This window comes from Helianthus annuus, chromosome 9 (genome assembly GCF_002127325.2).
Source record: "Helianthus annuus cultivar XRQ/B chromosome 9, HanXRQr2.0-SUNRISE, whole genome shotgun sequence".
Taxonomy (NCBI): domain Eukaryota; kingdom Viridiplantae; phylum Streptophyta; class Magnoliopsida; order Asterales; family Asteraceae; genus Helianthus; species Helianthus annuus.
This window is the reverse complement of record NC_035441.2, coordinates 54299217-54371305: the sequence shown is the minus strand read 5'-3', so window position 1 is coordinate 54371305 and position 72089 is coordinate 54299217. Positions and strand designations below refer to the sequence as shown.

Sequence of the window (72089 nt, the reverse complement as noted above, 5' to 3'; positions counted from 1 at the left end):
CAATTCCCCTTATTTTAATTAAAACAATCATTTTAATAACCATCACCGTTTTGTGTTTTCAGCTAATATATATAAATGTATTTATTTGTAAACTCTCTCTCTCTATATATATACATATAGTCCGAATAAGTCCCATGTATCACTCGTGTAAGTCATCCACTTTTCAAATGTCACAAACAAAGTCCCAACATTGAGGCTTTTCTATTCGGTTCGTTTTGTCCATTACTCGAGTTAAAACATATATATTTTAAGATAACATTATACACGCAAATATTTACAAGTACAATTATTCGGTACGCGTTGTTACCATTATGAAAGATACATTACAAAACCGACAGGTATAAGCCTTGAACTACACGAACCAAGTCTGACTCATTAATTGTTGACTCGAGCTTTGACTAACAGTTAACCAACTTTAACTGGGGCCCGAACCTCCTAAAATATCCCTTCCCTCCATATGAACTCGTCAAGACGCTAACATTCTGAAATAAAGGGCATAATTCCTGACTTTAGTTTTCACCCAATTTGTTGATAAATTTACCCGAATCACCAGTTTCATGAAATTATTATTATTTCTTTCGAGAAGCCTTACGTACGTTGGCATTATTACTGTTATTTGGTAGTGGTGATTGCACCATTTCTGATCTCCGTTAGCAACATCACAGAAAAATGAATATCTCTTACACTCACTTTAATTACTTTCACGTTAGTTACTTTGTGCACATTCTCCGTAGTGCATCCAATACACGTGATTCTAAGATTTGAGTAATTTGGCCTTTAACAAATTACCTTAACACAATTATAGTTCGGTTTATTTCTTCGACCCTTCGTTTATGACGTACGAAATTCGTGTCCATTCGAGCAACCTCAAAATATACATTAGATACACTTGCTTCATGAAGTGTTGACTACTTAATATCTAGATCACTCCATGACAACTAAATACTGCCTTTTTTAAGTCACTCAAACTCAAACATGTAAACCTCACCTAAGATATATTTTGTTCGATGCCCCCAGCAATACATGTTAACTACATTAGTTAATGTCACACTATGACACACTGGTGTTCCAACTCTTGTGAGCATGTCCCATGCTTAACACAACTTGCTACAACATTCTTTATTATTAAGCTCCCATTAAGTCAATTTATGTTTCTACTTAAGACCAAGCACAAATTGACATGCATTAGTGTTTTGCCTTTGCTAGCCTAACTTAATCTTCATTTGAAATACTTATGCACGAATTTAATCCGATGTATCAGATTATCTTCGAGCCATAGTAACTTCGTCTACTAAATTCTCGACATTAATATCACTTCAACGACGATAGCTATATCTAATTACCAAGTAATTTACTGTAAGAGCCCAAGTAAACCATGCGAAGATATTGTCCGCTTTGCCCTCGATGGGTTGCCCATCCAGGAACTAACGGTTTTGTTTTCACCTGACGAGTTGCCCGACCAGACAAAACGTGTCTTGGTAGAGAAGGTTTCCGCCCCCTTATAAGGAAGGGTTTGTTCTCCTCCTCAACCGATGTGGGACTTACGTCTCCACCCCCTTAGGAAGTCCAACATCCTCGCGGGCACACCAGCCCAATCCCTGGCTCTAATACCATTTGTAACAGCCCAAGTAAACCGTGCCAAGATATTGCCCGCCTTGCCCCCGATGGGTTGCCCATCTAGGAACTCATGGTTTTGTTTTCTCCCGAAGAGTTACATGCCCAGGCAGAATGCGTCTTGATAGAGAAGATTTCCACCCCCTTATAAGGAAGGCATCGTTCTCCTCCTCAACCGATGTGGGACTAATGTGCGCCAAATGCAACATATAAATTGTATCAGATACGGTATAAAAACAACCTTTTCCAATACTAATGTTGGAAAAAGTGCGTTTCTTTGTTTACTTTTGATTTTCAGTATTAAAAGAGTTTAAACGAACAAAAGGAACAAATTAATGACAAAAACCAGCATAAATATGAAGGAAGAAAGTTGATACACTATACGACCCTCCAAGCTTCACCCCAAGAATTGAGGTAACAAACTAGAAGCCTAACACGGGGCTGTGCCTACCAGAAATGGGGTCGTGGCCCATTCACGATTCCTTGAAGATAAAGACAAACAGAAAATGACAAGGGACATGGGGCCGTGTCTCCTAAATGTAAGTCCCACATCGGTTGAGGGGGAGAACGAAGCCTTCCTTATATGGGGGTGAACCTTCTCTACCAAGACGTGTTTTGCCTGGGCGATCAACTCGTCTGGTGAAAACAAAACCATGAGTTCCTGGATGGGCAACCAATCGGGGGCAAAGCGGATAATATCTTGGCACGGTTTACTTGGGCTCTTACAGATGGTAACAGAGCCAGGGGCCGGGCCGGTATGCCAACTAGGACGTTTGGCTTCCTAAGGGGGATGGAGATGTAAGTTCCACATCAGTTGAGGAGGAGAACGAAGCCTTCCTTATAAAGGGGTGGAAACCTTCACTACCAAGACACGTTTTTCCTGGGCGAGCAACTCGTTGGTTGATAACAAAACGTGAGTTCCTGGATGGGTAACCCATCGGGGGCAAAGTGGACAATATCTTGGCATGGTTTACTTGGGTTATTAAAGTTACAAACTTCATCTTACTCATGAAAAGGAAACTGAAGCACCAAAATTCAATACCATGGTACCATCTTGAAATTGCGTCATTTCTTTACTTTCGTGTATACTTACATTGTAGGAGACTCCCTATAACTCTTGATAGTCGCACTTATGTGCACCTATTCTTCCTGAAATCGAATTGTTTCTTTGAAAATTGACTATTCTATACTTATATAGAAACCCTTGTAACTTGTTCGGATGAACACTTGAATCTCATTTGTCAATTTGCCTAACACTCCGCCATGGTTTGTGATAGACCTGGTACAAAGGCAAACAACACATAAACAGTCAGCTTTGGTTGTAAACGCTTAGGCTAACTACCTATAGATATAACAATAACTGCTAATCACTATAAACTACTGTTAATAATCAAATCAGTAAAGTATTTGCAATTGTGACAAAATCTGTGAATTCTCTCATCATCTTTGTGTTGACACTTGTTCATGCATGTCTGATGGAGAGGGTGAAACCCGGGCTTTAATGTGTGATATCTTAAGTATTTTGTGCGTTTTAAGTAATTATATGCGTTGAATGTGATAACTATGAGAAATTATGGTTTTTGCAGGTTAATTGCTTAAATCGGCAAAGTTAGAGTGCTCGATGAGGAAGCAGAACACCCAAGAATGTTAATCAGGATGCATTAGGTTGATACGTACTTATTTCGGCTCATAAAATAACTTGAAAGTGCAAGAAATATGAAAGAATAAAGTCCAGGGGGTGTTTGGTCATTTTGTGGAAGTTGAAGAGAAGCTATAGATGGAGCTGGTGAAACGCGACATAGACTACGACTCATAGACCGTAGCTTACGATTTGGAATGGGAGTCAAGAAAGGAATAGCCTCCGAGTTCCGTAACCTACGGCTTGACGCCGTAGGCTACGATGGGATTTTTAGTGGCGCTGATTTGACTTTGTGAAAGGTATTTAAGAGAGTCTTAAAAACCCTAATCGGCATCTATCATTGAGGAATGATTTTGTGAGATTAAGAACACATCTTTGAAAGTTTTTCACCCATCTTCCATCATAATTCTCAGCACATCAACCATACCGAAGATGAATTCACCCGTATTTCAATCTTACGGCGTTTGTTCCATCACGATGAGCGGCTAAACCACCCATGATCATCTCTGGGACTAGGGTTTAGGTTAGGAACCAGGTTGAATTATTTTTACAAACTTTTGGATTGAGATTTGATTAATCAGTCGGTTAGTTTATCTCATTGTTTACTTGTTTTCGATCAAATGATTGTTGGATTATCGTAGACATACTTGTTCGTCTATAATTTTGTTGTGTCATCAACAATTGGGATTAAATTCTAAGATGTCATTGATTTTTAACCTTTAACCATTGAACTTAATTGTGTTTATGAAATCTAGGATTGGTAATTAACTAGGTTATTATTCAGTTGCATCAATATTTCGGTTTCGATTGTGGATCATTGCAATCAAATATTTAATCTGTTAGTTATCTATCTAAACAAGTAGGTTAACAAATCATGTCTATGTGATTTCCAACTGGTAGTAATTAAGTTACCTGATTTTCTACACAACCTAAAAACCCGGAGATTGGTCCTTTTTCTCAAAATTGTTTATAACTACAAATTAAATTCATTTTCATAATCTTTCTCTCAATCAGCAAAAAGCAATTTGTTTAGAATTAGATAAGCATTAAAAGCAATGAACTTTAACACTTTCCACTAGTTCCCCGTGGATTTGACATCCTACTTACTCTTTACTAGAAAAGGTGATTAGGATACTTTTAATCATATTTTTGACCAACCTTACGACATTGATCAAAATGGCGCCGTTGCCGGGGAATCGATGCGCTTAGTGTTAAAGTTAAAAACATATAAAAAATAGAAAGACCCCAAAAAACAATATAAAAATATTTCCTTTCTTTTGTTTCTTCTTGTTTGCCTATGTGTAGGTGACATTAGTGTTGCATGCAGTCAAGATTTTCAGAGAAATCCTCACTGCTCTTGTTTGACCAGGAATTGAAAAGACTGCTCGACAAAATCTCGTTCTCTTATGTTCAGCAGTAAAAGCTAAAGCTCAGTCATCAACCGATAAAATCAAGATAACCCACCAATTCCATAAAACCAAGCACAAAATGCCCCAATCCCTCCAATTCCAGATCCACCAATTCCTCAAAATCAAAATCAAAACCAAAAGCAGCCACCACCAAACCCATTTCCGCAATTTAACCCAGCCCCACAAAACCAACCTGGGAACCAACAATTCCAGCATGGGGAAATTGTCCATCTCAACCAACCACAACATCAACACGGGTACAATGAGGGTCCCCAATACAGAGAAGGAAATGTCCACACTTGGGAATCCGTTGGGAAGAAGAGGACTACCAAATCCAATATGATGGGAGATATGTCGATTATAGGTATGATGAAGGGTACAACATGGATCAAGGATATCCACTGCAACAATAGGGAAATCGCAGAAATCACATCCAGAGCCCAAACCCTAACAACCAAGTTTAACATGGAATCCCATAGTTCAATGCGGGGAATCAAAAGGGTAACAATCGTTTTAGAGGTGATCAGTTGCAGTTTATTGATGGTGTCCCACAGGTGATTCAAAGGGCTCCAGTTAAAGGAGTTGAAGGTCATTGTCGACCTATCGTAGTGCCCAATTCTTCGGCCATAGTTACACCTATTGGGGAGAATGGTAGAGCTTTTGAGGTAAGGGCTCAATATTTGGGCCATCTTCCGAAATTTTATGGCAAAAGAACCGAAGAACCGTATTTATACATTGCAAGTTTTGACTCAATTTGTAAAACTATTAGGGGGTCAGGTTTTACAAAGGATGAGGTGAAGCTGATGTTGTTCCAATTCACTTTGAAAGACAAAGGACGCCAGTGGTTCGCAACGTTACCTCAGGTAGTATCTATACTTGGCAGGAGATGCAACAAGTTTTCTTGGAAGAATACTACGTAATGAACCGAACAAGTGAAGCTTGGGAATTAATCAGAGCATTCCAACAACATTTAGGGGAAACATTCCATGAGGCTTTCACACGGTTTAAGGATTTGCTCAGAAAATGCCCACATCATGGCATCTAGACATAGGAGTTGATTAAAGCATTCTATGATGGGTTGCTTCCTGGTGATGTTAGAGATCTCATAGCTATAAGCAATGGTACGTTTCTCACAAATACAGAAGCTGCGGATTGGGCATACTTGGAGAGACAGAGTGCCACTTCTAAGAGGCAAGCATAGTTAGCAGGAGGGCAAGATCAGTTTCAGCAAAACTAGTTGACTATGAAGCTGAAGAACGGGTCGAGAAGTTGAAGCACCAAAACTTACTTCTCGAGCGTCAGGTAGCTCAGATGAATCTAGGCAAAGGGGTGAATCCAAAACCGCTCATACATTTTCAGTGTGCACTGATTGTGGAGAGTTAGGGCATTAGGTTGGAGAGTGTGTTGTACAAATGGGTCAGAATGAAGAAGTGAACCAATATACGGTGAACGAAAACAATATGATATCAAATCGAATACATATCATCCAGGTTTGCGAAATCACCCAAATTTTAGTAATGGAAATACTGCTAATCAGTTGAACCCTAATTTTTAAGTACCTAATCAAGGAGGTCAGCAGTATCTGCACCGACAAGCAAATTACTGCTAATCAGTTGAACCCTAATTTTCAAGTACCTAATCAAGGAGGTCAGTAGTATCAGCACCGACAAGCAAATTACTCACAAGGAAGTTACCAGAATCGGGGCCAATATAGTCAAGGGCCTCAAGTTACTTCTCGAGCGTCAGGTAGCTCAGATGAATCTAGGCAAATGGGTGAATCCAAAACCGCTCATACATTTTCAGTGTGCACTGATTGTGGAGAGGTAGGTTATTAGGTTGGAGAGTGTGCTGTACAAATGGGTCAGAATGAAGAAGTGAACCAATATACAGTGAACGAAAACAATATGATATCAAATCGAATACATATCATCCAGGTTTGCGAAATCACCCAAATTTTAGTAATGGAAATACTGCTAATGAGTTGAACCCTTTTTCAAGTACCTAATCAAGGAGGTCAGCAGTATCAGCATCGACAAGCAAATTACTCACAAGGAAGTTACTAGAATTGTCACACCCCGACCACGTAGAACATACAAAACGTGGCGAAAACGTCGGGGAGTGTTGTAACAGAATCAACTGTTTCAAATCCATGGCAATTGAAGTTTCGTTTTATTAATCAAACATGAATGTTTACATTGATTAAACAAGAACCAAAGAGTACATAACATAAATTAACTAGTTCTTGTCTCGTTTTAAGTCACTAAGGCACAGGTCCGCCTAAGTATGTCTTGATAAGTCCTACGCATCATCTCCTGAAAACACATGTGAAAATAGGTACGTCAGCATAAAAATGCCTGTGAGATACATTGGTTTTGTGAAAACGGAATTCATGACTTATGTTTGAGAAAATGTTTAGTCATGAACCTTGTAATTTGCTTTGTCTTGTAAATCATTTGAAAAACGATAAGATCAGATGATATGTATAAATAAGAGGACACTGTATGGTCAAACGGATAACCATGAAAAATGTGTTTGTATAAGATAGGTCGTTTGTAGATCAATGTCTCGTGAAAAGTGTGTTATTTGTATAAAATGTTATATGTCTCAAATTGAAATGATTCAAATAACGCTATGATATGTAATACCATACAAACACTTATATATAGGAAGTACCAGCGGCGTATCCACCATGCTTGTATCATATTACAGATGCCTCGTTACTTAGATCACTTACTCAAACCAAACCATCAAGATGAAGTGTTTAACAATTGTAGAAATGTTCATGTATAGTCAAATATCTATTGTCAAATGTAAATCATGTCAACAGATACAACTGGTTCACACGGTTCAATGGTAACCAACGGTTCATAAAATCAAAGGGTTTAGACGGTTCACATAGTCAAATGGTTACAACGGTTCAAAATGTAGTATAATGTGTTCATATGCTGGATGAGCATATGCAACAAAAATGCAATGTAGAATAATGTACTACGTATGCACACAATGGGCGTACGTAGCATGAAATGTATTGTAAAGTGATGTACTAAGTATGCACACAATGGGCATAAATAGCATGAAATGTAATGTGAAACAATGTACTAAGTACGCACACAATGGGCATACATAGCATGAAATGTAATGTGAAGCATTGTACTAAGTACGCACACAATGGGCATACATAGCATGAAATGTAATGAAATCATGTACTATAATGTACTAACGAACATAGCAAGTATATGATGTGAAAACAGGAAAGCATGAAAGTAACAAGTAGGCACATGTGTTTCACCCCAAAACAGTTTGGAAAACAGTAAAAGAGGGGTTCAATGTACTCACCTAAGATTGCTTTGAAGTCCTTGTATAACAACCAAATAATGCTAGAGATCACGGATATTAAACGACACCTAATAGGTAGCTATATTAATATACCGGACCAAAATGGAAAGAATCGGATAGTATGCGGGTTTGTAAACCAAACGAGTATGGAGACTCGTGCAATATGGTTTAACAAAGCCTACATACTAAAATGAAACCTAACCTAAGTGCTTGTGACCCATTACGACCCATTTAGGTAGCTTATGCTACCTTAACGCGTCGCTCGCGTATAACGCGTTTGGAACGCCTAACATCGTGACCACAAGGTATAACCTCGGAAGGTTACAGCTATGGTCACCTAATGTGTTTGGTCGGATCCTAATGATCGACCAAATGGGCTGGGTTTGAAAGTATAAGCGATGGTTTAGATCGCTTACCTTACGACCCTATATAAGCAGTAATCTAAAAATGACGAGCTAAGCATGTTAGAACATGCTTAACTAAGTTTAGAAAACAGGTTTGGCATCAAAACAAACGGCTTTGATGCTCACGAGTAGTTTGGTTACAAAATATGCAAGAATGCGCATTTTGGCCGAAACTACGACTCGTCACTGAGCCTAGATAACGTGGTAATCAGTAGGTATAGTCACTACGGACTATAACCATCGTGATCACGCTCACGTTATGAAGTTCTATTGAACTTCGTGTTGACCATAGGCTGGTCAACACAGAAAGTCAAACAAAACGTTGACTTTCGGACTCGAAAAGCGAATAAAAGGACGAAAGAACACTTACGAAGGGTCCCCGTAAGCTAATCTCGATCCAGGAGCTCAGGTATGAAGCAAAGGCCTCAACTTAGAGCTTTAGATCAGATTTTGTGGGTTTTTAGCAAAAAGGGGGGGGGTATTTATAGGAAAAGCAAGACCGTTAGGATCGTTTCTTGAATATCATGTCACGATCCAAGCCGTACACTTGTCGCAAAGTTGTGGTGGCTCATAATGACCCTTAGCTCCTGAGATTGTGAAAGGGCATTGCCCTTTGGAGTGTTTGAAAGGCCAACTTCAGCCAAAAAAACAAGTTTCTGCATCTGCAGGGCCCACACGGCCCGCGTCAGCATTAGACAAAACTCAGGCGGACCGCCTGGGCATGTCTGATCTGCACAAACTTTCAGAAATGGCAGTTTTGGTCCCTGTTGCATATTTAAGCCATTTCCGACACTTCTAAGGCCCGTAAAGCCAACTTTAAGGCCCTAAAATGATGCCTAAACATTGTGGACATGAAACATGCTCAAAAATATGCCGGATGTTGGTTCGTTTGGCCGTACGAACGCGATGTTCGCTTAATTACGACGGAATGCGCATAAGTGCGAAAAACGATCCAAATAACGCGACGAATGGATTTTTCTTATGCCAAACACTAAGGCATAATATTATGATGCTTACATAAATTTTTGGATGTCCGGATGTATTCAGAACGTAAGTTATGCGCAAAAGTGCAAACTTATGCACTTTTTGACACTTTTAGTCCCTGAATGATCCAAAAGTTTGTTTTAGCATACCAAACCCCTCAAAGCCTATTTCTAAGCTATGTAAAGGATATTTATGGTATGTTTAACTTATGGACATGTTCCGGAATGTTCGTTACAGTTCAAATTGGCATACTTTCGCAGTTTGTGAAGTTTAGTCCCTATAAGCGAATTAACTTGTTTTTGCCATACCAAAGCCTTCAAAACTTATTTCTAAGTTATGTAAAGGTTATTTAAGGTATGTTAAGTATATGATGGTCTTCCGGAGTATTTGTCGCATTAAACTGAGTACGTTTACGCACTAGTTTGCGTATAATTCTCCAGAAAGCGTTGTAGAGTTTGAAATTGAATAAGAACTGATATGTGCAAAAGATACACATATTTATTCAAGATCCCAAGTATGAAATACAATATTTCATCGGCTTGGTATTTATTTGATGGTCGCGGTGACACAGGTGTCACAGTCTCCCCTACTTTGGGAAAATTTCATCCCGAAATTTATTCGTAGGAGTCTATTTGTGACTTTGTGTCAAATAACCACCAAAGATATGCAAGGCAATATCCTGTCATTTCCTTAACAGAGACTCTTCAGAAATGGAAATGAAGGAAGAATCAAGGATATTCATTTTCCCTTCGATGGAAAATTTTCAGAAACGAAAATGCACAGAATGAGTCATTTTCCTTAATGGGTATCCTTTAGAAACGAAAATGCACGGAGTGAGTCATTTTCCTTAATGGGTATTCTTTAGAAACGAAAATGAACGGAATGAGTCATTTTCCTTAATGGGTATCCTTTAGAAATGAAAATGAACGGAATGAGTCATTTTCCTTAATGGGTATCATTTAGAAACGAAAATGCACGGAATGAGTCATTTTCCTTAATGGGTATCCTTTAGAAACGAAAATGCACGTAATGAGTCATTTTCCTTAATGGGTATCCTTTAGAAATGAAAATGAACGGAATGAGTCATTTTCCTTAATGTGTATTCTTTAGAAACGAAAATGAACGGAATGAGTCATTTTCCTTAATGGGTATCCTTTAGAAACAAAAATGCACGGAATGAGTCATTTTCCTTAATGGGTATTCTTTAGAAACGAAAATGAACGGAATGAGTCATTTTCCATAATTTCTTCAGTAACGAAAATGAACGGAATAAGTCATTTTCCACAATTTCTTCAGTAACGAAAATGAACAGGGTTAACTCTAGATACACGACAAAACTTGCTGTGGTTTCTGTGCACTAAATTCCATAATTATGTATGCATCCATAATTACGTAATTCCTTGCACAGTCCCACAGTTTGTTTTGTAATGTTTTGGGGAAGAATATCAAACTTGTGATGAGGGTGACTAGACAACCATAGGGTCCTTTTAATTAGATCGTCAGATGATCTTTTTAACTAGGCCACCAAGGAGTCCTTTCAGCTATATCATCACATGATATTCCTAACTAGATTTTTGGATCAATCTGTTTAACTAGACCACTCAAGGGGTCCAGTTATGGAATAGTGCAATATAATCCAAGGGTCTTTACTATCACGTAAAAGCCCATTAACGATTTAATGTAGTACCTTTGGATATCCTACTATGAATCCCTTATACGAATGATATGGAAGATTCTACGAGGATTTGGATAACAAAAACTTGGATTACACCAAAAACATGAAAGGGAACACATAAGCACATAATCACATAGTTGTTCAACTTGGTTATTAATTTGTTATCAACATGTTATCGATTGAAAATGGATATGGAAACCAGTAGATGGACTTCAATGTCCCCTGGGATCTATCTAAAAAGATAGGAAGATCTTCCAAAAATTCGATTTTTGTTTCCAAAGAAACGTAATATTCGAATTAAGGAACACATAAATTTTTGGATTTATGGAAATACCCTTAGGTACCCTATTAAGGATTTATAATGGTACTTTGGGTATTCGTCCAGTGTTGTAACTTGCGCCTTGTACTTCGTTTTCCTTAGAAGAAACGAGTACTTAGGAACCTCATGGAAACGCAAAATATCATAAAATGGAAACAAAATTTGGGTGGTAGTTTGCTTTTCAAGGAATACGATTCCTTAATTGTCAGTATTGTAAGGGATATGTTCTTTATACATACAACCTCATAAATACATTGCAATGTAAATAAAAGATTTATTTATAAACAATGATAACAACTGTTTCATGGACCTTGACAACAAAAGAAAATAATACACAAGACATGATTATTTCTAAAAGGTGTTGTCTTCTAGTCGGTCAGATGCTCATCACTGTGCTGGATTAGCATTAGCAAGCATTGGGAAATTTCTTCGGAAATGACCCATCTCGCCACAATTGTAGCAAGAATCTGGTGGAAAGCGAGCTTGAGCAGGATTGTTGTCAGCTTGATTTGGTGCAACTGCAGCTCGGCAAACCTTTGCTGTGTGACCTTTAAGTCCACAAATTTGGCATTCGCGGCACTTCACCCTAGCATGATGATGAAGGTTACATTGGTTGCACAAGGGTGAAGTTCCATTGTATGGCTTCCTAGCAGGGGGTTGAGCTGGTTGGTTGGGGACGGCTTGATCATTGTGAGTAACCATGGCGAAGTTCTGAGAAGCCTTTCGCTTCTTTGACTTCTTAGGGGATCCAGTCTGTTCATCCATGGTCTTTGATTCCTTGATTGGTTTCTGTTCCTCGACCGGTTTCTTGTCACCCTTTCGGAAAAGCTTACGTTTCCTGATCTGAGATTCAGTCAAGGTTGCAAATAGCTCAATGGTCTTCCTAACCGTAGTGGGGTTACTACCAGTAACAATGTCCTGAACTGAGTCAGGGAGGCCATCAATCTATTTTTCGATCGCCTTATCCAAAGGAGTAACCATGGAAGGACACAGCAGGCTCAGCTCCTCATATCGATCAGTGTATGCTCGATGTTCGCCGCTGTCTTGCTTAAGATCGTCGAATTCCCTTTCTAAAGCCCTGATCTCGTGACGAGGACAAAATTCCTTCATCATCAGTGCTCGAAGTTCTTCCCACGTTTGAGCCAGTGCCACTTCGGCACCCCTATCTCTCATCACACCGTTCCACCATGTCAAAGCTCGTTTCTCAAAGGTACTAGATGCAAAATCTACCTTTCGCTCGTTTGGACATTGAACATGTCTGAAGGTGCTCTCTAAACTCTCGAACCATTGCAGAAGTGCAGTCGCTCCTTGAGACCCAGAAAACTTTGATGGCTTAGCCGAGTTGAACGTCTTGAAGCTGCAGGGGCATTATTGTTGTTGAGAGCTTGGTTACATTGGGCAACGATGTTCGGGATTGCAGCAGTTATTTGCTGTGTAATGACAGCTGCCAGATCTTCAATAGATACCGGATTTTGGCGTCGTGGAGGCATTCTAAAAAGGGGAAACAAGAGAGAAAACAAATGAAATGGCATGGGGTAAGAATAGGACGTTGCAATTACCAACCAAAAATCATGGGTGATGGTCATTTGTTTGAACCACGAAGCAAACAAACGACACACAAAGGCTGAATCAAAGCAAATAGATCCTCATAATGCATCGCGAAGACATGCTCAACTATAAGTGGACACTCACCCCAAGAGCTCCCAGGTAAGAGTGACTGGTCCGATTATGTGGATTTGTACGAACACTCTAGCCTTAGACAGAAAACCCAGGGTACAGGCATTCACTCTTCCAGTTTGCACGTGTTCACACTATTTAGGACCTAAAACTTTGAGATGAGTTTTGATAATTCAAAGGGGTTCAAAACCTTATAACAGAGGGTTCAAAACCTAGTAATCAATCATCCTAGAACAGATGATTAGTTTTCAAAGCGGTTTTGAAATTTATGTTCTTGTAGTGGTCGTCGCCTAAGGATAGGTGACGGTATTGTTTTATGACTAAACGCAAGTAAACTCAAGTTAGGGTCCTAGGAAGGTTATAGACTAGGTCAAAGCATTACTAATAACCTAATTCCCTATAACCATTGGCTCTGATACCAACTTTTCTATCACACCCTGACCACGTAGAACATACAAAACGTGGCGGAAACGTCGGGGAGTGTTGTAACAGAATCAATTATTTCAAATCCATGGCAATTGAAGTTTCGTTTTATTAATCAAACATGAATGTTTACATTGATTAAACAAGAACCAAAGAGTACATAACATAAATTAACTAGTTCTTGTCTCGTTTTAAGTCACTAAGGCACAGGTCCGCCTAAGTATGTCTTGATAAGTCCTACGCATCATCTCCTGAAAACACATGTGAAAATAGGTACGTCAGCATAAAAATGCCTGTGAGATACATTGGTTTTGTGAAAACGGAATTCATGACTTATGTTTGAGAAAATGTTTAGTCATGAACCTTGTAATTTGCTTTGTCTTGTAAATCATTTGAAAAACGATAAGATCAGATGATATGTATAAATAAGAGGACACTGTATGGTCAAACGGATAACCATGAAAAATGTGTTTGTATAAGATAGGTCGTTTGTAGATCAATGTCTCGTGAAAAGTGTGTTATTTGTATAAAATGTTATATGTCTCAAATTGAAATGATTCAAATAACGCTATGATATGTAATACCATACAAACACTTATATATAAGAAGTACCAGCGGCGTATCCACCATGCTTGTATCATATTACACATGCCTCGTTACTTAGATCACTTACTCAAACCAAACCAAACCATCAAGATGAAGTGTTTAACAATTGTAGAAATGTTCATGTATAGTCAAATGTCTATTGTCAAATGTAAATCATGTCAACAGATACAACTGGTTCACATGGTTCAATGGTAACGAACGTTTAATAAAATCAAAGGGTTTAGACGGTTCACATAGTCAAATGGTTACAACGGTTCAAAATGTAGTATAATGTGTTCATATGCTGGATGAGCATATGCAACAGAAATGCAATGTAGAATAATGTACTACGTATGCACATAATGGGCGTACGTAGCATGAAATTTATTGTAAAGTGATGTACTAAGTATGCACACAATGGGCATAAATAGCATGAAGTGTAATGTGAAACAATGTACTAAGTACGCACACAATGGGCATACATAGCATGAAATGTAATGTGAAACAATGTACTAAGTACGCACACAATGGGCATACATAGCATGAAATGTAATGTGAAGCATTGTACTAAGTACGCACACAATGGGCATACATAGCATGAAATGTAATGAAATCATGTACTATAATGTACTAACGAACATAGCAAGTATATGATGTGAAAACAGGAAAGCATGAAAGTAACAAGTAGGCACATGTGTTTCACCCCAAAACAGTTTGGAAAACAGTAAAAGAGGGGTTCAATGTACTCACCTAAGATTGCTTTGAAGTCCTTGTATAACAACCAAATAATGCTAGAGATCACGGATATTAAACGGCACCTAATAGGTAGCTATATTAATATACCGGACCAAAATCGGAAGGATTGGATAGTATGCGGGTTCGTAAACCAAACGAGTATGGAGACTCGTGCAATATGGTTTAACAAAGCCTACATACTAAAATGAAACCTAACCTAAGTGCTTGTGACCCATTACGACCCGTTTAGGTAGCTTATGCTACCTTAACGCGTCGTTCGCGTATAACGCATTTGGAACGCCTAACATCGTGACCACAAGGTATAACCTCGGAAGGTTACAGCTATGGTCACCTAATGTGTTTGGTCGGATCCTAATGATCGACTAAATGGGCCGGGTTCGAAAGTATAAGCGATGGTTTAGATCGCTTACCTTACGACCCTATATAAGCAGTAATCTAAAAATGACGAGCTAAGCATGTTAGAACATGCTTAACTAAGTTTAGAAAACAGGTTTGGCATCAAAACAAACGACTTTGATGCTCACGAGTAGTTTGGTTACAAAATACGCAAGAATGCGCATTTTGGCTGAAACTACGACTCGTCACTAAGACTAGATAACGTGGTAATCAGTAGGTATAGTCACTACGGACTATAACCATTGTGATCACGCTCACGTTATGAAGTTCTATTGAACTTCGTGTTGACCATAGGCTGGTCAACGCAGAAAGTCAAACAAAACGTTGACTTTCGGACTCGAAAAGCGAATAAAAGGATGAAAGAACACTTACGAAGGGTCCCCGAAAGCTAATCTCGATCCAGGAGCTCAGGTATGAAGCAAAGGCCTCAACTTAGAGCTTTAGATCAGATTTTGTGGGTTTTTAGCAAAAGGGGGGGGGTATTTATAGGAAAAGCAAGACCGTTAGGATCGTTTCTTGAATATCGTGTCACGATCCAAGCCGTACACTTGTCGCAAAGTTGTGGTGGCTCATAATGACCTTTAGCTCCTGAGATTGTGAAAGGGCATTGCCCTTTGGAGTGTTTGAAAGGCCAACTTCAGCCAAAAAAACAAGTTTCTGCACCTGCAGGGGCCACGCGGCCCGCGTCAGCATTAGACAAAACTCAGGCGGGCCGCCTGGGCATGTCTGATCTGCACAAACTTTCAGAAATGGCAGTTTTGGTCCCTGTTGCATATTTATGCCATTTCCGACACTTCTAAGGCCCGTAAAGCCAACTTTAAGGCCCTAAAATGATGCCTAAACATTGTGGACATGAAACATGCTCAAAAATATGCCGGATGTTGGTTCGTTTGGCCGTACGAACGCGATGTTCGCTTAATTACGACGGAATGCGCATAAGTGCGAAAAACGATCCAAATGACGCGACGAATGGATTTTTCTTATGCCAAACACTAAGGCATAATATTATGATGCTTACATAAATTTTTGGATGTCCGGATGTATTCAGAACGTAAGTTATGCGCGAAAGTGCAAACTTATGCACTTTTTGACACTTTTAGTCCCTGAATGATCCAATAGTTTGTTTTAGCATACCAAACCCCTCAAAGCCTATTTCTAAGCTATGTAAAGGATATTTATGGTATGTTTAACTTATGGACATGTTCCGGAATGTTCGTTACAGTTCAAATTGGCATACTTTCGCAGTTTGTCATGTTTAGTCCCTGTAAGCGAATTAACTTGTTTTTGCCATACCAAAGCCTTCAAAACTTATTTCTAAGTTATGTAAAGGTTATTTAAGGTATGTTAAGTATATGATGGTCTTCCGGAGTATTTGTCGCATTAAACTGAGTACGTTTACGCACTAGTTTGCGTATAATTCTCCAGAAAGCATTGTAGAGTTTGAAATTGAATAAGAACTGATATGTGCAAAAGATACACATATTTATTCAAGATCCCAAGTATAAAATACAATATTTCATCGGCTTGGTATTTGTTTGATGGTCGTGGTGACACAGGTGTCACAAGAATCGGGGCCAATATAGTCAAGGGCCTCAAGTTACCAATCATCAACAAAATCAAGGTAATTATCAAGGATGTTGGAGGAATCGAGGTAATCAGCAAGGTAATTCTGCAAGTGGTGGTGGTGACACAAATGATGCAAGGTTGGATGCGTTTACGTCATTCATGAAGGACATTCAGAAAGAGAATGAAGTTCAAGACAAGATATCTGAGGCAATGTAGAAGCAGTTGGGCCGTTACCAAATGATATGGCTCAGTTGAGAAGGGAACCAGGAAAACTGCCGAGTACCACCACGGTTAACCCGCAACATCAAAGTAGTAGTTCTGCTACTAAGAATGCACGTGTTAACCAGGTAAGTGTACTTTGTTCTGGTAAAGTATATGACAATAATGTTGGCACTCCACCACAATTTGTTTAGGGTGTGATGGAGGATGGGGATGAAAATGAGGATAGTGAGCTTGAGCATGAACCTATAAGCACTAAGAAATCTAAAAAATGACTTTTCAAGAAACAAATGATAAGGTAATAGAAAATGCATCAACCAAAGCCATGAAAAAGGGTGTGGATGCTAAGACCATCCCATTTCCTAAGGCTTTGGTAGGACCGGGAACCAAAACTACCAAATGTGGCCCACAACAAGAAGAGATGTGGGAAGCTTTTAAACAGGTAAAAATTAATACCCCATTGTTAGACGCAATAAAACAGGTCCCGACTTACAAGAGGTATTTGAAGGACATGTGTACCCAAAAGAGGCATAACAAATTTCCATAGAAATTTGATTAAACTGAAAATGTTAGTGTCGTTTTGTCGGGTGCCCTCCCTCTGAAACTCTGAGATCCAGGTGCTCCTTTAATCCCCATTCAAGTGGGCTACTTTAAAATGAGTCGAGCATTGCTGAATTTGGGAGCGGGTGTGAGTATTCTTCTAGGGAGTTTATATGATCAATATGATTTTGGACCCTTACAGAAAGCCGACACCACAGTGGTGTTGGTCGACTTGACTTTAAAACTACCCCGAGGAATTGTGTGTGATGTCATTGTCAAAGTTGAGGATTTTTATTACCCGGCAGACTTTTTGGTTTTGGACTATGTCTCAATTGAAAAAACCAAACAACCTAATGTTATATTTGGTAGACCATTTCTAGCAACCGCTAATGCTTTAATTGATTGTAGAAATGGAACGGTTGACATGACATTTGGTAATCGAAAAGTCCGTTTAAATGTGTTTTCCCTTCGTTTAAATGTGTTTTCCTGTACATCTGATTCTCTTGTTAGTGCTGAGTGCTTTATGGCGGACATCATTGACGAGTGTTATCCTCATGAGAATGGGGAAACGCAACAGAGATTTGTGTTTTATGTGACAGGGAACATGCTGAGCTGTCAGAAGATTTGGGCAGAGTTCAGAAGGAATTGGAGGTGATGGCTCTTAAAGACGGAAGACCCACTTGGACTCACCAAGTTGAAAGTTTACCTGAGCATATTGATACATATTTAAAGCCATCATCGGAATCACCTCCACAAGTAGTGTAGGATCGAATTGCAACCCGAATGAGTCGTTCATAAGAGATTTTATCAGTTTCAGAGGCGGAAACTAAGAAACTGACGTCGAAACAGCTTGAATATCACTTTAAACCTCTTGTGTATTGTTATAACAGTGTTTACAATCAAGAGAAATACCGGCAGCACTTCGGTATCAAATCTGAAAACTTACAAATGAAATGACATGACTCCTATTTATACTATCCTAGTTTCGCTTGTAGACACACAAGCAATTCAAGCGAAACTAACAGATAATTCAAGCGAAACCTTCAATTTTGTCTTCAAGCGAAACCTTCAATTCTGATTTGTAAATTGCTTTGACTTTTGTGATGTGATTCAATGATGATGTCACTTTGATGATGTCAGTATAAGATGACATCCTGCTTGATCAGATCTGCAACGAACTCGAGACTCGACATAAGACGAAGACGACATATGAATGCACTAACAGACTCCCCCTCAGATGTTGACGAGTCTTAAGTGTCGAGTCTTCACAATCTTCAGTCTTGATCTGTCTCTGGGATTTACTCTCAGTCTTTTCTCGCAGGACTTCAGACTCCCCCTTGCGATATGCTGGCATTTCTTCAGATCATCAGCATCATCAGCTTTAGGATCGTTGTCTGGCTTGTTACAAATTCAAGCAACACAACCTGGATCACCTGCAACTGTATCACCTACAAATTCTCTACCCAAAACATAAGTTTTACAATTTAGAATAAAAGTGTATGCACTAAAACAAAACTCTCCCTCAAACCAAACTGAAACTTTATCAGTAACAGTATTGATGAACCACTTGAAGATTTGATTAAGAATAATCAGTTTTAAAAACAAACTCCCCCTCAAATGATACTCATCATGTTTAGCACTCAGAATTTTGAAAATCTGCTTTTCAATACCAGTTGTCGAAAATCTTTTTAAGTTTTCAAAAGTTTATGCTAAAACACACTGAAAATCTTTTTGGATTTTGAAATAAAGAAACATGTAATGCAGTAAAGAAATATTTACAAACAATATTTTTATGAGTTCGTGTAAGAAGATCATATCAGTTTTTGAGACAAGTCACCAACACCGTTAAGCTTCATTTCATTTTAAGTTCTAAACATTTCACCTAGATTGTCAGTATATTTGTCCACTTAAATTTTCACACAAAGTTCAATTGTTCCGAGATACGATGTTAATGTCTTAATTACTTAAACTTATCCGTGTGTCCACTTCTTGTATATACTCCCGTATCCAGATCCCATTATTCAGTCTTACAGGTGAGTATACCACTGATGATATCTGTTCAGGGGTTAAATGCGAGGGCCGTGAGAGCTCAGGTCGATACTTCCATGTTAGTGCATTATCTGTCTATCGCCTCCGTCAATCTAGTCCGTAGCTGAAAACCGAAGAAAACGAGAGTTACATTGTTATTTTAGTGATAGTTAGTAAAAAAGGCAAGGTGGCATAATTGTAATTAATGAGATTCCTCATTAAATGCCTTGGCCTATAAATAGAACTCTAGGGCTTCTAGTTTAGAACTTTTGGAACTTTTGTCATTTTCACAACTTGGAGGTTTCTAGAGCTAGAGAGAGAAAGCTAGAGAGAGAAAGTTAGTTATTCGTGATTCTGGTGCTGTACATTTTCAGATTCGTTAATAGAATCACGTTTATATTACGTCTCGTGTGTTCGGTCACGTTCGTGTACGGATTCCGCACGTCACACGTTCGATTACGCAATCGTTTCGGAGTCAAACCGGTCCTATCAAGTGGTATCAGAGCAGGAGCTCGATTGCACTGATCTTTCACACGTTTTCGCACAGGATTTCATCAGAATCAGATCCGATTTCATCTTCTTCTTCATCTTTTTCATATTTCTTACAGTTTTTACTGATTGTCATCGAATTGAACAGGTTTTCATGGTCCGTTTCAGCTGATTTTTGGATATGTTGTGCGCCTATACCTGATCTAAAACCCTACCAAGTTTCAGATCGAAATTCCAAACCGTTTAAGAGAAATCGAGATTTTTTCGTTCGAAATCGCGTCAAAGTTGCAGGTCTGTTGGTATGAACATGTCTGGTTCGCTTATTTGAACAGATTTGAACCGCTTTTTGGTCAAAGTTTCAGGACCGCTCCATATTAGTTGTTTGGTTCGCTTTTTCGAACACATGGTGGTTCGCTCATAGGTATTCGTTGAGGTTCGCTCCAAAATAACGATTTTGGTTCGCTTATTGATCAATCAGTTGGTTCGCTCATTGTGTAACAGTTGGTTCGCTCATAATATTTTTGATCCGCTTATTTGACATTATTGTGGTCCGCTCATAAAATCAATTGAGGTTCGCTTTTAAGTCATCGTCATCATCATTGATTCTGATCATTACAGGTTGTCGGAAGGTTATTGTCATTGTCGGCATGTTCATTGCTGCCCATAATAGTTAACTGTGATGCAAGTGGAAGGTTCGGCCCTATAGGATTAAAGTTGGTCATTTAATTGTTTGCATGTGATAAACCGATTCACTTTAATTGTCATCCAATCACTGTCCACAAATTGCCGCCCACTAGCAATTGAATAACAAAGGTTGCCGGTCATTGTAATAAAGGTGTCGCCCATTATTATCGACCCATCAAAACTAGAGGCCCAATTGCAAATAAGCATATACTGAATATTAAAAAGTGTTGGCTATTATCTGTTATGAATAAGAATTGAATATGTCAGTACTGCACATTAAATAGATTGGCCCAATCACAAGCCATTGCACCGCCCACTAAAGAAAGGCCCTATAATCATTTCATCGACCCACTAATTTGTAAGGCCCTATCAGATTTTTTTCATTACAAATGGCCCAATCAACATTTTAATAGTAATAAATTTTGTATGCCCATGCAATGTTGACAGTACACTAGTCATTTGAGGTCCAATTACAATATTGTATTAATATAACTTGTCGGCAGTTGTTAGCATGTGTATAAAATAGAAGGCAACAATTAGAACCATGTGTATGTGCCGCCCACATTATGGAAAGGTCCTAGAAATTGCATGTGATCTCATAGTATCAATAATTTAGTCAAATCACCCAAGTTCTTAAAGCATTGTGTTTGTTCAAGTTCAAAGCTTGTCAGTTCAAAAGAAGAGGCCAGTTCAGTTGAATTTTGTCAAGTCATTTGGATTTAAGTTCCACTTGCACAGTTTGATCATTCAAAGGTTTAGTTCGTTCAAATTCAAACTCGTTTCAGGTCGTGTGGTTTTGCCGGTTCATAGCTTGTCGTACGATTTGAAAATTTGAATCCCAGTTCGCATCAAGTTCCGTTCGCACGGTGTATCAATCTTCAGTCTGTCAACCGTCAATCTCGCACAGAATATTCACCAGTTCGAGTATTTTGTTTCGATTGTTTGATAGTGTTTGAACTGATATTTGTTTGTTTTGTGTTTGTGATTCAGGTAATTGAAGAGCATCATGGCTGAGGAATTCTACAATACGTTTTTCAACGCATTCACGTCCGAATCGACCGAGATTGCAAATGTTACCCCGAAAACCATTACGAAAGCCATCAACGAGAATATCAAGCATGATAACTTCTATGGAACGCATTCAAAGCCACCAACTCTTGATAGCATTGAAGATTATATCTGGTGGAAAGAACGTTTCATCAATTGGGCAAAAGCGTATGCGCATGAAAGCTGGTTTTGTCTGGAATTTGGATACGAAAGGCCAAAGAATGACAAAAACGAAGAATTACCATTCAAGAATTTTACAAAAGATGACAAAGCAGAATTTGCTGCCGAACAAAGAATGATTGCATTGATCCAGTCAGCAATCAGAAATGATATATTCGCATTGCTCACTCATGATGGATCGTCAAAGTCGGTTTGGGAAGCTTTACGAGTTAAAGCTGAGGGAGGAAAACAGATTCGGAAAAATAAAATTGCTTTACCAAAAAAGGAATTTGATCTGTTTGATAATATAAAAGGAGAGACCGTGAGACAAATGATTGAGAGATTCTGTCACCTTAAAATTGAACTTGAACGTTTTAAAATTGACAAAACAAGAGAGGAACTTATTGATAAAGTCATTGAAGCGTTACCACGAGCAGATCAGTGGCAAACGTTTGTTTTTATCTTAAAAAATGATGCTTCATATGATGAAATTTCTCTTGATTCTTTGTTTGAAAAGATTGAAAGTCATGATCTGGAATTACAAAAGCAGAGCAAGATGACTGGTTCTTCACATCAATAGAATGTGGGCTTGTATTACAAAGGCAGTGTACCTTCTGATAAAGGCGTTGGTTCACCAAAAACAGCATTTAGTGGTGAAAAGATGAAAGAACCGCCAATAACGTCAACAAGTCATCATTCTGGATATCATTCATCTTCAAAGACAAATTCTGAGGAAACAGAAGAAATTTTGTGTAACATTGCTCTTAAACTGAAGAATTCTCCAGCAATGAGCATCAATGCAGCGAAACAGCAAATGAGTTTCCTTGCATCGGTTCTGGAGTCATATGAAGGTCTTGTAGCTGGCAAAATTGGAAACTCTGAGTTGACCAAAGAAGACTACGACCAGATTGATCCGGAAGAGATGGAACTCATTGACATCCGTTGGTGTTTAGCTAGTTGCATTCGCAGAGCTCAAAGGTATATGGAGATTACCGGAAAACAATCGCTTGGAGGTTCATCAACAAAGCTTGGATTCGACAAATCCAAAGTGACCTGCTTCAGATGCAAGCAAAAAGGTCATTTCAAAAGAGAATGCAGAAACTCTGAAGTTGCTGAAGGAAATGAACGTCCTTTCAACGATGACCATTATCGAAAGGCAATTTACCATAGAAGCAGAGTAGAGCCAAAGTTGATTGAAGATAAACTGAAAACAAATTCAAGAGCTTGTCCTGTGATTTACGAGGATGAAGGCTATGATTGGTCTCAAATTTGTCCAGAAGAAGATCGTTTGGAGAATGTTCGTAAAACAACTCATGGGAGAGCTATGACAGAACCAAGAAAGTTTGTGTACGTTGCTGAGATTAAAGATGAAAACAAAGAAAAAGACACTGCTGAAATCCGTGAAGAAAAAATCGAAATTAAAGAGAGAACTCGAGAAGAGATCTTGAGTGAGAAAACTTACAGAGAAAGAAACGTTGTTTACAACAGAATGGATGAGATGCAGGAAGAGTATGAAAATGCTGTTAGCAGTCGAAGATGGGATAAGAAAAGAGAATGTTACTACAACAGAGAAGGAGAACCTGTTGTTCCAAAGAAAGACATAATTTTTGATGATGTTCTTCTTGCTGTCCCGTTGAGAGCCGAATACTACAGAAGAGTGATGAAAGATGATGCATATGTTAAACAGTATGAAAAAGATATCAGATATGCTATGCTGTCATGTTTGAGAAAAAGGGATGAGGAGAGAATGAAGAAGAGTGTTGAAGAGATGGTGAACAATCTGAAGAAGGTTGTTGAAGAGGTTGAAACAGAAGCTGTTATTGAAGAAGTTGTGAAACAGCAAATTGAAGAAGACGTGAAGACAGAAGAAAAGAATGAGAATGAGAAAGATGGTGATGATGGTGATGAAGTCAATATTGAAGAAAAGCAAGATGATGATGAGATGAAGCAGACAGAAGCTGCTGAAAACATCGAAGTGCCAATCACTGAGGTACATTCTGATTCTGAAGTCTTAAAACCAATTGAATAGTGCAAGAAATGCATGGAACCGAGCAGAGCTTGTACTGAAAAAGATGAGCAATTCAGAACAAGAGAACTTGAATTCACAAAAATCGAAAACATTTTCAAAGAAAAATGCAAAGAGATGTTAGAAAAAGAAAAGGTTTTTAACGAAAATGATGAAAAACTTTCAGGAAAATGTTCAAAGTTAGAAAAAGAAAATGAAGTTTTGAAAGAAAATGTTTTGAAAATGAAAAATGAGTGTTCTCAAAAAGAAATTGTTTGTCAAGAAATGAAAAAGGAATATGACTCAATGAAGTTATCATATCATGTTACGAAAGAGTCATATGATAAAGTAAAAGATGAAATGAAATATGCTCAATCTAGAATGAATTATCTTTCTGAAACAACCAAAGAACTTAAACGAATGTATGCTATAAAACGAGATGTTGTTAATTCATATATCGAAGATGTTGCTAAGCTAAAGCGACAGATTGCTGATTTAGAACAGGATAACAATAAGTTAAAAAGTTACCATGTGTCGTCATATGTGCTTGAACGAATTTTCCATATAAAACCGGGAGATTGTGAGTCTGAGCAAAACAAGAAAGGCATTGGCTCAGAGTTTCATCAAGTTCCACCACCGGAAAAGTTTGCATTTTATGATGAGGAAAAGGTCGAAAAAGCTTTCAACATGGTAGATCAATTGCCAGACAACATTGACATAACATGATTCAGAGGTGGTAGGTAAAGTCGTTGAAAGTGTGTTGAAAGAAGAGTCGGTTAATACAGGTAAATCTGAATCACAGGATGAAGATGAAGGAAATCTTCATGATGCATATCTGAAAAACACAAAATCCGAGAAAAATTTGAATGATGATTCAAAGGGATTGGTTTATACCATGATTGGATCGGACAAATTATTCTTAGATGTTGTATTCCCGATTAAGAATGTGATTTCAGAAAAAGTTGACAAAGTTTTCAAAATGGTTGAAATAGAGAAGTCTGAGATTTCAAAGTTTGTTGGTAAGAGTCATAAAGGTTCGTATAACAAACCTGGTTTCAAAAAGAAAAACATGAAGGCTGGCTTGGGTTATAAGAAGAAACAGAATCGAAACAAAAATGAAATGCCAAATTATCAGGCTAAAATGAGTTTTGTTCAAGGAAACAGTTTGGATGAAGAAAAAGAACTTAAAATTGGACGACAGTCTAATGCTGAGTTTGAGGCTCAAAAGAAAACGCAACAACCACAGGTCAAAGATGTGTCCATGAGAACATGTTTCAAATGTGATCAAAAAGGACATCTTGCACGCAAGTGTCCAAATCCAAAACCTGTGGATGTTGATCAAAAGAAGATTGATGCTGAAAAACAAAAATCTGAGAATGTGAGACAAAGGTCAACCAGATTTGATTCAAAACAAACTTGGAGGTACAACACAAATAAGTTTGCTTCGAATCAAAATTGGAAATCAAACCCGAATAGGTTTGATTCAAGACAGACCTGGAATTCTCATACACCCAGATTCAGAACAACACAAAGTTGGAAAACTTCAGTTGATATGACAAAACCCCAACAGTTTTGGAAACCACAAGTTGTTGTTCAAAACCAAAGTGTTCAAAAAGATTAACATTTTTACAAACGTGGTACACCGAAAGGTCAAACATGGAGTGTTAAGAAACATGTTGATTCGGTAAAAGATGAAAACGTTGAAGTTAAAATTGAGAAAGTTTTTGTGAAAAATGACAATGAATTTCCAGCATTGAATGAAAATTATTGTGTTGAAATGCCTAAGGTTCAACAGACCTGGGCTAAATTGTTCAAGTAATTCAATTAGTTGAATGTGCAGGTGCTCAAGGAAACTGAAGATTGTGAGATTGAAAGTTGGAGCAGCCTGGCACATGAAGAGGAAGCAGAGGCTGCTGGACCCTGTGTTGGTTGAAACAGGGAGTTTATGTGTTTTATGTACATAAATAAACAAATATTTCAAAATCTTAAAAATTTGAAAAATTAAAAACCAAAAATATGTTTTTAGTTTGTTAAAATTTGAAAAACCAAAATATGTTTGTTTTTAATTTTTGTCATAAATAGAAAATTACAAAAATATGTGTTGATTGAATACGCCGAAACCCTCACGGCTGAACAAACATGATTACATTCATCAGATTGAGAAACGGTTTTCAAACTGTAAAAATCAATGTGTTGTAAATCATGGGGGTAATTTCTGCTTTTAGTGTAATTCAGTGCATGATTAGCAGAAAATGGATGGCGAGACAAAGCTATCTACATCGGTTATCAAATTTCTTTTAATGGTTTTGCATTTTAGGGGGAGAAAAATTGTCAGAAAATACAAAAACATTAGAAAATTTGAAAAAGCCAAAAACATGATAAAATTCGAAAATTTGAGTTTTGTGTAAAAAGAGGAAATGATAGTACATCAGTAGACAGTTACGGTATGCTAAAGAATTGTAATGATAAAATAGCGTTAAACAGTCTCACTGATGATATGTCGATAGGTTTTTATACACTTAGTAAACTTTTTCGGGATATAAATCTAAATTCAAACTTACTTATTTCGTGGGGAACACTACTTGGATATATAGGTAACCCCTGAAATCTCGTTTGAAAGGTTTCGTATTCTGATATACTAGGTTTTTATACTCTATGATGTCTGGGGTATTATTCCGGGACTTCTGCTGAATGGAAGTTCTGACCTAGTCCTTGGATAATACTTTCACCGAATGCTTGAAACATAGCATAAACCCTCAGCATGCAGATGAAACAATAAAATTGATAGTCGCTGCTGTTGTAACTAAAAGATCCTCTAAAGGGGACATACTAAAAAGTCGAAACTGATATCTCTCTGCGCATACGGAAGTATCGACCTGAGATCCCTCAGTCTTCGCATACCTAATTTATGTACAGATATCATTGTAGTATGATCACCTGTAAGACTGAATATTGAGATTCTGGATACGGGAGTATATTCAAGAGGTGGGACACATGAATGAGTTTAAGTCTTAAAACATATAATTTGTATCCTGAATCAGTTGAAATTTGTATGAAAATTTAAGAGGATCAGTATATTGACAATCTAAGTGAATTGTTTAATTCTTAATGTGTAACTAAGCTCAACGGTACTTGTGACTTGTCAAAAACTGATATGATCCTCTGACGCATACTCAAACAAAAATATTGTCTGTAAATATGTTTGTATATATTTCTTTACTGCTTTATATTTTCAGAAAATACAAAAAGATTTTGATTTCTGCTTTATTTTTGATAAACCGATGTCTGAGTTGCTGAGTTTCAAAATCTAAGTAAGCTGATTGTGTTTCTGAAAATAAAACAAGTTCATTAATTTGATACTTGATTTAAAATCAAAAATTTTCAAAAACAAGTTTGTGATAACTTCAAGGTCATTAACTTGAACTAGAATGATAATCTGTGAGGGAGTTGGATTCTTTAACATTGCCGAATCTATAAAGTTTGTTGATAGGGGGAGTTGATTAGAGAATTTGATTGATAATTTCAAAATGATTGTTACTTATAAATGTCTGAGTGTTGCAGATGTTATACCAGACTACGATCCCGAAAGCCGAGTCTAAGGGGGAGTCTGAAGACGAGCTCAACGCAAACGAAAGCGTACAAAGAGCCAGGTATCATTCCAGGAAGAGCTTGTAACCGGAAAGCAAGGTGTCGATCCCAAAGCACGGAAGCTTGACGAAAGGGGGAGCCTGACGAAGAAAAGAGTCTACAGAAAAGGGGAAGCTGAAGCTGAAGACAGATCCACCGGGATTCTGTTTGAGCAAGCGGGAGTCTGTGTAGCTGAAGATGTTAAAGCTTCAAGAAGACTCAGAGAGAGAGAGAAAGAAAAGTCGCTACGAGTTGACTACAGATTGACTACAGCAATATCCAAGGGGGAGTCTGTTAGTGCATTATCTGTCTATCGCCTCCGTCAATCTAGTCCGTAGCTGAAAACCGAAGAAAACAAGAGTTACATTGTTATTTTAGTGATAGTTAGTAAAAAAGGCAAGGGGGCATAATTGTAATTAATGAGATTCCTCATTAAATGCCTTGGCCTATAAATAGAACTCTAGGGCTTCTAGTTTAGAACTTTTGGAACTTTTGTCATTTTCACAACTTGGAGGTTTCTAGAGCTAGAGAGAGAAAGCTAGAGAGAGAAAGTTAGTTATTCGTGATTCAGGTGCTGCACATTTTCAGATTCGTTAATAGAATCACGTTTATATTACGTCTCGTGTGTTCGGTCACGTTCGTGTATGGATTCGGCACGTCACACGTTCGATTACGCAATCGTTTCGGAGTCAAACCGGTCCTAACATTCCATATACGCAGAGAGATGACGGCTTCGACTTTTCGGTGTGTCCCTTTTAGATGATCTTTCAGTTTCAACAGCAGCGACTATCAATTTTATTGTTTCATCAGCTTGCTGAGGGCGGCGCTTATGTTTCAAAGCATAGCAGAAAGCATTATCCGGGGACTAGGTCAGTACTTCCATACAGCAGAAGTCCCGGGATAATACCCCATATATCACTGAGCATAAAGACCTAGTATCTCAGAATAAGGGACCTTTCAAACAAGATTTCAGGGGTTACCTATATATCCAAGATGTTGTTACCCACAGAATAAGCAAATTTGAATTTTTAGGTTTATATCTCGTCACAATCTACTAAATGTGCAAAAAACCTACTGGCATATCCGCAGTGAGATTGTTTATCTGTTTATAAGTTTATCTGTAGCCGAGGTATCTATTCAGCTTGTACTATAATACCTTGTTTTGACTGTATCGCACATCTTTATCTCTCCAATTCTTTAGCATGTTGTGACAGTCCACTGATGTACTATCATTTCTTCTTTTATACAACAAAACTCATTTTTGATTTTATCATGTTTTTGGCTTTTTCAAATTTTCTAATGTTTTTGGATTTTCAGAAATATCTACTCCTCCTAAAATGCAAACACATTAACGAAAAATTTGAAAAACAATCTAAGCTTTCGACCCACTTGAAGAAAATTCAAAACAAACTGTACAAAAACATGACAACCGATATCAAATCGCCTCAAATCGCCATTCATTAGGCATAAACAATCTGAACACCCCCTTTCACAAACCATTTTCTCATTTAGATTTCAAAACACTTAAGTTTGTTTTAATCAAAATGATTTTTCCGGAAAATGAATTTGTTTTCACCACTTGTAAGTTTACCACTTGTTTAAGTACGGGGATATGGTTCATCATCTTGTCAGTTTTATCAAATGTAGTAAATCAAGTACAACTTAATGTCCTTGGTTCACTGTTTGCAATCAAGCAACCTGTACCCATTTGTAAAAATAATCAAACAATACCACTTGTAGGTATGTCACCTCTACATAAATCATTTTACCAATCAGAATGCCGATTCCTGCTTCGCACTTACCAACCTGGAAGCTCCGGCGTAGTCATTCAACCTGTAAAATTTTAACAATTTCAAGTATTTTCAAAACAACCTTATTACAATTGAAAGATGCCGATTCCTGATCCACGATTATAAACTTGGGATCTCCGGTAAGTCAGGTTTTTCAAGCAAAGAAAATGTCCGCCCAAGCCTGACCAGCCTTGGGTGATTTCAATTCGGATTTTGTTGGGGTGTAAGTTGCTTTCTTTTTAGCGTAAAAGTCTTTTACCCCTTTCACTTTCCCATCAACCATTTTTCCGAAAATCTTCTTAACTTTTCCATTAAATGCTTTCTCAACATCAAAATTATCCTTTTCAGAATAATCTTGAATTGAGATTTCAGACTTTCCAGCTTTCCTTTTAAAATTTTCAGTCCTCAATGGTGGAAAGTTCTCATCATCCAATGAAGGAACTAAGTTTTCATCATTCTCATCAAACTGTGGCTCCTCTGATTTTGTGGAATCAGATTCATCACCAGATTTTACCTCAGATTTCTTAACAACCCATTTTTGGTTGTCAAGTTTTACACTTCGCCTGTAAAATCTCTTCGAACATTCACCAACTTCAAATGTTGAATTTTTGAAAACTTTAAACTGTTCAGTTGGTGGTTCGGTTTTATCAACAACAACTTCTTTCAGTTTTCCAGAAACTCCCTGTTTGGTGTTTGTCGCTTTCGGACAGTTCCATGCAATGTGACCAGCTTCATTGCATCGGAAACAGGTTCTTGTTTCTTTCTTCACGTAAGCTCCATTCTTTTTCTTCTCGGCAAGAAATTCTTGATTAGATTGTTTCCAGAATGAGCTTTTTGCTTCCTCTTCCGAGCTTGTTCCTGAAACAAATTTTGTATTTGTTTTAGAAAATTTTTCATTTTTATAGTTTTCTGTTGGAGTAAAACCATGTCCTTTCTTTTTGTAGCTACGATTTTTGTTTGGTTTCTTTTGAAAACCAGAACCAAAATTGTAACCCTTTTTCTTGTTTAAACGCTGTTGAACTCTTGAGGTGTAAAGTTTAGGTTTACCATTAAGATTTAAATCTTTTATTTCATAAATATTAATTTCTGTTAGTTTGAAAACCTTTTTAATCAATTCATTTTTAACACCTCTTATTGGAAACTCCTTATCAAAATATAATTTGTCAGAATCATTCAAAGTATATGCAACTTCAAATGTTTCGTCATTCAAATTAGATTTTGACAGCAAAAAATCTTTACTATAAACCCGTTTTCCCGATGATTTTGAACTCTTTTCGGACGAAATTGAACTCCTGACCGACTGAGACGAACTTTCGGACTCGGACTTTGACTCAGACTCCTCATCCTTTTCCAACACCTGATCGACCACTCGTTTTATCAAATCGGACTCATGATCTGTGTCGAACGCTGTGAACGTGACGTCAATATTGTCCAGTAAAACATCAGTTATCTCGGATTCTAGCTTAATATTGACCGCCTGTTTTAGTTCTTCCTCATTAGGTTTTCTAGGCGAGTATCCTTCCCAAATCGGAGGCGGACACTTAATATAACAGACACCCTGTTTCTTACCAGTATCCTTCTTCTTCTTTGGCTTTGTTTCTTCATCTTTAAACGCTTCAAAACCTTCTACTGTTGGATAAATTCTATCGATTATGTAGTCACAACCTTTGTAACTTTGCACCAATCTTCTGATTCTTTCATACTCAGCTGCTTCATTATCCAACTCTTTCTTCCACTTTGCACATTCTTCTATGTACAAATTGATCTCTTTCTGTTTTGTCATCATTGTAGCATTCATCATCTTTAAAGCTTTCTCTCGTTCAGAGTTAGTCTTCTCCAGACTATTCACATGCCTGTTCAACACATCATACGACTTTTTCAAGTTCTTTACATCAAACAACAACTGTTCTTTCAACTTTTCTAACTCACTAAACCTCTCATCTTTTTCTATACATTGTTTACAAGACTCTAAACATGTAAGACAGGGTTTTGTGACTTCAACGATCTTCTCGACTTCAACTTTCTTTTCAACTTCCACAATCTTCTCAATCACTTTGACTTCTTTCATTTCCTTTGCAGCTTTCCTCTCTTTCAATTTCTTCAATTTTTCTGCAAAATAAAATTCAAAAGTGTCAGAAGATAAATGAGTTTTTCTTATCTGTTCCATTTCTTCATCATCACTTGTTTCTGATGAACTGTTTTCAGAAGAAACAGATCCTTCATCTTCACTTTTCTCTTCATCAGATAACACTTCCATCCATTCCTTCAGCATATCTGGCTTTCGAATAATATGTGCAATGAAAGCATGAACATTTGAATCAGCTGGAATAAACTTGTCCCAGCTAAAACCTTCAGCCATTTTCTCATCATCTTGATCAACAATGCCATAATAAGCTTTCCTGTTTGCATCCTCGATCATTCTTCCATGTGCCGTTTGAGGTTCTTTTTGTTGATGTGGTTGATGAGTGATTTGCTGATAAATGGTCTTCCTATAATAATCATCTTTTCCAAAAGACTCCTTCGCTCCTCTCGGCTCCTGATTCTTGCACTCTCTTTTAAAGTGGCCTTTCTCCCTGCAACGAAAACAGACAACTTTAGATTTATCAAATCCAAGATTAGAAAGATTTGTATCCAAGAAATCAGTTCTCCCTGTAATCAATCTAAACTTTTCAGCTCTCCTCAAAACACTCGCTAAGGCCCACTTGATGTCCATCAATTCTAGCTCCTTTGCATCGATCTGGTCATAATCTTCTTTTGTCAGCATTGGATTGCCAATTCTTCCTGCAATCAACCCTTCATAAGATTCCAATGCAGTGACCAATAGACCCATATGACTCTTTACAACTTCTTCAGTATAATTCTGTCCGTTTTGAAGATGTAGAGCCACATTGCATTGTAACAGATGACCATTTCCAACTGATGTACTTTGAGCACTTGGAGGATTTACCATTGAAAACCCACTAGTATTGACAGATCCTTGACTGCTTGGTTCAGATTGATTTCCAGCACTAAATGCAGTTTGTATCTTTGGACTGGCTTCAGCAGTTTGAACATTTCCTTTATAGTACAGTTTGATATCTTGCTGATGAGTTGAACTGTTCATTCTACCAATTTTCTGCTGCTCCAGATCCTGTGCCTCCAGTTTCTCGATAAACTGTGCAATTGATAGCCTGCTAAACTGTCCGGAATTCTTCAATATCATCAGATATGTGCCCCGTTCCTTTTGCGGTAATGCATCAGCAAGCTTTTCAACCCATTCTGCCGGAGTTTTTGTTATCTTCAGCTGTGACATAGTGCGTACAAGATGACAGTATCTCTCAATGAGAGTCTTGGTCGTCTCACAAGGCATACACGTAAACAGCTCAAACTCCTTTTTCAACAAAGCTGCTTTACTTTGTAACATTTCAGTACTTCCCTCAAATTTCTTTTTAAGAGCTTCCCAGATAGAATAAGCATTTTCATCGTGTTGAAGCAACACAAATATATCCTCCTTAACAGCGTGTTGTAGCAAATTGATCATCGTCTTTTCTGCTTCATAATTCTCCCTCTCTTGTTCACTGAATTCAGAAATGATTTTATCAACTCTCATAGCGTTTTGTGGTCATATTCAGTTTCGATGCTCTCCCAAGCTTTTAGATGATTCGCCTGAACCCAATTCTCGAACCGTTTCTTCCATCCGTGATAATCTTCAATTCCCATAAGTTTCGGGGGTTTTTTCATTGTTTCGGTTTCATTCTCCATTGTCATAGTCTTTGTAATGTCAGACGGACTAGCAGGGGTTGTAGCAAACGCGTTGTAAAACTCAGTATCCATGTTTCACACCTGTATCACCTGACGTACACAAACAAACAAAACACAATCAGTTTAATCACTTATCAATTAACTAAAACAAACTGATACTCTATGCGAACTGAAACACTCGAATTGATGAATATTCCGTGCGGACTGAAGATTGACACACTGTGCAGACTGAATTTGATGTGAATTGAGTTTGTTGTCAAAACATGCGAACTACTATGACCCGGATTAAATTCAAACGACCAGATTCACTACGAACGAACTGATGGACTTTCAAACGACCTTGCCCGACTTCCAACCGACCGGGTTCAAAATTCAAGTGAACTGGAACTTTAACAAAATAATAGAAATGAGAATTCTTGGGCTGAATATATGGGCTGTCAATAATGAAACATGGACCGAGAGTTTTGCTTTAACTGTTGATTGGGCCGGTTAAGATGGACTTCAAATCCAAAATGTTCTCTGACAATAAACCTTTCTCGAACAAACAAATTTTATAATTGCCGACAAACTAATAGAATTCTTTTTAGTGATTGGGCCGTGATTTTTATCAAGCTGATTGGACCATAAATTGTACTAAACCGTCAAGCATTACTACTTATTCATTTGTTTTGATTCTTTGGTTTGCTCACTCACATTCCAATGTCAGACATGAAGCATTAACATGTTACACATCTATTGGGCCGATAATATGTCACACTTCAATATTTAATGATCACATGCACCTAATTAACTCTTGCCGACACAACTCACATGCACAACTTTGTTCACTTAATCAAACCGATGCAATCCTGACACAAGTCAGATGATCTTGCTTAATATTTTCACACAGCACACGATGCACTTTCTCGTGAAAAACAAAAAACAGTTCAAGCGGTCATCGTTTTCAAGCGAAAGATCAATGTATTTTCAAGCGAACAGTCTTTTTCAAGCGGAACTATGTGAATTAAAGGTCCTTTGAAGCGAAACTAAATGTATTGGGTGTCCTTGAAGGGAAACTAAGTATATTGGGTGTCCTTGAAGCGGAACTATATTTTAGGAATGACATACAAGCGAAAGGTCGTTTTTCAAGCGGAACACCATATAAATTCAAGCGAAAGCCACTCAAGTGAGACCTGAACTTTTCAAGCGAAAGACCCGGTTTCGCTTCAAACTACACTATTTTTCAAGCGAAAGCCATGTACGAGTGAACTCAGCACGCATTTCAAGCGAAAACCAACATGATGTCAGTAAAGAATGAACAACTTTCAAGCGAAAGTCCAATTTGAATCGATTTTAAGCCGATTTTAGTTCTGAAATTTTCCAGGTTTTGTTAATACATGATTACGCACAAGCTGTGAAAATCTGAGCCGATTTTAACCTGTGAAAAATTTTAATTTTTTAGAAAGAATGGTGTAGAAACAGAAAAAGTGATGAAAACGAGCTGTTTTTGCGAAATCTCTTCCTCTTGAGCTCTGATACCACTTGTAGGATCGAATTGCAACCCGAACGAGCCGTTCAGAAGAGATTTTATCAGTTTCAGAGGCGGAAACTAAGAAACTGACTTCGAAACAGCTTGAATATCACTTTAAACCTCTTGTGTATTGTTATAACAGTGTTTACAATCAAGAGAAATACCGGCAGCACTTCGGTATCAAATCTGAAAACTTACAAATGAAATGACATGACTCCTATTTATACTATCCTAGTTTCGCTTGTAGACACACAAGCAATTCAAGCGAAACTAACAGATAATTCAAGCGAAACCTTCAATTTTGTCTTCAAGCGAAACCTTCAATTCTGATTTGTAAATTGTTTTGACTTTTGTGATGTGATGCAATTATGATGTCACTTTGATGATGTCATCATTGTATAAGATGACATCCTGCTTGCTCAGATCTGCAACGAACTCGATACTCGACATAAGACGAAGACGACAGATGAATGCACTAACAAGTAGAGTTGAAGGAACTGCCGAAACACCTCAAGTATGCCTATGTAGGAGAGAATGACACCCTTCCGGTGATCATTGCATCAAATCTGACAGAAGCTCAGGAATGGGCTTTGATGGAGGTGTTGGTGGAACATAAAGCGACAATTGGATGGACGATTGCGGACCTGAATTAGTCCATCTATAGTGATGCACTGAATCATCACAAAAGAAGGTGCAAAGCCTTCTTGGGATGCTCAGAGACGATTAAACCTGAACATGCAGGAAGTAGTGAAGAAGGAGGTACTGAAGTGGTTGGATGCAGTACATGGGTGAGCCTAACTCAGACCGTACCAAAGAAAGCAAGTATATAGGTTGTGAAGGGTAAAGATGGTGAACAGATAGCCACTCAGCCAGTAACCGGGTGGCAGATTTGCATTGACTATCGGAAGTTGAATGCTACAACTTCAAAAGACCATTTTCCCTTGCCTTTCATAGGTCAAATCATAGAAAAACTTGCAGGTCTGAAATTTTATTGCTTTTTAGATGGCTACTCAGGTTATAACCAGGTTGCAATACATTCAGAAGATCAACAGAAAACCACGTTTACGTGTCCTATGGTACTTTCGCATTTAGGAGAATGCCATTTGGACTATGTAATGCCCCGGCCACATTTCAAAGTGTATAATGAGTATCTTTTCAGATATGGTCGGGGATTCTCTTGAGATATTTATGGATGATTTCTCCATTTTCGATACATCATTTGAATTGTGTTTAGACCAATTAACAAAGGTTTTACGAAGTTGTGTCGAGTCTAATTTGGTTTTAAGCTGGGAATAGAGCCATTTTATGGTTCAAGAAGGTATCGTGTTGGGACACATGATTTCAAGTAGGGGGATTGAGGTAGACCATGCAAAAATTCAGTTTATTTCAACTTTACCTCGTCCCACTAATGTCAAGGGCGTCCGTTCCTTTCTAGGACACGTCGGGTTTTATAGACGGTTCATTATGGGATTTTCTGTTATCACTAAACCGCTATGCAATATCTTGTTAAAAGATGTTCCATTTGTGTTTGATGAAGAATGTTTAAAAGGTTTTAACAATTTAAAACAACAATTAATTGAATCCCCCATTTTACAATCACCTGATTGGTCGCTTCCCTTTGAAATTATGTGTAACGCAAGCGACTATGCGGTTGGGGCGGTGTTGGGACAACAGGTTGACAAGAAACCCATAGCCATTTACTATGCAAGTAAGACTCTTTTAGATGCTCAGTTAACTTATACTACCACTGAGAAAGAGTTACTTGCAGTAGTGTATACTTTAGATAAGTTTAGGTCCTATATGTGGGGCAGCAAAGTTATCATATATTCTGATCATAGTGCTGTCAGGTACCTCATGGAGAAGAAGGATTCTAAACCAAGGTTAATTAGATGGATTTTACTGTTGAAGGAATTTTACCTTGAAATTCAGGACAAGAAGGGTAGTGAGAACGTAGTGGCAGACCATCTATCATGGGTGGTTTAACGCCCTGTGTTTTGATACTCCTATTATTTTAAGCAGGTCTTATCGTACTTCATATCCAGTTAGTTATACTTGTACACTCGCGATGACCGATCATAATGAAAATGAGACTATTTAATCATAATTGCGTTAAACTATGTGAAACTATTACTCTATGTGATGCTTCTTATATGTGAACGATGTATTTGTCCTCGATCCTTGACTCTTTGTTACACTTTGATACATAATGAACGAGAAGCTAATTAAACACGAATTCGAAACACGGAATCACTCTTGTTATTTATGATATTTGAACGTTTAGATGTAATAATACCATTTGTAATGGCTACTCACAATAATATGCAACGCAACACTTAACCTCGCTCGCAAACGAACCAAAGTTGGAAAACTAACAAACGCGAAGCGTCCGTCCGAATGGCCATTCGTCCGAATGGCTATCCGCCCGGATGACCATCCGTCCGAATGGCTATCCGTCCGGATGACCATCCGAACACTGCCACTCGCCACCACCTTAACACGTAACCCACCCGAACATAACCATTCGAATAGACCTGTCGCTGTCACCTATAAATAGTGGACTTGAGCCTTCATTTTCACCTTTCACTCTACTCATCCGCTCTCAAGTACTCGACAGCGATTCAAAGCCATTTTGTAAGCTTTTTCACCCAATCTTCTACAATCTTCATCTCTAATCGCTTCTACTCCACCTTTTTCATCAAAATCACACACACCTTAGCTTTTATCAAAAACACTGATTCTAGACTTTCTGAAGGTGGTTTTCACTCGTTTTGCTTAGGCAAACTGTTTTGGAGCACTAATGAATTAGGATTGGTCTAAGATCTAAAGGATTATCACACCTTTCGACCTAATTATGAAAGGTTTTAACACTTTTTCAACTTGATTTGAACTTTCTTCAGTTTTTACACAATAATGATGGAATCGAGACTCAATCAGGCTCTCGACTCGTTCCTTAGTCGCGAGTCGGCTTGAAAACTGGTTTCCAACAAAGAGATGGACTGATTAACGGGTCAAACATGAATTTTTAATAGAAACAGCGCGTTTGTCCGAAAGGGTTGAGCCCATCCTGCCGAATGAATTGGAATTGGTATATTCCGTTGTTTGACACGTCATCCCGCCGTCTCCATTAACTTAAAACTTCTGTTTTGAGAATTTTATAAAAACTTCAATCACAGATCACCTGTTCGAATGGCCATCCATCCGGATGACCTGAACCTGTTAAGAACCGTTGACTGTTAGAACATTTTTTATCAAGACTTCGAAACTTTTAACAGTTCACAAACAACCACGGACTAACCGAATGACCATTCGTATAACAACCCTCCTAAATTATTTCCGACACACTAAAAATATTTAGAATATCCCAAAAGGTCCTAAAATATACACCGTATACGAAAACCGGTCCCGAATACCCTTATATAATAAAAAATTGAATAAAAACAATAAAAATGAGTTTGTCGCGGGCCGTGACAGACTACCCTTAGTTCTACGCAGGCCGCGAGCGCCTGGCTACGAGACAAAGCCTTGTGCCGCCACGTGGCACAATCGTGTCAAGGCTAGTGGGGTGACCGGACCAAGCTAGGTCCTATCCACCCGAGCTCGCGGGGCACGTAAGCCCCCTATGAGTTTTACGCGGGGCGCGAGGGACTGCCGAAGCATCCCTATAAATAGCTTTGATCGGATTCAGTTAAATTTGTTCAAAATTTTCATTCTCTCTCTCAATATTCTGCATAGCAAAAATAATATCGGGCACAATACCCCCTAAATAACGAAGTTCTGCCTCGTTGTAAGTCTTTTAACCCCCGGTTACGTATAAGATGTGACAACTGTGCTCTGTAATCTCTGTACGATGTAAAACAATGTTGATTATTAATAAAACAATGTGCTTTGGTGTTATTATATGTGTTTTGGTGTTATTTTGTGTATATTTGTGTTTGGTAATTTTACAATTCGATTCGATTCCAATTTCAAGCTCTAAGTCGCTTTCTGGAAGGTTATACGCGCACTGAGGCGTAAATATAACCAGTTTAATGCAACAAACACTCCGGAATAGTGAAATAAGCTTAACATACCTTAAATAACCTCCACATAACTTAGAAATAAGTTTTGGATGGTTTGGTGTGTCGAAAACAAGTTTGTTCGATCGCAGGGACTAATTGTGTCAAACTGCGAAACTATACCGATTTGAATAGTAATGAACACTCCGGAACTTGATCATAAGTTAAACATACCCTAAATAACCTTTACATAGCTTAGAAATAGGCTTTGAGGGGTTCGGTATGCTAAAATAAACTTTATTGGTCAATAGGGACTAAAAGCGTCAAAAAGTGCACAAATTTGCATTTTCGCGCATATCTTACGTTCTGAATATATCCGGACATCCAAAAATTTATGTAAGCATTAAAATATTTTATTTTAGTGTTTGGCATGATAAAATTCCATTCGTCGCTTAATTAGGATCGTTTTTGCGTTCGTTACGACTTCCGTCGTAATTAAGCAAATAACGCAATCGTACGACCAAACGAACCGACATCCGAGATATTTTTGAGCATGTTTTGAGTTCCCTATACTTTAACTTCATTTTGGAGCCTTGAAATGGGGTTAACGGGGCTTAAACGTGTCGAAAATGGACTTAAAAGCATGCAGGGGCTAAAACTGTCATTTCTGAAAGTTTGTGCTGATCAGACAAGCCGGCCGCATGGCCTCCCCAGATATGCAATTTTGTTGCAAACAGCTATTAATCACTTCAAAGCCACTTGCAAATGGTTTTTGAACAATCTATGGGCTGTTTTGGGACTCCCATGGTTTTATAAATCAATGGGCTAAAGGTGTACGGCTGGGATTTGATCACGCTTTGCGAGGAACGATCTTAACGGTTCACCAAATCCTATAAATACCCCCCACCCTCCACTCATTTCCCTCACATTTGAATCTGATTCTACACTCTCTAAGTGGAAGTATGTGCTTCCTACCTGAGAGTGAATCGGGTTCGAATCTTGCGGGGACCTTCTGTAAGTATTCTTTCGCGTTTTTCGTTCGTTTCTATCGTTAAAGTCAAACTATGTTTGACTTTCTGCTTTGACCAGTTTATGGTCAACGCGAAGTTCGTTTGAACTTCATAACGTGAGCGTAATCACGATGGTTGTAGTCCCTAGTGACTATACCTACTGATTACCACATTATCTAGGCTCAGTGGCGAGTCGTAGTTTCGGCCAAAATGCGTTTTCTCGCGTATTTTGTAACCAAACTACTCTAGGATGTCAAAACCGTTTGTTTTGATATCAAAACCTGTTTTCTAACTTAACTAAACATGTTTCGACATGTTTAGCTCGTCACTTGTTAATTTAGTGCTTGTGTAGAGTCGTAAGTCAAGCGGACTAAACACCCGCTTAGACTTTCGAACACGACCCGTTTGGTCGATCATTAGGATCCGACCAAACATGTTTAGTGACCATAGTAGCAGAGGGAATAACCTTTCGAGGTTATACCTTATGGTCACTTAGGTTTAATTAGTCGCATGATAGGTAGTTATATGCCTTTGGTAAATTACCAAAATACTCTTTTCATACATAATTGGTAATTAAGCATATGTAACCTAAACTTTTGACACCTAACTAATTATGTAACATAATCAAACATGTATGGGCATATAATACTTGTCATAGGACTAGTTAGACGTCTCGAACGCGCTTTTGCGTGCACAACGCGTTAAAGTAGCGTAAGCTACCTTAATGGGTCGCGATGGGTCGAAAGCACTTAGGTTAGGTTCCGATTTAGGACGTAGGCTTTGTTAAACCATATCACATGAGTTCCAACACTCATTTGGTTTACAAGACCTCATTCTGTCCGATCTTCCGATTTAGGCGTCTATTGTTCAACTAGTGGTTCGATTACTAGGAGCTACTTGATTTCTCTGGTTTTCTCGAATTTGTTGAAGTTCTATTTGATCGAGGATACTTTGCACTACATGTGAGTACATAGTTCCCCTATTTTACTGTTTTTAAATGTTTTGGGGTGATTCATATGTACGAAATGTTTTCAAAGTTTAAACGAGGATTTCAAATGATTTTTACTAAACTAAGAACGATTTCGATAAAGTGAACAAACTTGTTGGTTGTAGTTACATAACGAATGACATTCATTAGCATTGATCAAGCTGACCAGTATTAGGTTATGGTACCATAGGATCTGACAAATCCCGTTACTTTACTACACCCATGGGTACCTAGTCTCTCAGCAAGTGGCTGCTGTGCTTCCCGGTGTTGTAACTCAAGTTCACGAGATATACAACAATAATAACAATAACAACAACAATGCGTAGTGTAATTTCAAGAACTTCAATTCTGCTAAACCTCTAAAGTTTTCTGGGTCGCAAGGAGCAACTGCGCTCCTACAGTGGTTCGAGAGTATTGAGAACACATTCATGCATGTCCAGTGTCCGAATGCACGTAAGGTTGAATTTGCTTCAAGCGTGTTTGAGAAGCGAGCGCTTACCTGGTGGAATGGTATTATGCGCGATAGGGGTGCCGAAGTGGCGTTGGCACATACATGGGATGAGCTTCGGGCTCTCATGATGAGAGAGTTCTGTCCCCGTCATGAGATTCGAACTTTGGGGCGAGAGTTTGACGATTTAAAACAAGATGGGGCTGAGCACCGTGCGTACACGGATCGCTTTGAGGAACTCAGTCTATTGTGTCCCACCATGGTTACCCCACCAGACAAAGCAATCGGAAGATATATCGATGGTCTACCCGATTCTATGCTGGATATTCTGACCGCTGTTAAACCCACTACCCTTCATCAAGCGATCGAATTATCTGCTACCCTGACTGAATCCCAAGCTAGGAAGGGTAAACTCACTCGCAAGGGTGACAAGAAGAAATCGTCTGATTCTACGAAAGACAAGAAGAAGGGTAAAGGTAAAGAAGGTGAGTCATCGAAGAAATCACGGAAGCGTAAGGGTGCACAGAACTTTGTTGTTACGACACAGACTGAACAGAACACACCGGCTCAACCTCCTGCGAAAAAGGCATATGCCGGTACCGCACCTCATTGTGCTCGCTGCAACGGTCATCATGTTGCACAACAAGCTTGCAAGCAATGCACGACGTGTGGTAGACTTGGGCATTTAGCCAATGTTTGTCGTTCAGGGCAAAATCAGGTTGCTCAGGTTCAAGCTCCGGTTCAGGGGAATGCTGCTAGATTCCCACCAGGTTCATGTTTTAATTGTGGAGAGTTTGGCCACTTCCGCAAAAACTGTCCGAGGCTGGCAAATGCTAATGCGAATCCGAATACGAACGTCAACGTGAATCCTGCTCGAGGGCGAGCATACAATTTGAATGCAAACGAAGTGAGGGCTGACAACGAGGTTGTCAATGGTACGTTTCTTGTCAACAATCGACCCGCATCTATTCTTTTTGATTCTGGTGCCGATAAAAGTTTTGTTTCGTTATCTTTTGAGCCTTTGCTTGCGATACCTAGAACTAAATTGAGGAAACCCTTGTCTGTCGAGGTCGCTACTGGTAAACCTCTTGTTCTCGATTTTGTTATTCGTGATTGTCAGTTGAACCTTGATAACCATCTTTTTTCTATTGACCTCACGCCAATGCAACTTGGGAGCTTCGACATTATCGTTGGAATGGATTGGTTAACCAAACACCATTTGCTGAGGTGGTTTGTTTTGATAAGATTGTTCGTATTCCTCTTCCGTCTGGCGATGTTTTGGAAGTTCGTGGCGAGAAGCCATCTGGCGGTTTGAAGCTTATGTCGTGTACAAAGGCCCAGAGTTATTTGAGAAAAGGATATGTTGCTTTTCTAGCACATGTCACCGAGGAGAAAGACAAGCGCAAGAGTATTCAGGATATTCCGATTGTTCGGGATTATCCAGAGGTGTTTCCTAATGAACTGCCTGGTTTGCCTCCAGTTCGTCAAGTTGAGTTTCATATCGACCTTGTACCCAATGCCAACCCGATTGCGAAAGCACCGTATCGTCTTGCACCTTCAGAGATGCAAGAGTTATCGAAATATCTTCAAGAGTTATCTGATAAAGGATTCATCCGTCCGAGTTATTCACCTTGGGGAGCTCCTGTCCTCTTCGTGAAAAGAAAGATGGGTCTTTTCGAATGTGTATCGATTATCGTGAGCTTAACAAGCTTACCATCAAGAATCGATATCCCCTACCTCGAATTGATGATCTCTTTGACCAGCTGCAAGGTATTTCATGTTTTTCTAAGATCGATCTGCGTTCTGGGTATCATCAACTTCGTGTTTTCGAAGAAGATATTCCCAAAACTGCTTTCCGCACGAGATATGGGCATTACGAGTTCACAGTCATGCCTTTTGGCCTGACGAATGCTCCAGCTATCTTTATGGACTTAATGAATAGGGTCTGTAAACCTTATTTAGACAAGTTCATTATTGTGTTCATCGACGATATTCTCATTTATTCGAAGACTCGAGCCGATCACGAGCAACACCTTCGCTTAACGTTGGAACTCCTTAAGAAGGAACAACTTTTCGCTAAATTCTCCAAGTGTGAATTCTGGCTTAAAGAAGTTCAGTTTCTGGGTCATATAGTCAACGAGCGGGGTATTCATGTGGATCCATCCAAGATTGTTGCTATTAAGGATTGGAGTACGCCAACGACGCCTACAGAGATTCGATCTTTTCTTGGTCTTGCTGGTTACTATCGTCGATTCATTTCTAACTTCTCAAAGATTGCGGTACCACTCACTGCTTTGACTCAAAAGAATAAGCCTTTTGAGTGGGGACCCAAGCAAGAAGAAGCGTTCCAAACGCTGAAGCGGAAGTTATGTAATGCTCCTGTTCTATCTCTGCCCGAGGGAAACGATGATTTCGTTGTCTATTGCGATGCGTCCAACTTAGGCCTTGGTTGCGTTCTCATGCAACGAGGTAAGGTTATAGCATATGCATCTAGACAGTTGAAAATCCACGAGAAGAACTATACGACTCATGATCTTGAGTTAGGAGCTGTGGTTTTCACACTTAAAATCTGGAGACACTACCTCTATGGCACGAAGTGTGTGGTGTTCACAGACCACAAAAGTCTCCAGCATATTCTTAATCAGAAAGAGCTGAACATGAGGCAACGACGTTGGGTTGAACTCTTGAACGATTACAATTGCGAGATTCGCTACCATCCTGATAAGGCGAATATCGTGGCCGATGCGCTTAGTCGAAAAGAGCGAGTCAAGCTTCATTCTGTTCAAACGCTATCTGATCTTTAAACTCGTGTTCTTCAAGCTCAGCAATCTTGTGTCTCACAAAATTTGATGGGTATGGAATTACCACATCAGCTTGAGCTTAAACTCGAAGCAAAAGGCGATGGTTTGCTTTATTTCAAGGATCGTTTGTGGGTCCCGAAACAAGATGATCTTGGCGCCCTAGTGATGGACGAATCTCACAAGTCTCGATATTCTATACATCCTGGTGCTGATAAAATGTACAAGGATCTTCGTACTAAGTTCTGGTGGCCTGGTATGAAGAAAGATGTTGCCTTGTATGTAGCGAAATGCCTAACTTGTCTCAAAGTCAAGGCTGAACATCAACGACCTTCTGGTTTGCTTGTACAACCAGAGATACCGGTTTGGAAGTGGGAGAGCCTTGCAATGGATCTCATCACTAAGTTACCACGTACATCTAAAGGTCACGATGCTATTTGGGTTGTTATCGATCGATTAACGAAGTCAGCTCATTTTCTCCCGATTCGCGAGGACCTATCTGTTGATAAACTTGCAAAGATTTATGTTGATGAGATTATTTCACGACATAGAGTTCCTTTGGATATCATTTCCGATCGTGATGCTCGATTTTCATCTCATTTCTGGAAGACCATGCAATCTGCTATGGGAACCCAACTAAATCTAAGCACTGCTTATCATCCCCAAACAGATGGACAATCCGAGAGGACGATTCAAACTTTGGAGGATATGCTTAGAGCATGCGTGATAGACTTTGGTGGTAATTGGGATTCTCATCTGCCAATAATCGAGTTCTCTTACAACAATAGTTATCATGCTAGCATCAATATGGCACCATTCGAAGCTCTCTACGGTCGAAAATGTCGTTCACCTGTCTGTTGGAATGAGACCGGTGAAGCTCAGCTTACTGGACCTGAGCTCGTTCTGGAAACAACAGATAAAATCAAGAAAATCCGCGATAATCTTGTGACAGCTCGAAGCCGTCAAAAGAGTTATGCGGATATGCGATGCAAGCCCTTAGAATTTCAAGTCGGAGATCGTGTCCTACTCAAGGTTTCACCTTGGAAAGGAGTTGTGAGATTTGGAAGGAAAGGAAAACTTGCACCTCGATATGTGGGACCATTCAAGATTGTGGAGAGAATTGGGAAAGTTGCCTATCGACTAGAGCTAACTCCAGAGCTTGGAAATATTCATCCGACTTTTCACGTGTCCAATTTGCGAAAGTGTTTAGCTGACGCTGATCTTCACATTCCTCTCGACGAGATCCGAATCAATGAAACGATGCACTTTGTCGAGAAACCCGTGGAGATAGTGGACCGTACATTCAAGCAGTTGAAGAACAAACAGATTCATCTGGTTAAAGTTCGTTGGGAGTCCAAACGTGGCCCAGAATTTACTTGGGAACGTAAGGACCAGATGATGACCAAATATCCACATTTGTTTTCACAAGCTTCCTCTAGTTAAAATTTCGGGACGAAATTTCCTGAAGTAGGGGAGACTGTGACAACTGTGCTCTGTAATCTCTGTACGATGTAAAACAATGTTGATTATTAATAAAACAATGTGATTTGGTGTTATTATATGTGTTTTGGTGTTATTTTGTGTATATTTGTGTTTGGTAATTTTACAATTCGATTCGATTCCAATTTCAAGCTCTAAGTCGCTTTCTAGAAGGTTATACGCGCACTGAGGCGTAAATATAACCAGTTTAATGCAACAAACACTCTGGAATAGTGAAATAAGCTTAACATACCTTAAATAACCTCCACATAACTTAGAAATAAGTTTTGGATGGTTTGGTGTGTCGAAAACAAGTTTGTTCGATCGCAGGGACTAATTGTGTCAAACTGCGAAACTCTACCGATTTGAATAGTAACGAACACTCCGGAACTTGATCATAAGTTAAACATACCCTAAATAACCTTTACATAGCTTAGAAATAGGCTTTGAGGGGTTCGGTATGCTAAAATAAACTTTATTGATCAATAGGGACTAAAAGCGTCAAAAAGTGCACAAGTTTGCATTTTCGCGCATATCTTACGTTCTGAATATATCCGGACATCCAAAAATTTATGTAAGCATTAAAATATTTTATTTTAGTGTTTGGCATGATAAAATTCCATTCGTCGCTTAATTAGGATCGTTTTTGCGTTCGTTACGACTTCCGTCGTAATTAAGCAAATAACGCAATCGTACGACCAAACGAACCGACATCCGAGATATTTTTGAGCATGTTTTGAGTTCCCTATACTTTAACTTCATTTTGGAGCCTTGAAATGGGGTTAACGGGGCTTAAACGTGTCGAAAATGGACTTAAAAGCATGCAGGGGCTAAAACTGTCATTTCTGAAAGTTTGTGCTGATCAGACAAGCCCAGGCGGCCCGCCTGAGTTTGTGTGTATCCTGATGCGGGCCGCATGGCCTCCCCAGATATGCAATTTTGTTGCAAACAGCTGTTTACAGTTGTTAATCACTTCAAAACCACTTGCAAATGGTTTTTGAACAATCTATGGGCTGTTTTGGGACTCCCATGGTTTTATAAATCAATGGGCTAAAGGTGTACGGCTGAGATTTGATCACGCTTTGCGAGGAACGATCTTAACGGTTCACCAAATCCTATAAATACACCCCACCCTCCACTCATTTCCCTCACATTTGAATCTGATTCTACATTCTCTAAGTGGAAGTTTGTGCTTCCTACCTGAGAGTGAATCGGGTTCGAATCTTGCGGGGACCTTCTGTAAGTATTCTTTCGCGTTTTTCGTTCGTTTCTATCGTTAAAGTCAAACTATGTTTGACTTTCTGCTTTGACCAGTTTATGGTCAACGCGAAGTTCGTTTGAACTGCATAACGTGAGCGTAATCACGATGGTTGTAGTCCCTAGTGACTATACCTACTGATTACCACGTTATCTAGGCTCAGTGGCGAATCGTAGTTTCGGCCAAAATGCGTTTTCTCGCGTATTTTGTAACCAAACTACTCTAGGATGTCAAAACCGTTTGTTTTGATATCAAAACCTGTTTTCTAACTTAACTAAACATGTTTCGACATGTTTAGCTCGTCACTTGTTAATTTAGTGCTTGTGTAGAGTCGTAAGTCAAGCAGACTAAACACCCGCTTAGACTTTCGAACACGACCCGTTTGGTCGATCATTAGGATCCGACCAAACATGTTTAGTGACCATAGTAGCATAGGGAATAACCTTTCGAGGTTATACCTTATGGTCACTTAGGTTTAATTAGTCGCATGATAGGTAGTTATATGCCTTTGGTAAATTACCAAAATACCCTTTTCATACATAATTGGTAATTAAGCATATGTAACCTAAACTTTTGACACGTAACTAATTATGTAACATAATTAAACATGTATGGGCATATAATACTTGTCATAGGACTAGTTAGACGTCTCGAACGCGCTTTTGCGTGCACGACGCGTTAAAGTAGCGTAAGCTACCTTAATGGGTCGCGATGGGTCGAAATCACTTAGGTTAGGTTCCGATTTAGGATGTAGGCTTTGTTAAACCATATCACATGAGTTCCAACACTCATTTGGTTTACAAGACCTCATTCTGTCCGATCTTCCGATTTAGGCGTCTATTGTTTAACTAGTGGTTCGATTACTAGGAGCTACTTGATTTCTCTGGTTTACTCGAATTTGTTGAAGTTCTATTTGATCGATGATACTTTGCACTACATGTGAGTACATAGTTCCCCTATTTTACTGTTTTTAAATGTTTTGGGGTGATTCATATGTACGAAATGTTTTCAAAGTTTAAACGAGGATTTCAAACGATTTTTACTAAACTAAGAACGATTTCGATAAAGTGAACAAACTTGTTGGTTGTAGTTACATAACGAATGACATTCATTAGCATTGATCAAGCCGACCAGTATTAGGTTATGGTACCATAGGATCTGACAAATCCCGTTACTTTACTACACCAATGGTTATGTGTGGGGGTTGTGGGTAGCGACTGAATCTGATGATTGTTAACTTACCCTTTGGTGGTTTGTTAATACGAGAACGAGTTGAATGATGGACGAGTCACAAAGGTTTGAATGTTATTAACGAGACGACCATATATAAGTTTTCACAATTAAAAAGATGATGATTTAAACGATTTGGAAACGAGTAAACGATTGGGAACGATTGGAAACGATTTGGGAATGAGTAAATGATTTGGGAACGATTTGGAAACGATGTTAAACGATTTCGATAAACAATTGGTTTTTGGTTAAGTGTTTAGATAACGAGACGGGGGTAATGTGGTGAAAACATGGTAGATACGCCGTTGGTACTTCTTATATATAAGTGTTTTCATCATATTACATATCGTGGCATTATTTAGTTCACTTGGGTAAACGATTTTGAAACGATGTCACACAACGATGTTTTTTTTCTAAGAGATATAAACTATACGAGTTTTTAACGAGTTTTTACAAGATGTTTTATAAGTTGGTTTTCTAAAGCAAATGTTTTTGGGTTAAGAATCATGGCTACGAGGTTTTATAAACTATAACCCGCTTGATTTGAGTTGGTTAATTATGTTGCAATATTATACTCTTTTCAAAACAAAGTTTTTAATAAAGTATTGCAACACTTAAACTAGCCATGAATTCGACACTCCTATAAAACCTATGTACTCGCCAGCATTTCTTTGCTGACTAAGTTTTTACATATGTTTCAGGTGTTGATGCTTGAATGACTAATAGGATGCATGCGTCACATAGGATCTGGACGAGGCCTTAGTGACATAATAATAGTGATAGACGATGTAAAACTTGTTTATTCTATATTAAGACAATGCAATGTTTAATATTATCAATAAAACGAAACACTTTTTGTATCCATGGTAGTGAAACAATAGCTTCTGTTGCAACACTCCCCGACGTTTCCGCCACGGTTTGTTGTCCTACGTGGTCGGGGTGTGACATAAGATATGTTGCCTGATTGATTTAGGATTCCGTAACGGCTGTCGAGGTTCTGTCCGACATAGTCGTTGGAGTTCTGTCTCGGGGAGGGTATAACTAATGTAAATATTGGGTTATTATACTAACGCGTGTGCATTGTGTAATTAATAGATAATCACCAGGAAGTCACAAAGGAAAATCCTAAGTTAGCAATTTGAGTTAATCCTTCTTTTTGCAAAGGGTTTTTACAAAACCTCAATTGTTTTAATATATATATAACAGTGATTGAGTATTTCTATTCTACAATTATCGTCGGTATGTTGGGGTTTTGTATACAAAATTTGTTACTACACTGTGAGTAGTAACATGACCACAAGTCGGGTTGACAGTGCCGTGCGTGGTAATCAAAGTAGAAAAATAAACAAATGTAATTGCGAGATCGCCCTCAATGCTGTAAACGGTTTTACCTGTCTTGATTAAATTGGGATTCACTTACCAGTATTTCCCACCGACAAATTGTTTTTAAACGCGTTTCAGGTAACAAAATGTGAAAGCCAAATAGAAGCCAGTTGGACAGCACTGAAGGCTTGCAAAATTGGCTATAAAAGTTACCTAAATAAAGAGATGTTTTTATTTAAATAAAATAGGGTTTATCCCTATAAAAATGTGTGTACTGGAAACTTGGGAATTTCACATATGTTTAATATTATAAAAGTGTGGTATTTTACTCTGATAAAATATTTCCTAACTATGGTCCTGATGTAAATTCCGCTGCCAAACTGATAAACACCGATACCACTGATACTGGTCGCGGCCGCCCGTTCCCGGGTAATTAGGGGACGAGGATTACGACTATTCGTCTGAGGCCATCCGCCCGAATGACCATCCGTCTGAATGATCATCCGTCCGGATGGAACCCATCCGCTTGGATAGTCTGTTGAACACTTAACTCATTTTTGCACTATTCGACACTCTGTTTCCGACCGAGTCAGCACATAGAGAACTTATGCTATATTCTCGCACGCAGGATGATCCAGCGCTCCCTTCGATCCAACCCGATTGTGTTTAGTTTCTAAACACGCACTGTGAGTATACTTGATCCCTTTTTGCTTTAAACACTTTAGGATGCAACATGTATTCTATATAAACGCACGACACTTGAAACTTGTTTATAAACATACTCTATTCACTACGAAACACGAAAACATGATACTTGTGATACTTATAAGTCTAATATGCTACGTGAACGCTGAATCTTATGTTTAGCCACCTTGACAATTATAGCGCTATAGGATTAACGTACCGCCCTTGAGTCTTGGGGTATTGTTAAGTTTGATTCTTTTACCTCCTCCTCGTGGCGACGATGTAGGAATGGCACAGTTAACGCGTTGGAAACTTAGGTTAACATATTGATCCTGCCAGCTTACCATGTTGAAACTTGTAATATGTTATTCATGTTGGATATGAGGAACTCAAATTTAAACTATTTATGCTATGTAATAAACTTGTATACTTGCCAACATTTTTTTGTTGATTTTATTTTAATACATGTTGCAGGTTGACAGATAAGGTAGCAAGGAATCAAGCTAGGGTGACATTAGATACAAACCTTAGAAAGACTATGTTTTGAACAATGTTTAAATTTTATCTTGTTTGATACAATGTGGTTTGAATTTGAAACTTGTTTGACAATTTAGTAATTATACGAAATCTGATTTAAATTATATCGTCACAATTTGCGTTATGATGCTTTGAGCGATTTGTTCATCCCGCCCCGATGTTTCCGCCATCAGTTAGGGTGTGACAGATTGGTATCAGAGCAATAACTATAGGGAATTAGGAAGAGTAGGGATGCTTTTACCTAGTCTATAGTTTAGGAACATTCTCACTTTGTGTTCTTTAAAACTACTTGCACTGTTTCTTAATTGCTTCTATCTATTCTCTTTGGTCTTTTAATATACATGCCTTTCCTAAGGCTAACACAATACACACTTGGATGCTTGGAAGACACTCTTGTAACACAATCGAAATGACTCATCAAAATAGGGGTGATTCCCGCCTGTGATGATGACTTTCACTCTGCTATACTTGTACTTTTGCATGAAATTTACCCTCAAGTTAGGAGTGATATCCAAACCTTGAAGGAAATTTTCATCTCATATTCTAGTGGTCTTATCTTATTGATAAGTACCAACCATACTAGGGTACGAAGTTACCAAGTTAGAGGTGAAACTCGCATCTTGATAACTAGTCCCACTCTTCGATTTTCAATCTCGCCAAAGTTTCGCATTTTCCCCAATCAATTAGCGACGTGTAGTAACTGGAAGGACAAATATCGTTAGTCGATATCGATGAGAGTATTTGTCTATTAGGCCAAAGCACATTTCCTTAATTCGAAAAAGGACTTCGATTCACTTTGGAATAGTCAACGTTTATCCTATGTTTTATGAGCCTCTCTTTTATGTTATCTCGATTATTATGTGGTTTTATACTTATTATTTCACTCGTTTCAAAATCGTTACACATTTCGCACGTATCTTCGCAATCTAAAACAATAATAATGTCTCGTGAACAAACTAAATTTGATGCTTTCGTTATTCTATGTGATACAATGTGAAACTTGTTATGCTATGTGAAACATATGTACTCTGTGATGCGAATTAGTTTAACAAAAACGTTATGATCAAGTCTCATCTATTCTTTGTTTAAATCCTTAGATGTCATCGAGCCGTCTTTCCAACCCTCACAATAAGGATAACATCCAGAAGAAGATGATGTCTTTCATGGCCGATCAGATCGCGCGTATTGTTCCCAAGATTGTCACTGAAATTCAGGGTTCAAACACTCCTCCCTCCTCTGTTGACTCGAAAGCGATCCAACATAAGCATGTGAGCTTCAACTACAAACACTTTGTCTCCTGCAACCCTAAGCCTTATTTCCACATTATTTATCAAATGATCTTCCACCACAACTATATTTGTGGTGGTATTAATGTGTTGGTGCAGTCATCTGTCGTCTTCGTCTAATGTCGAGTCTCAGTTTCGTTGCGGACCTGATCAGGCATGATGTCATCATATATAACGATGACATCATATCAATGACATCATGCTTTACAACTTCACGTGATAATCTCATGAGCATACAAATCAAATTTTCATGTCCATATAAGACAAAGTATATTTGGTCCAATAGAATGGTGCCATTTGATGGACCAATGAGAAGATATCATGTGAAGAATGGTCCAGTAGAAGATAGCCGTTTGAATGACCAATTACATGAAGACTTCCGTTTGAAAGAGTCATCGTTTGAGGCACTTCGTTTGAAGCCTGCCGTTTGAAAGTTATTGTAATCGTTTGAAGCATGTTCAAACGATAGGTAGGCTAGTATAAATACCATTCAAACTGTCAACATTTGTAACGATTGGAAATTTGATACCGAGGTGCTGCCGGTATTTCCTCTCACTGTAAACGTTGTCAATTGATTATAAAAGAGGATTAAAGTGTAGTTCAGGCTGTTTTGTAGTGCGTTTCTTAGTTTCCGCCTCTGAAACGTACGAGAGCTCTTCCGAACGACTCATTCAGGTCGAAACCGATCCTACAAGTGGTATCAGAGCTCAGGAAGAAGAGTTCTATACAATTCAGCTGCAACTTCTACTTCTACACCTTTCTTTTTCGAATTTTTCAAGTTTTCACGGTTGAAATTGGCTGAAACTCTCACAATGTGTGTGTAATGGTAGTTTAACAAAGCCTTGAGAATCTCAGCCTAAAAATCGAAGTAAAAGTGATGAAAATCAACTAAAAATAAGTGTCCGTTTGAACGAGTACAGTGTCTGACCGTTTGAATTTGATGTTTATCGTTTGAAAATGTGTCCTATCGTTTGAAAATGTGACATCCGTTTGAAACATCGTTTGAAATGCACTTGATCGTTTGAAATTGGTCATGTACGTTTGAATCATCGTTTGAAGTGCACCGTTTGAAACCAATGACACGCCGCTTGAAACTGATACACCGCTTGAAAGTGCATTGATATTATCTTTTCATTTTATGTGATGTGAGGTCCAATTAAAAATATTCTAGAAAGGATCGGCCCTATCATAGTTGTTGCGGTTCAATTATGAAATGTAACAGATTGTTTGTCGGCTGCATGTGTATCAAGACAATCATGAAATGTTGACAATTTATATTGTCTGAGAGTTTGCATGTGAAAGTTTAAGTTGTCGGCCACATCAATTTTAAGGCCCAATCATCTCTTTGTTACACCAGCCCATGTTGTCAGTTCTTGTTTGTTTGTAGTGTATTCAATTGCCGCCCATTTAAAGGAAGGCCCAATCATCATCATGCATATATACATTGGCCCAATAGGATTAATGTAAACTTGTTACAACATTATTTGAATTGCTGAACCATTTCATTTGACCATAATTGTCGGCCCATGTGATTGGCCTTTATAAAGGTTCAATGGATTTCAAACCGTTGACGTTATTATTATAAAAAAATTTTAGCTCAATCACAGTTTAGATGATTAAGGTTTGTCGGCCCAATCACTGCGGCCCATGTGATCATAGTGAAGGTTACACTTAAAAGCTTGTTCCAGTTCGTCAGTGTGTTCCGGTCGCGTGAAATCGTGTGAAAGAAATCATTTCGATTGGAAGTTAGTTTCAGTTTGTATGGTTTGGAGTTCAAAAATTTTCAAAGGTCTATCACGTTGTCCGAAAGTTCATCAGATCGCACGTACTGAGTCTGATTGATTGAGTTTGATCCGAGTCATAGCAGTTCGCACAGTTTGTCAATCTTCAGTCCGTACAGAATAGTCATCAGTTCGAGTGATTCAGTTCGCATAGAGTATCACTTTGATTCTGTTGCTTTGATAAGTGTTTTAAACTGATTGTGTTTTGTTTGTTTGTTTCAGGTGTTTCACGAGGTGAATCATTTCATTCGAAAGGGGATCTAGTTTGAATTTGACATTTCATTTTAAGTGACTGTCTCGATAAACGTGTTTCCGAATCATGGACTTAAAATTCTTTAATATGACTAGTGAAACAGTTAATAGAATAAATGTATTAAAGGAAGAATTTGATTTGTTTTTAGGTTATCCAGGAGAAAGTACAAAGAGTATCATTGAGAGGTATATTCATCTTGTTCGCTTAATGTCTGAGAAGGGTATTCAGAAAAAACCAAATGAATGGGTTAAGAGATTAGCCAATTCCATACCTCAACAAGAATGGGGTACATATCTGTTGGAGTTAAAAAGAAATGGAGAATACTCTAGATTGTCAATTTGTCAATTCATTAAAAAGCTTGAAGAACAAATGGAGAACAATGATGTGAATAAGAAGAATCAAGAAGAAAAATCCGTTTCATCCGATGAAAGTTCAGAAGAATCAATTGTTGTTGATCAAACATCAACTGATTCTGGTTCTTCAGATGAAAGTTCCGAAAGAGCATTCGTTTTTTATCAAACATCATCTGACTCTAGTTCTTCAGATGATAGTTCTGACAAATCAGTAGAGTTTGACCAATCACCAACTGATAATAGTAGTGTTAATGAGAAGATTATTGAAGCAGAAAAGGTGACTGAAGCTAAGAAAGTTGTGGAGGTTGAAAAAAGAGTTGAAGTCGAGAAGATCGTTGAAGTCACAAAACCCTGTCTTACATGTTTAGAGTCTTGTAAACAATGTATAGAAAAAGATGAGAGGTTTAGTGAGTTAGAAAAGTTGAAAGAACAGTTGTTATTTGATGTAAAGAATTTGAAAAAGTCATATGATGTATTGAACAAGCATGTAAATAGTTTGGAGAAGACTAACTCAGAAAGAGAAAAAGCTTTGAAGATGCTAAATGCAACAATGATGACAAAGCAGAAAGAGATCAACATGTACATAGAAGAATGTGCAAAGTGGAAGAAAGAGTTGGAGAATGAAGCAGCAGAGAATGAAAGAATCAGAAGATTGCTGCAAAGTTACAAAGGTTGTGACTACAAAATCGATAGAATTTATCCGACAGTTGAAGGTTTTGAGGCATTTAAAGATGAACATCCAAAGAAGAAGAAGGATACTGGTAAGAAACAGGGTGTCTGTTATAATAAGTGTCCGCCTCCGATTTGGGAAGGGTACTCGCCTAGAAAACCTAACGAGGAAGAACTAAAACAGGCGGTCAATATTAAGTTAGAATCCGAGATAACCGATGTTTTACCAGACAATATTGACGTCACGTTCACAGCGTCCGACACAGATCATGAGTCTGAACTGATAAAACGAGTGGTCGATCAGGTGTTGGATAAGGATGAGGAGTCAGAGTCAAAGTCCGAGTCCGAAAGTTCGTGTCAGTCAGTCAGGAGTTCGAGTTCGTCTGAAAAGAGTTCTAAATCATCGGGAAAACGGGTTTATAGTAAAGAATTTTTGCTATCAAAATCTAATTTGAATGATGAAACATTTGAAGTTGTGTATACTTTGAATGGTTCTGACAAATTATATTTTGATAAAGAGTTTCCAATAAGAGGTGTTAAACCAGAAATGATTAAAAAGGTTTTCAAACTAACAGAAATTAATATTTCTGAAATAAAAGATGAAAACCTTATTGTAAAACCTAAATATTACACCTCAAGAGTTCAACAACGACTAAACAAGAAAAAAAGGTTACAATTCTGGTTCGGGTTTTCAAAAGAAATCAAACCAAAATCGTAGCTACAAAAAGAAAGGACTTGGTTTTACTCCACCAGAAAACTATAAAAACGGAAAATTTTCTAAAACAAATACAAAATTTGTTTCAAGTACTAGCTCAGAAGAGGAAGCTAAAAGCACATTCTGGAGACAAACAAACCAAGAATTTCTTGTCGAGAAGAGAAAGAATGGAGCTTACGTGAAGAGAGAAACCAGAACTTGTTTCCGATGCAATGAAGCCGGTCACATTGCATGGAACTGTCCGAAAGCAACAAACACAAAACAGGGAGTTTCTGGAAAACTGAAACAAGTTGTTGTTGATAAAACCGAACCACCAACTGAACAATTTAAAGTTTTCAAAAATTCAACATTTGAAGTTTGATGTTGAGAAAGCATTTAATGGGAAAGTAAAGAAGATTTTCGGAAAGATGGTCAATGGGAAGGTGAAAGGGGCAAAAGACTTTTATGCTACAAAGAAAGCAACTGACACCCCAACCAAGTCTGAATTGAAATCACCCAAGGTTGGTCAGGCTTGGGTGGACATTTTCTTCGATTGAAAAACCTGACATGCCGGAGATCCCAAGTTTGTAATAGTGGATCAGGAATCGGCATCATTCATGTATTATGAGTTTGTATGAAAAATTCTTAAAATTGTTAAAAATTTACAGGTTAAAGGACTACGCCGGAGCTTCCAGGTTGGTAAGTGAGAAGCAGGAATCGGCATTCTGATTGGTAAAATGGTTTGTGTAGAAGTGACATACCTACAAGTGATATTGTTTGGTTATTTTTACAAGTGGTACAGGTTGCTTGATTGCAAACAGTGAATCAAGGACATTAAGTTGTACTTGATTTACTACATTTGATAAAACTGACAAGATGATGAACCATATCCCCGTACTTAACCAAGTGGTAAACTTACAAGTGGTAAAAACAAACTCATTTTTCGGAAAAATCATTTTGATTAAAACAAACTTAAGTGTTTTGAAATCATAATGAGAAAATGGTTTGTGATAGGGGGAGTTCAGATTGTTTATGCCTAGTGAATGGCGAATTGATGCGATTTGATATCGGTTGTCATATTTCTGTACAGTTTGTTTTCAATTTTCTTTAATGTGTTTGCATTTTAGGGGGAGTAGAAATTTCAGAAAATCCAAAAACATTAGAAAATTTGAAAAAGCAAAAAACATGATAAAATCAAAAATGAGTTTCGTTGTGAAAAGAGGAAATGATAGTACATCAGTGAGCTGTCACAACATGCTAAAGAAATGTAAAGTAAAAATGTGATAAACAATCTCACTGTGGATATGCCAGTAGGTTTTTACACATTTAGTAGATTGTGACGAGATATAAACCTAAATTCAAACTTGCTTATTCTGTGGGTTAACAAAACTGCTTGGATATATAGGTAACCCCTGAAATCCTGTTTGAAAGATCCCTTATTCTGAGATACTAGGTCTTTATGCTCAGTGATATCTGGGGTATTATCCCGGGACTTCTGCTGTATGGATGTACTGACCTAGTCCCCGGATAATACTTTCTGCAAATGCTTGAAAAGCGCCGCCCTCAGCAAATCGATGAAACAATAAAATTGATAGTCATTGCTGTTGTAAAAAAGATCCTCTAAAGGGGACCCACCAAAAGTCGAGTCGTCATCTCTCTGCTGAACGGAAGTTCTGACCTGAGCTCTCACGGTTTCGCACCTAACCCCTTACAAATATCATCTGTGGTATACTCACCTGTAAGACTGAATATTGGGATCTGGATACGGGAGTATATTCAAGTAGTGGGACACACGGATAAGTTTAAGTGCTTAAAACATTAATATCGTATCTCGGATCAATTGAACTTTGTGTGAAAATTTCTGTGGACCGTTATACTGACAATCTAGGTGAATTGTTTAAAACTTAAAATGAAATGAAGCTTAACGGTGTTGGTGATATGTCTCATAAACTGATATGATCCTCTTACACGAACTCACAAAAATATTGTTTGTAAATATTTCTTTACTGCATTTCATATTTCTTTCAGAAAATCCAAAAAGATTTTGTGTGTGTTTTAGCATAAACTTTTGAAAAATTCAAAAAGATTTTCAACAACTGATATTGGAAAGCTAATTTTCAAAATTCCGAGTGCTAAACATGATAAGCAATATTTGAGGGGGAGTGTATGTTTGGAATTAAAAGTTTTCATAATCTACCCTTTCGAGTGGTTCATCAATATCTGTGTTTATTTTGAATGAGAGTCTGAATTAGTGCATGTGTTTATGTTTGAGATATATATGTGAGAGAAATTTACTTTGGGGTAGAGTTTTTGCAGGATAAGATGAAAAGCTGTGAGATGGAAAGACAGACAACGATCCTAATGCTGATGATGCTGATGATCTGAAGAAATGCCAGCATATCGCAAGGGGGAGTCTGAAGACCTGGAAGAAAAGACTGAGAGTGAAGTCCAGAGACAGATCAAGACTTAAGATGGTGAAGACTCGACACTTAAGACTCGTCAACATCTGAGGGGGAGTCTGTTGGTGCAGTCATCTGTCGTCTTCGTCTAATGTCGAGTCTCAGTTTCGTTGCGGATCTGATCAGGCATGATGTCATCATATATAATGATGACATCATATCAATGACATCATGCTTTACAACTTCACGTGATAATCTCATGAGCATACAAATCAAATTTTCATGTCCATATAAGACAAAGTATATTTGGTCCAATAGAATGGTGCCATTTGATGGACCAATGAGAAGATATCATGTGAAGAATGGTCCAATAGAAGATAGCCATTTGAATGACCAATTACATGAAGACTTCCGTTTGAAAGAGTCATCGTTTGAGGCACTTCGTTTGAAGCCTGCCGTTTGAAAGTTATTGTAATCGTTTGAAGCATGTTCAAACGATAGGTAGGCTAGTATAAATACCATTCAAACTGTCAACATTTGTAACGATTGGAAATTTGATACCGAGGTGCTGCCGGTATTTCCTCTCACTGTAAACGTTGTCAATTGATTATAAAAGAGGATTAAAGTGTAGTTCAGGCTGTTTTGTAGTGCATTTCTTAGTTTCCGCCTCTGAAACGTACGAGAGCTCTTCCGAACGACTCATTCAGGTCGAAACCGATCCTACATAATGTGGTGATCTATATATTCTGAGTTTTACCCCTCGAATATTCATTTTACGACTGCGTAAGGATTCGTCGTCACGTTTTAAACGGCGAATTTACATAAAAGATGTTAAAATGTTTTATTTCTTGAAATGTTTTAACAAACTAGAAGTTTAAAGTGTATGATTCCGTGTTTCGAGTCTGCGTTAAAACTAGTTTCCCGTTCAATAAGTATCAAGTATCAAAGTTTCTTGTTCAATAAAGAATCAAAGTTTCTTGTTTAACCAAGCATCAAAGTTTCTCGTTCCATAGGTATCAAGTATCAAAGTCTCTTGTTTAATAAGTATCTAGCATAACAAGTGTCAAGTTTCAAGATTCGAGTCTCAAAGTATCACAAGAGTCTAGTATCCCAAGAGTCAAGTATTACAAGAGTCAAGTATCACAAGAGTCAAGTATCACATAGCGTAAAAGTTTCACATAGAGTCAAAGTTTCACATAGTTTAACACAATTAAGACTCAAATAGTATCATTAAGCATCACAAGGACGAGACTTGCCAAAAGTTAAAAGTTTCGAAATGCAGGGCGTTACAATTTATGCTCAGAAATGTTTCAAAATTCAGAAAAATAATTTAAAACAATGAGATTCCTTGGTCCAAAAATCTGCAGAGTGATGACCATGGGGCCGTGCCCAGCGGGCACGGGGCCGTGGCCGGAGTTACCTTTTCATAAATTTGAAAATTTTGACTTGTTTTCTTCGAATGTCGAGCCAAAATAGTGGAACATCTTCAGCTCACTAAAGAAACAATCAAAGGGGGAGAAGAACATCGGTGGAGGACTCCTTGGTCAACTATGTGTATGCCGTGCGAGAAGCCATTGATGAGATGACGTCCGTGGAAGAAGCCTTAACTGACCGTATTAATCATTTGATGGTGGGGTTAGAGGGTTGCCTTCAAGAAGTCAACCTTTTGCACCAAAGGTTGAATATTCTTGCATCACCTCCCATGGTGCCAATTGTCACGCAAGGAGGATGGAATTTCATGCCGGAAATCATTATTCTAGCCGGGTGGAATGTCATACCTCCGGAACCTCCTCTAGACATACTAAACGGGGTTCCGGTAGCCGTTGCGCCTCCCCCACAAGACATTGTGGAAAATGAGCCTGCCTTCTTTCTCCCTAAGGAGATAGAGGAATGGCTCAATGACATTTGAGGGACATCCTCCGGTTTCGAGTTCTAAAAGCCATTAAACTCTGGAAAGTCATTCCCAGGTTTTTATCATTCTTATGATGTAAAACATCTAGGGTAGAACTCCATAGGGATTTAGATTTCTTGCATTTTATGACCTATCTATCTTAGGACCTTTATAGTTTTTCATTTTTAGGACTTTTATTTTAATTTTTAGGAACCATGTATTTCTCACTCTTAAATGAATGATGGTTTAAGTTATCAAATGGTGTTTGGATGATGTTATAATGGTTTAATAAACAAGAAAAGATGGAGGTTACCAAGGGAATGTTAAAACCACACCCGATGCACGAAAACAGAGCCTCCCGATAAGTTTTCTAGCATTACAGCAAGTTCAGCATGGGGCCGTGCTCAGCCGAACACGCCCCGTGCCCAGGCTCTGCAGAAATTTGCCCAGTTCAGGTAACTGGCCACGGGGCCGTGCTCACTGAATACGCCCCGTGGCCTGCCTTCTATTTAATTATGTTACTGGCAATCAGACCACAGTGCCATGCCCGGACCACACGGGGTCGTGGCCAGACGCCCAATATCATAAAAATTTGTTTTTCAACACGCTTTTACACATTCAATCAACCTAAAAACTTATTTTTGGGACACATTGAGGACAATGTGTAATTTAAGTGTGGGGGGATGCTAAAACCTTGAATCTTGCAAGTCCTAATAACAAGCCTTACACAAAACTCTATTGGAACCGCTAATCACTCCAATTTTTTTTCAAAAATTTTCATTTTTTTTACTTGTTTTGATTTATTTTGGGAATAACAAGTTCTGAAAAGGTCATATATTTACAAATTTACAACCGAAAGCGTTGTAAGAAAAAGAACCAAATAAGAAAATTATGAAAAGGCATGACAAATCTAATTAAAATTTGATTATATATACTTGATCACATTATAAACCCATTCCCACAACAAGTGAGTTTTGAGCCTTTATTGAGCATACAAGCATATATCTTAAACTAAATCCTCATTTTTCGTTTCTTGTGTGAATAGCCGCTTGGTTCTTACAACTCTAGAACTTGCCACGACCATACATTCCCGGTCCTTACCAACTTGAACCCAAGTAAGTAAATGATAGAGGCATTAGGACTAACCCATTTTCCATTCAACACCATTGTTTTTCATTTTTTATCACCTACCCAAAATCCCCCTAATTAACCCCTTTGAGCCTAAACCTTTTCATTTCAAAACCCACAAAACAAACACCATTTACCCACCAAAACCCTTTTTCTTTTTCAACCCTTTGTTTTAGTAAAGAGCCCGGTTATCTTGTGACTATCAAAAAAAAAAAAAATGAATGTCTTGCAATAAACAAACAAGTTCCTCAAAGAACTCTTGTTTGAATATGCTTAGTTTGAATAAAAGTCACAAAAAACAAAAAGTTTTACGACGACCGACGCTTTTTACGCTTTTCGCCATTTTTACTAACCACTAACCAAAACCACCTACCCTTAGCCCAAGCCTAACCCTTTCCCAAAGTCCTCTTGATATTTACAAAGGTTTATAGTTAAAAAAGAGGATGTTTGATCGCTTGGCAAGCATATGGTAGAAATAAGTTCCATGTCGGTCTCGAGTGTTTCACAAAAATACATCTTCGGCCGAGTGTTGAGTGATCTCCCGTGAGGTATGTGAACTTGTATATAAATGGAATTTTAAAGAGGCATGTTATGCCCAAATAAGTAATTTTTTTTATTAAATGTTCTAAATAAATCATGACGAATAGGATTGTCAATAAAATTAAAATAAAACCCAACAAAAATCTTGGATTCCCGACACTCAAGAGGAGCCCAAAACTTCTCCTTTACCTCTTCCATTTGGGTGTGTAAGCCACATATTAAAGAGTTTTGCTTGAGGACAAGCAAAGATTCAAGTGTGGGGGTATTTAATGTGTGCCAAATGTAACATATAAATTACATCAAATGAGGCATAAAACTAACCCTTTTTTAGTACTAATGTTGGAAAAAAAGTGTTTTTTGTCTTCCTTTTGAATTTACAAGACTAAATGAGCTTAAACGAACAAAAGGAATAAATATACAGCCAAAACCAACATAAATACAAACAAAATGAATAAACATGACATGCCCGACCCCTCGGCAGCGTCCCCAAAAGCAAAAACAAGGCAACAAAAGACTGACCACGAGGTTGTGTGTCGCAACCCCCGGCCCCTAATCACGTGGGAAGGGGCGACCGCGAGCTCAGATTCCGTGGTATCGGTGTTTATCAGTTTGGCAGCGGAATTTACATCAGAACCGTAGTTAGGAAATATTTTGTCAGAGTAAAATACCACATTTTTATAATATAAAATACATGGGAACCAAGTTTCCATTACAAACATTTTTATAGGGATAAACCCTATTTAATTGAAATAAAACATCTTCTTTATTTAGGTAACGTTTATAGTCACTTTTTCAAGCCTTCAGTGCTGTCCAGGTGGCTTCTATTTGGTTTTCACATTTTGTTACTTGAAACGTGTTTAAAAATATTTTATCAGCAAAAAATACTGGCGAGTGAATCCCAACTTAATCAAAATAGGTTTTATCATTGTACAGCATTGAGGGCGATCACGCAATTACATTTGTTTATTTTTCTACCTTAATTATCACCCACGGTACTGTCAACCCGACTTGTGGTCATGTTAATACTCACAGTGTAGTAACAAATTTTGTATAAAAACCCCAATATACCGACTATAATTGTAGAATCACAAATACTCAATCACTGTTAATTATAATTTAAAACAATTGAGGTTTTGTAAAAACAGTTCACAAAAAGGTTTCATAAAAAGGTGGATTACTCACATTGCTACTTTAGGTATTTCCTTTGTGACTTCCTGGTTATAATCTATTAATAAAACAATGTACACGCATTAGTATAATAACCCAATTTACATTAGTTATACCCTCCCCGAGACAAAAACTACAACGACTACGTTGGGCAGAGGCTCGACAGGCGTTACGGAGCACTAGATCAATCGGACAGCGTATCTAATACGTAACCGGGGGTTATGATACTTACATCGAGGTAGAGCTTCGATATTTTAGTGGGTATAACACCCGGGTATTACTTATACTATCAGAAATTGAGAGAGAGAATTATATTTTGAACGGTTTCGACCGAATGCCGAACCCATCTATTTATAGTGCCTGATCTTGACTTCCTCGCGGCCCGCGAAAGAGATATAATAGGCCGTCGGGCCCCGCGAGCTAGGCTACCTAGGCCGTAGCCTTGACCAATCATCAGCAAGGCTTGACACGCACATGCCACATGGCAGCTCCGGGTTCTGCTACTAGTCCCTTTGCTCGCGCCCCGCGACAGACTTAGAGGAGTCTGTTGCTCCCCGCCAGAGACCAATAACTTTTGTTGTTATTTAATTTTTATAAAAATAAAGGTATTTAGGGCCACTTTACGTATACGGGGTGTATTTTAGGGCGTATAGGGTCGTTCTAAATATTTTAGGAAGGGTTGTTATATCCTCCTCACCTTGTTTTAAAACTCGTCCTCGAGGTCTACTGGAATAGGTGTGGATATTTCCTCTGCATCTCTGATTCAACCTCCCATGTATACTCTGGTCCTCTCTTGGAATCCCATTTTACTTTAACTAGAACCAATCTCTTGTGTTTGAGATTCTTGACTTTTCTTTCTTCAATATGTAGAGGATTCTCTACGAACTTAAGTTTCTCATTTACCTCTATGTCCTTAAGAGGTACTACTAATGATTCATCGGCTAAACACTTTTTTGAGATTACATACATGAAATACATCATGTATTCCTGCCATTTCCTCTGGCAGTTGTAGCTGATATGCTACAGGTCCTATTCTTTTAATAATCTCAAAAGGTCCAACATACCTGGGGCTTAGCTTTCCTCTCTTGATGAATCTTACCACTCCTTTCCAAGGAGCAACTTTTAATAATACTTTGTCTCCTACCTGGAATTCCAACGGTTTTCGCCTGTTATCATCATAACTCTTTTGTCGATCACATGCTGCTTTTAGTCTTTCCTTGACTTGAATAATTTTGTTTGTTGTCTCTTGTACTATTTCTGGTCCAGACAATTGCTTTTCTCCAATTTCTACCCAACAGACTGGAGTTCGGCACTTTCGTCCATAAAGTGCTTCGAATGGTGCAGCATTGATACTGGTATGATAACTATTGTTGTAGGAAAATTCTATCAATGGTAAGTGATCGTCCCAATTTCCTCCGAAATCAATTACACAGGCTCTAAGCATATCTTCCATTGTCTGAATTGTCCTTTTGCTTTGTCCATCCGTTTGAGGATGATAAGCGGTGCTTAGATTAAGCTTGGTTCCCATTGCTTTTTGGAAACTTGTCCAAAAATGAGAAGTAAAATGGCTATCTCTATCAGAAACAATTAGTAAAGGAATTCCATGTAATGAAACTATTTCATTTACATATAACTTAGCTAATTGTTCCATATTGAAGGTTTCCTTCATCGATGGGAAATGAGCAGACTTGGTTAATCTGTCTACAATCACCCAGATTGTATCATTACCTTTTTGTGTCTTGGGTAATTTGGTAACAAAATCCATTGTTATCAATTCCCATTTCCATATTGGCACTTCTAATTATTGTAATAAACCTGAGGATTTCTGATGTTCAGCTTTAACCTGGGAACAGGTTAGAAACTTGGCAACATAAGCTGCTATATCCTTTTTCATTCCTATCCACCAGAAATTATTTCTTAAGTCTTGATACATCTTATCACTACCGGGATGTATCGTGTACTTAGACTTATGGGATTCTTCTAATATTCGGTGGCGTAGGTTTCCTTGTTTGGGTATCTAAATTCTTTTCTTATGGAATCTTCATATTCCATCTATTCCTTGTTCTAATTCCTTAATCATTCCTTTCAATTTTTCAGTATCATCCTTGATTACTGATTCCTGTACTTCTCTAATCTATTCATTTAAATCTATTTGCAAATTTAATTTAAGAGAACGTACTCTTTTTGGCTTTTCATGATACTTTCGACTGAAAGCATCGACTACTACATTAGCCTTTCCTGCATGGTACTGGATATTACAATTATAATCACTAAGAATTTCCATCCAGCGTCTCTGTCTCATATTTAACTCCTTTTGCCCAAAAACATATCTTAAAATCTTATAATCAAGGAAATTTGGTAAACTTACTACCGTAAAGGTAATGTCTCCAAATTTTCAGGGCAAAAATTATGGCTCCTAATTCTAAATCATGGGTTGAATAGTTTTCTTCATGATTCTTAAGTTTTCTAGATGCATAGGCTATAACCTTTTGACGTTGCATCAACACACATCCATAACCTAACTCAGAAACGTCACAATAGACTACAAAGTCTTCAGTTCCTTCTGGTAATGCTAATATGGGTGCGTTGATTAATCTTTGCTTAAAAATTCTAAAGGCTTCTTCCTGTTTTGGTCCCCATTCAAACTTAACTGATTTACATATCAGTTTTGTTAAGGGGATAGCTATTCTAGAAAAATCTCGGATAAACCGTCTATAATAACCGTCCAGTCCTAGAAAACTTCTAACCTCTGTTGGTGATTCTGGGACTTTCCATTTAGTAATCGCCTCGATATTTGTGGGATCCACATGAATTCCTTCATGATTAACTAGATGTCCAAGGAATTGCACTTCTTCTAACCAAAACTCACATTTCGAAAATTTAGCATAAAGCTTTTCTTTTCTCAATAAGGTAAGGAGTGCATGCAGATGCGTTGCATGTTCCTCTTTACTCTTAGAGTAAAAGAGAATATCATCTATAAAGACAATTATGAATTTATCCAAATATGGTTTACATATTCGGTTCATCATGTCCATAAATGCAGCTGGGGCATTGGTTAAACCAAATGGCATGACAGTAAATTCATAATGGCCATACCTTGTCTTGAAAGCGCTCTTAGGAATGTCCTCTTCCTGTACCTTTAATTGATGATATCTTGAGCGTAAATCAATCTTAGAGAAGAATCGAGCTCCTTGCAATTGATCAAACAGATCATCGATTCTTGGTAATGGGTACCGATTTTTAATCGTGACCTTGTTCAATTCTCGGTAATCAATGCACAAGATCGGTGCTCCCCATGGCGATGAACTTGGCTGTATGAATCCTTTTTCCAAATGTTCGTCCAATTGTTTCTTCAGTTCTTGCATTTATGTTGGTGCCAAATGGTAGGGTGCCTTAGCAATTGGTGTTGTCTCTGGTAGCAGGTGAATTCTAAATTCGACTTCCCTGTCCGGGGGTAGTCCTTGTAGCTCTTCTGGAAAGTGGAAACACATCTGAGAATTGAGATACTACGGGGATATCTTTCAATTCTTTTCCTTTAGTGTTAATGATTATGGAAACCATATACAGTAGTGATCCTTTCCTTGCACAGCTTACTATTTTCATCACAGAGACGAATTTCGTAGATCTAGATGGCTTATCTCCTTTAATTGTGATCTTTTCACCTTTTGGTGAATTTACTTGGATTGACTTTTGATCACATAGAATACTGGCTTTATTGGCTACTAACCAATCCATTCCTAATACAATATCAAATCCAGCCAGATTCATTGGGTAAAATTAGCAATAAAATTTTGGTTTAAAATTTCTATTCTTGCTCCCTGTAAGATTTCAGTGACCTTAATGGATTCCCCATTTGCTGTCTCTACCACATTCTTGTTGAAGTTTAGTTAATGGTTGATTGAGAAGTTTGCAAAATGAAGTATTAATAAAACTTTGGTTCGCACCAGAGTCAAGTAATACTTTAGCAAAAACATCATTAACTAAAACGTACTTGCAATCACGTCCGGAATCATCTTTGCTTCTTCGACTGTCAGAACAAATGCTCTAGCATTTTTAGTAGTCTTGTTGCTCATGGCTGGAGCTAGTTTCGAACAGTTTGGCTTAATATGTCCCTTTTCTCCACAGTTGAAGCATACTCCATTACCGGGTTTCTTCCTACAGTCTTCTTCCTTATGTCCTTCTATCTTTTAGAAATTACAGTATGTGGAGCATCTTCCTGAATGCTTCTTCTTGCAGGCCTTTCAGTAAGGTGTAGAAGTAGAAATTTTTCCCACGATTGGAATTTCCGTAGCGAAATTTCTGGGTAAGCTTCTGGACTAGGTTCTTCCTCTGGTTTTCTTCTTGTGTACGTACTAGTTCACCAGTCAAGGTATTTGCTAGTTCTACAGCTTCCTCTATGGTTTGTGGTCTAGTTGCCTTGACTACGTGTCTAATCTCACTGATTAATACCCAGATATAACGGGAGATTAATACCGGTTCTGGTGAAACTAAGGTTGGCACTATTCTAGCATATTCAAAGAATACAGTAGTGTAACCCTTACAGTCTACTCCAGTCATTCTATGGTTCAAGAACTTATTAGCTATCTGTTCTTTTTCATTAAGAGGACAAAATTTCCTTTCAACCATATTCTTAAACTTCCCCTAGACTAGAGAATAGTGTTCCACCATTCTAGAGTTGCGTTCTTAAACAGATTGGAAGCAAACATGATTTTGTCTTCCTCTGCACGCTTGCTTATTTTTAAGACTGCCTCAATCTTTTCTATCCAACGCAGAGCTGCAATGGCTCCTTCATTGCCTGAGAATTCTATAGGTTTACAAGACCAGAATTCTTTGTAAGAACAACCATAAGACATGGTTCTTCTTCTTTTTGGAATAGGCAATTGAAGTAACGGTCCATTGTTTACGCTGTGACTGGGTTCAGTAGGTGGTCATTTACTTCCACTATTACTTTTATTATTTTCCGCTTACTTAACCGTTTTGACAATATATGGCATTGCGTCTATAATCCCTTGTGCCACTATGTGTTGGACGACACTGTTATCTAATTAGTTTCCGTTATTATCGTTATTCGGATTTTCTTGATTCACTTCGTTGTCCATCTGGATTCTAAACATTTACCAAGTATTAATATCTGATGTGTGTCGCTGTGTATATATTTTTGATGAGTATTTAAGCCCTTTTTACACTTTTAGCCAAGTTTTAAATTTATAAAACACGATATTCACTAACACTAAACACACATATGGGCAAGTGCACCCATCGTGGACGTAGTATAGTGTTGGTAAGATACCGAGGTCGTCCAAGGACACAAGAGCTTTTAATACCGGTTTATCCTCAACGTCTAATCAAATCAAAAAGGTTAGAAAAATGTTTTAAACTAAGAAAAATAAAAACTAACTAAATGCTGAAAATAAAAAATAAAATAAAAACAGATAGACAAGATGAATCACTTGGATCCGATACGTGTATTAGTATAACCTTTGATTATTTTCGCACTTTTACACTTGTTTAAGAGATTATCTTAGTTATTGTAGTAGGCCCCTCTTTTGAAGGCGACGTTACCCTCAACCCAGTAGTTTGAGTCAGCAAGGATACAATCCTAAAGGGTCGGATTATTGAAAGATAATGAAGTAAGTTATTAATGCAAATTATGGTAGGCCCCGCTTTTGGCGGTGACGTTACCCTCGGCTAAGTAGTCTGAGTCAGCAGGGATACAGTCCTAAATAGCCGGGTTATAGTATTAATAGTAGTTAACTTATGAGGGGGTCAAAGAGTTTGGATCCCCGCCATCCAATACCTATGGGCATTGAAGGAGATCCTACTAAATTTGACCCAGGTCCCAAGCAGGACCTCTAAACGCTGAACAAGGGCAAGACCCTTACCAAACCATTCCCTTAACCCCCGACCAGGTAGCCAACATACCTCCATATAGACCATGGAGATATGAATGGTGAAAATCTTTTATTTTATATAGACAGTAAAATAATGCCAAGACACCACGGATAAACGATAAGGAAAGATCACCTTCAACATAAGTAACTTGTTATTAAAGTCATTAATACAAAACCAAATAAAAAGTGCAAAAGATTAAAAATAAAAAGTATTATACTAAACACTTGTCTTCACCAAGTGATGTAAGAGACTTAGGCAAACATGGCCTTGATTGTCAAGAACTCTTACGATCAATCTTGGATCCCGAGACGACTCACACACTCTACGATGGACAATGGATGATGGTGGTGGATGATGGTGTTATGGTGGTGGTGGGTGGTGGATGAGGTGTGAGAGAGGTGGTGTGCCAAGGGATGAGAGAGAATGAAGCCAAGCTCCTCTATTTATAGGCTGAACAGAAGGCTGGACACGGCCCCGTGTCCGCTGGACACGGCCCCGTGCCCGTCTGACATTCTCTCACTTCATTAATTGTAATTGCGAATTACAATTAATGCGCCTGCTGTACTTTCACCACGCCCCCGTGCTCGCTGGACACGGCCCCGTGGTGGGCAATGGAAGCTTCTACTGGTTTGTCTTTTCTGCTGCTTCCTGGGCACGCCCCCGTGTTCGCTGGACACGGGGCGTGTTCAGACTCTGTTTCTTCTCCTTTGCCTTGGGAGGTGCCGTTGAGGGTCCGGGCAGTCCACTTTTGTTCCTTTTCTTGTATTTATGGTAGAATTAGCTGTCTTTTTGCTTCTTTTGTGATTTTGAGCTCATTTCATCCTGAAAATACAAAAGGAAGACAAAAACACTCTTTTTCCAACATTAGTACTTAAAAAGGGTTAGTTTTATGCCTTAATTGATGTGATTTATATGTTGCATTTTACACACATCAAATACCCCCACACTTGAACTTTTGCTTGTCCTCAAGCAAAACTCTTTAAATGTGGCTTACACTCCCAAATGGAATAGGTAGAAGAGAAGTTTTTTAGCTTGTCCTAGAGTGTCGGGAATCCAAGGTTTTTATAGGTTTTATTTTTATTTATTTACAATCCTATTCGTTATGATTTATTTTGAACGTTTCATAAGATGAATTACTTATTTGGGCATAGCATGCCTTATTAAAATTCCATTTATATACAAGTTCACATACCTCACGGGAGATCACTCAACACTCGGCCGAAGGTGTATATTTTTAGTGAATCACTCGAGAGCGGCACGGAACTTACGTCTTCCATAGGCTTGCCAAGCAATCAATCCTCCTCCTTTTTAACTTTTTACCTTTGTAAATATCAAGAGGACTTTTTGGGTGAAGGCTTGGGTTTAAAGGTGGGTGGTTGGTTAGTGGTTAGTAAAAAGGGCGAAAACCGTAACAAGCGTCGGTTTTCGTGAAGTACCTTATTTTTAGTGACTTTTTATTTTGAAGTATTTCTCCAAACAAGCTTTTGTAGCTTTTGTTTGTTTTTGACTTCATCATCAATATTTTTTTTTTATTTTTTTTTTGATCGTCACATAAAAAGGTGAGTTTACGAAAAAGCGAACTTGTTACTAAAAAAAATAAATAAAAAGGTTTTTGGTGGGTAAAAAGGGTTTTGGGGTAATGAAATGAAAGGTTTAGGCTCAAAGGGGCTATCTAGGGGGATTTTGGGTAGGTAAAAAAAATGAAAAATAATGGTTTTGAAAGAAAAAATGGTTAGTCCTAATGCCTCCATCATTTACTTACTTGGGTTTAAGTTGGTAAGGACCGGGAATGTATCGTCGTGGCAAGTTCTAGATTTGTAAGGACCGAGCGACTATTCACACAAGAAACGAAAAATGAGCATTTAGTCTAAATATGTGTATTTTTGTGCTCAATAAAGGCTCAAAACTCACTTTTGTGGGAATGGGTTTTTAATGTGACCAAGCATATATAATCGAATTTTTAACTCGACTTGTTATACCGTTTCATAATTTTCTTATGTTGGTTCCTTTTTTATCACGACGCTATCGGTTGTAAACTTGTAAAAATATAACCTTTTTAGAACTTGTTATTCCCAACTTAAACTAAGACAAGTAAATAAAAAAATGAAAAGTTTTTGAAAAAATTTGGGGTGTTTAGCGGTTCCAATAGAGTTTTGTGTAAGGCTTGTGTTTAGGATTTTGCAAAATTTCAAGTGTTTTAGCATCCCCCCACACTTAAATTACACATTGTCCTCAATGTGTCCAAAAATAATGTTTTTGGTTGATTAGAATGTATAAAAGTGGGTTAAAAAGCAAAGATTTATGTTACTGGCAGTCTGGACACGGCCCCGTGCCCATTGGACACGACCCCGTGGTGAACTGCCAGTAACGATAACTTACAGAAGCTGAACACGGGGGCGTGTCGGCTGGACACGACCTCGTGTCTGGCAAAAATTTGCAGGTCAGTAGCCAAACAGCAGATCTGGGAGATGAACACGGGGGCGTGTCGCCTGGACACGTCCCCGTGTGGACAGTCTGTTAGCCTGAAAAATAGGTTTTGTCTCTCTTTTTCTCCATCATGGGGCTGCAAGTGCTAATGTTTAGCACTCTAACCCTCGCATTGCACCTGTTTAAACACTAAATACCAACCAAACAAGCACAAACCATCCTAAATTACCATCGTCAAGCATCACAAATTAAAAATAAAACAAAGATAAAAAGTAGTTAGAGAAAGTAAATTGTTCGACAAATGGCACGCAGGCCATGAATTGTTTGATAGATAGAAGGGCACTTAAACCTGTGGGCTCATCACCAACCAGCCCCTTGTTCCTCCAAGCCTCCTACTCCATGTCTTCATCACTACCATCACCTCCACCCCCTTGCCTCGCCATGTACTCCCGGATGCTACCGATATCATATTGTATATCGTTAATGTTGCGTTCGATAGCTCCAACCCGGTGGTGTGTGTTGTTGGCGAGGTTGTAGGTGTTCCTTGAGCACATGAGGTTTTCCTGCAAAAGATCATGTAAACTTTGAAAGTTAGGAAAACCACCTCCTTGAGAGGAGGATTGGCCCGCATCGCCTTGGGGTGGATACTGAAAATGGGGATGTGGTGCATGAAGAACTAGAGCCTCTTGCGGGTTCCATGCATAGCCTTGCGTTCTCTGAAAGCTCACCGTCCCGTCCTCCGCTTCATAAAGCAAGTTCATGGATCGGCAAATGTGATAATCGACCCGTCCCGACCATGGACTCCTTTCGAAGGACCTTGGGATATTCGTGAAGTGCTTGAAAAGACGGTACACCCATCCTCCGAAGAAGATCGGTGTAGGAGCATGAGCAAGGCGGTTTAGGTGCATGTTTCGCAGTAGGAGGTACGGAACATCTAGAGGCTTCTGGTTGTGGATGCAGTGAAGGACAACCAAATCTTTCAACCCAACAACGCCACTACTGTTGTGGCATTGGTTCAGCGAGTACGATAGGAGCCTGTGGATGTATCGGTATAGTGGGTCCCTCAGTTTGGTACTTTTGGTGCTGCTCGGGTTGTAGATTCCTTCACCTATTTGAGCCCATACGGCTTGGCGTTCAGTTGCATCCAAGTCTCGTAACCCCCCTGTATTCTCTTCATTCCCCGCTTCCTCTTCACTATATAGCCCAATGATGGCTCCAAACTGTGCCATGGAGGTTC

General features: G+C 38.4%; 1 protein-coding gene and 1 non-coding gene across 2 annotated transcripts; one reads left to right on the top strand and one right to left on the bottom strand.

Moving 5' to 3' along the window:
• Positions 1–5597: 5597 nt before the first annotated feature.
• LOC118482507 lies at positions 5598–5703 on the bottom strand. Its single transcript, XR_004868541.1, has one exon. It is a non-coding gene; the product is annotated as a small nucleolar RNA R71 (small nucleolar RNA).
• An 18014-nt stretch (positions 5704–23717) lies between these two features.
• LOC110875768 (uncharacterized protein DDB_G0286299-like) lies at positions 23718–58140 on the top strand. Its single transcript, XM_022123971.1, has 4 exons — positions 23718–23939; positions 53662–53673; positions 53819–54379; positions 58126–58140. The coding sequence occupies exons 1-4, from the start codon at positions 23718–23720 to the stop codon at positions 58138–58140; spliced, it is 810 nt and encodes a 269-aa protein (XP_021979663.1).
• The last annotated feature ends 13949 nt before the right edge of the window (positions 58141–72089 follow it).

What these genes read in the sequence shown, in the direction of transcription:
- LOC110875768 (XM_022123971.1), top strand. Translation starts at nt 23,718, where the DNA reads ATGGTGAACAATCTGAAGAAGGTTGTTGAAGAGGTTGAAACAGAAGCT.